Source organism: Osmerus mordax, chromosome 13, assembly GCF_038355195.1.
Source record: "Osmerus mordax isolate fOsmMor3 chromosome 13, fOsmMor3.pri, whole genome shotgun sequence".
NCBI lineage: Eukaryota > Metazoa > Chordata > Actinopteri > Osmeriformes > Osmeridae > Osmerus > Osmerus mordax.
The window spans coordinates 16,542,391-16,611,479 of record NC_090062.1 but is presented as its reverse complement, the minus strand read 5'-3'; the positions used below and the strand labels follow the sequence as shown (position 1 = coordinate 16,611,479).

At 45.7% G+C, this 69,089-nt stretch overlaps 7 protein-coding genes and 1 non-coding gene across 9 annotated transcripts in view; 2 read left to right on the top strand and 6 right to left on the bottom strand.

Annotated features, from left to right (window-relative positions):
- Positions 1 to 8,427: 8,427 nt before the first annotated feature.
- Positions 8,428 to 12,092, top strand: foxf1 (forkhead box F1). The gene is made up of 2 exons (XM_067248988.1): positions 8,428 to 9,717; positions 10,982 to 12,092. Exons 1-2 carry the CDS (start codon positions 8,742 to 8,744, stop codon positions 11,143 to 11,145), a joined length of 1,140 nt encoding a protein of 379 aa, XP_067105089.1. The 5' UTR covers positions 8,428 to 8,741; the 3' UTR covers positions 11,146 to 12,092.
- A 3,028-nt stretch (positions 12,093 to 15,120) lies between these two features.
- mthfsd (methenyltetrahydrofolate synthetase domain containing) lies at positions 15,121 to 21,255 on the bottom strand. The gene is made up of 8 exons (XM_067248870.1): positions 21,082 to 21,255; positions 20,769 to 20,872; positions 20,014 to 20,127; positions 19,197 to 19,310; positions 18,350 to 18,440; positions 17,972 to 18,084; positions 17,742 to 17,867; positions 15,121 to 16,426 (listed from the first exon to the last, which is right to left on the bottom strand). Exons 1-8 carry the CDS (start codon positions 21,107 to 21,109, stop codon positions 15,551 to 15,553), a joined length of 1,566 nt encoding a protein of 521 aa, XP_067104971.1. The 5' UTR covers positions 21,110 to 21,255; the 3' UTR covers positions 15,121 to 15,550.
- Positions 21,256 to 22,273: 1,018 nt separating this feature from the next.
- On the bottom strand, positions 22,274 to 28,843 carry gas8 (growth arrest-specific 8). Of its 2 annotated transcripts, none has more exons than XM_067249077.1 (11): positions 28,806 to 28,843; positions 28,107 to 28,199; positions 26,829 to 27,026; positions 26,305 to 26,511; positions 25,899 to 25,953; positions 25,213 to 25,418; positions 24,930 to 25,097; positions 24,223 to 24,309; positions 23,132 to 23,341; positions 22,790 to 22,855; positions 22,274 to 22,677 (listed from the first exon to the last, which is right to left on the bottom strand). In XM_067249077.1, exons 2-11 carry the CDS (start codon positions 28,119 to 28,121, stop codon positions 22,525 to 22,527), a joined length of 1,365 nt encoding a protein of 454 aa, XP_067105178.1. In that variant the 5' UTR covers positions 28,122 to 28,199; positions 28,806 to 28,843; the 3' UTR covers positions 22,274 to 22,524. The 2 variants fall into 2 exon arrangements, with proteins under 2 accessions (XP_067105178.1, XP_067105177.1); XM_067249076.1 differs by lacking the exon at positions 28,806 to 28,843 and adding an exon at positions 28,357 to 28,492.
- A 35-nt stretch (positions 28,844 to 28,878) lies between these two features.
- trnav-cac (transfer RNA valine (anticodon CAC)) lies at positions 28,879 to 28,951 on the bottom strand. The gene has a single exon. It is a non-coding gene; the product is annotated as a tRNA-Val (tRNA).
- Positions 28,952 to 29,134: 183 nt separating this feature from the next.
- Positions 29,135 to 31,026, bottom strand: nudt19 (nudix (nucleoside diphosphate linked moiety X)-type motif 19). Its single transcript, XM_067249187.1, has 4 exons — positions 30,984 to 31,026; positions 30,244 to 30,421; positions 29,833 to 30,040; positions 29,135 to 29,653 (listed from the first exon to the last, which is right to left on the bottom strand). Exons 2-4 carry the CDS (start codon positions 30,418 to 30,420, stop codon positions 29,433 to 29,435), a joined length of 606 nt encoding a protein of 201 aa, XP_067105288.1. The 5' UTR covers position 30,421; positions 30,984 to 31,026; the 3' UTR covers positions 29,135 to 29,432.
- A 530-nt stretch (positions 31,027 to 31,556) lies between these two features.
- On the bottom strand, positions 31,557 to 40,376 carry slc7a9 (solute carrier family 7 member 9). Its single transcript, XM_067248871.1, has 14 exons — positions 40,357 to 40,376; positions 39,240 to 39,302; positions 37,825 to 37,932; positions 36,534 to 36,681; positions 35,546 to 35,788; positions 35,283 to 35,408; positions 34,689 to 34,788; positions 34,519 to 34,563; positions 34,306 to 34,429; positions 33,478 to 33,581; positions 33,257 to 33,353; positions 32,957 to 33,106; positions 32,490 to 32,664; positions 31,557 to 31,913 (listed from the first exon to the last, which is right to left on the bottom strand). The coding sequence occupies exons 3-14, from the start codon at positions 37,924 to 37,926 to the stop codon at positions 31,852 to 31,854; spliced, it is 1,476 nt and encodes a 491-aa protein (XP_067104972.1). The 5' UTR covers positions 37,927 to 37,932; positions 39,240 to 39,302; positions 40,357 to 40,376; the 3' UTR covers positions 31,557 to 31,851.
- An 8,491-nt stretch (positions 40,377 to 48,867) lies between these two features.
- The window catches only part of cep89 (centrosomal protein 89), an 84,989-nt gene continuing 64,767 nt past the window's right edge, over positions 48,868 to 69,089 (bottom strand). Inside the window, exons 19-21 of the mRNA XM_067248936.1 lie at positions 68,779 to 68,948; positions 49,468 to 49,784; positions 48,868 to 49,118 (exon numbers count right to left, since the gene is read on the bottom strand). Of these exons, the coding sequence (XP_067105037.1) occupies positions 49,114 to 49,118; positions 49,468 to 49,784; positions 68,779 to 68,948 (492 nt within the window). The 3' untranslated portion in view covers positions 48,868 to 49,113. The remainder of the gene's footprint in view (positions 49,119 to 49,467; positions 49,785 to 68,778; positions 68,949 to 69,089) is intronic.
- The window catches only part of zgc:165481 (uncharacterized protein LOC100073327 homolog), a 20,849-nt gene continuing 20,587 nt past the window's right edge, over positions 68,828 to 69,089 (top strand). Inside the window, exon 1 of the mRNA XM_067248937.1 lies at positions 68,828 to 69,089. This exon is cut by the window's right edge and continues 201 nt beyond it. The gene's annotated coding sequence lies outside the window, so the exon portion shown is untranslated.

Genomic DNA, 69,089 nt, shown 5'->3' with positions numbered 1-69,089 from the left:
CTTCTGAAACGCTGCTGCCTGGAACTCTGGCCTCGTGCTTCTTCATCCCAACCTACAGTTGAAATCGAAAAGAACTGATTTGCGCTGGTTACTTGACAGTTGTGATTTGATAGACTCATAATCCGCAATATATTATCTAACGTGATTGGTTATTTGTTTTAAACAACTAAAAAATATATTTTAAAAAACGTTATGGTTTATATGGGATGACGTGTTTTTATATAGAAGTTAGTTTTTTTTTTTTTTTTTTTTACAACGAATTATCTTTCACTTTAAAATGAAGTATTACCTCAAGAATTAATAAAGTGTAACTGAATTGATCTTATTGGTATTATGATGTGTTTCTGCATGTGGACTAAAGACATTTAGGGGAGTAGAAAATACGTTAAAAGACCTTACATATTTTACACTCCAATAGAAAATACCCAAGGTCTTATTTCTATGACTGTGTTAATTAATGGACCAGGTTGAAGAGATTTGGGCAGGTTTAAAAGATTCACTTTTGTGAATCTCTTAAAGTAAATATCTTAAAACCCAACAAGGGTGTTGAGGTTGGTTGACTTATTTAACCAAGGGAACAACAACTACAGCGATTTGGTGCATTAAATTAAAATTCTGAGAAACATCTACAATTTAGGAATAATACTGATGATGTTAAATGAATTAAAAATATGATTTCAATTGTATCATTGCGCAAATAAGACAGTATTTTGTATAAAACAGGCGGCACATTTTGAGCAATAATGTGTCTAAAAAACGAGCATTCAGAAACAAGTTCAGAAGTTACAGTCCATACATAGGCCTATATGAACGATGTGAAAATTACGTAGGCTACTATAGATCTGTTTATAACCAGTTGTGCCACAACGGAAATTAAATCCTCTATCAATCAAATGAAATGTTAGCCAATAACTTTTACAACATCTGTGAAATAAGATTTCAGATTAGAACAGTATACAGGCAACAATGTTTGTTTGAGACAACATCCTCTGTGTAGGGATGTTGTTTGTTTCATTTCCTCTGAACAACAAGCTGTCAGTATGTGGGTAAAACGTCAATCACAGGTATTTGAAATATTAGAACGTTCTCATGCTCGAGCTGACCACATTTGGACAGTTTTGAGTTTGTAAAACCTCTATATCTGCCAACTCTTCACCACACGTGTCTTTCAGTCATGACAACTCATGTTGCGGTATTGTAAGTCGAGCTGTGTGATCAAAAATATATTTTTAGTAGCCAGATAGATTTTTACATTTGCCTTTTATTCCTGGTTTATTCCCTGAAAGTGTATTTCCCTCTCAAAACACGTCAGCCAGGACCACGGTTTTGGGGGGGAAATAGGCCTTTTATTTCAGCATCACAAACGCAACAAATAAAATAAGATTGCGTGACCTTACAGAGATGGATAAGTGGGAGATTTCAGATGTGGTCTGAATCGGCCCTATACCTTAGGGACAACTGGGTTCAGGCTGTTGTTTAGCGGGTGAGCCAAGCTTTCCTGGGAAGCACAGGATTCTCACAGCGCGGTGCCTATTAGCTGCGCGCACATACTGACTCATTTCATGTATTTGAGGTTTGTGGGCTCTCTATATTTAAGGAGAACAATACCGAGTATATTGTAGTTAAATGAGAAGGGAAAATAAATAAATTACTTGTGTCAAATGAACCAAAACATTACAGATATAAACATAGACAGTGTGACTATGGGCGCCAGTGACTTTGGGGTAGTCTATACGCTAAGGGCCTACGTTCTGGTCTATTTACTAATATTGCTGAAGGGTAATTATTTTGGTTTGGATTATTACAGAGACGTAGGCCTATATTCTCATATTTATTATTTAATTTTAAAGAAATGCCATTACCTCATTAGTTAACAAAAGTCAATAGTTTCATCATTCTTTTGGTGAATAACACGATTAAACATAGCCTATTACAAAGTTTCTATTTTAGGTATGGATCAAATCAGTTTTAAAATATAACCTGTAAGCAGGCATTTGGAAGAGTTGTAGGAAACGTCTGCAAGAAGACTAGACATCTTAACAGAAATGTAAGAGCTGAATCATTGGGCCACTGTTCATATAAATACGGAGGCTATATTTAGCCTACATTACACTGCTCGAATGTAGTTATTTTGATTTTGATTATCGGGTATGTGAAAAAGCCCTATATTCTCATGTAGGCCTAAATCTTTATGTAATAACAGCTATGGGTCAAGCATACCTCGACAATTCTAACCTGAAAGTTTTAAAAACAATGTAATTGAAACGAATATTTTAATTTCAAATACTAATTTTTCTAGACTACAGTACTACTATTCATCCTGGTACGGTCCATGTAGACTATACCTTCCGTGAATCATGTTAAATTTACAGACAATACGCAAAGTGGTTTTTAATTCTTTTTTTTTCTCGGTTCACTCATTCTATTTAGAGCACCTAGTAGTTCAGCCTCTTTTGGTGGTTCTGCAGAATGTATGATCCGTTGGCTACAATTTCAATAACATTTTTAACACTTTTAAAAACTATGCAATTGTCTCTCTATTTGGTGAAACATGTCCACGAGCCTATAAAGGGCCTGCAGCAGTCAAACAGAATAAGTGTTGCATGCAACCCACACAGTGAAACATGGAATTCTTCAATGTGGCCCGCGACTGTTTCAGCGTGAAACTGGAATGATCAATGGACACGTCACGCGCCTCGGGCCACCCTGAATGCTACTCTTCTTGGATTCTTTTTTATGTGAAGCATTCTAAACAAAGACTCTGGGACTAAGGCAAGGTGATAAGACCGTTATTGAAGTGTTTGTGTCAGAAACTAGATTAATATGTAGCCTACCCAGGAACGGAAATTGGCCATTGAACTAAAAGGCTTGTCGTGTACCATGTGCTTACAATTCACTCCACATTTACACTGTCAGCATAAAACGTGCCTGCCTACCATCAATCATTCTCCACCTGTATGCAACATAGGCACAACACCGCAACTCAAACACTGCTTTGACCACTATGTCCCTGCTCATTGGAGACTTTAACAGCAGAAACTGACGTTTTAGTCTTTAGCGGACTTCATCCGCTGGGTCAAGACCACGTGAAGGGTACAGGGAGACAGGATGAGAGAGAGGAGAGAGAGAGAGAGAGAGAGAGAGAGAGAGAGAGAGAGAGAGAGAGAGAGAGAGAGAGAGAGAGACAGAGAGACAGAGAGACAGAGAGAGAGAGAAAAGTTAAACACTGAATAAACAGTGAATTTATAAATTAATTTATTGGGTGACATTACATGCATGGTTGTGTTTTTAATACATTGGAACAGAGAGACTATGCCAAGTTGCAGCCCAATCTCCCGCGCCTTTACGCACACCGCCTTGGAGGTCCCGCGGCTGGATCTCGCCAGGAAAATTAAAAACTCGTAGAGCGCGAATCTGGTACTGTTGATTGGATGAAAGGGTGGGGACCGTCTTCCATACAGTTCAGATCAATGTAGCGGCCCAATGAGCGCAATCAGTGGTCTGCTAGCAATCCCCGTCCTTTCTCACTCACATAAACACCACTTGAACAAAAATATACACGGCCACCTACTGCGCCAGAGAAAGTGATGAGGGGGTGATGAGGGGGTGCCCTCCTCAACATTATACTGTTTTCAATTAAAACGACAAAGCTGGATGGCCTAAGCGACGCACGAGACAAACACAGCCACAGATTTGGTTTCAGGCCATGTGAAAATAGAGATGCTGTAATGTATTTATTAAAAATGATACATTAATCTCATGGAGATTAAATATTTCATAAACAGGGAACAATTTGGCTACTACTAGAATATAATGTGCATGGCGCTTGATGTTACAAGGTTTTTTAACGCAGAAAAGCACATTTGAATATAACAGCGAGCAAATAAACAGTGAATTTCCTGATTTTCGTCATAAAGTTGTGCCTTTAAATCGAACGATTCTTCTGAAACACCGTATAGCATTATCGTTCTGTCGAACAAAACATTGTCATGATGTGTCAACATGACCTTATTGCGCTATGCTACTTAACTGGAATGTGTGCATAAAACTGTTTTGTCATTGTTTATTCATAAAAAAACATGGAGTGTACAAGATTACAAACAACAAAATTAATAATACAAATCTAAATTTTCTGTCATTTTCATATGAAGACTTGTTGAAAATCGGACGTGTAACTAGTGTAGACGAATTAGTTCCCAGTCATATGATTGTTGGCCAACATTGCATCCCGCCTTTAGCCTACTCCAATTTTGGGACAGTTGAAACCACTGACTGAAAATCAATACTTACAAGTTTACACACTCACTACGCGGTATGACTGTTACTTGAACAAACAGAGGTCATAATTGGGTCAATGGTCCGATTGGCCAAAATGGTACATTCAGTAGGATATTAACATGCTCTCAGAGAATAAATATACAATTACAAATTCTAAGTTACATAGACCTATGTGTGCAGACTTATCATGATAAAAACATTGTTATACACTTAAACTTGTTAAACAGAGCTACACAATTCATATTTTTAATTTAGAATACTTAATGGATCAATTCTGGAGCGTGCAGAGAAAAGATTTCAAGTGCAGGTCCGTGAACTTGCGACCCTTGGTGCTATTATACATATGATCGATCAATCAGTCACAGGGCCCTCCTAACAACTCCGCCGCAGCCTTTGGGTGACCCTCCCGGGTCTTAATCTAACACGGGGACTGCGGAAGACCAATTTCTCACAGTCAAAACTGTCATTTCAATTTCCAAACAAAACATACGCAAGTTTATCAATTATATTTATTATATATTGTAGGTTCGGAGGGGATCATATATGGTTTGATGTTGAGATATATGACAGGCTCACTACTCATATTGACAACAGTTGACTGAAACATCTGATTAAATGCAATGTTAAGGAAAAGCCTCATTCATGCAATGTCAACTACACATAGGCTACGTACTGTGTATATACTGTAGTATAGAATCAAAAATGGTATAGCTCAGGGGACAAGAGAGGTGCTATTGTCCTACGTGTCGTCATGCAAAATAGACTCAGTTTATTAATCCTGGCCCACAAGCAGGCCTATTTTATCCGCACCTACCAAAAGCCTGAACGCACGGTGGTAACCGCGCGTGGTAACCTGCACCTGCCAAACACAGCTCTGTTTGTGTAAATGCACTGTAGGTGAATTATAGACTTGTACCAAAATAGAGAGATATGAATAATGGCGCACTCTCAGCATCTTGAAGACATCCTCCCTCAGATATTACTAAATACTGTTTTGGACAAATGTGCAGTTAGGTGATATGAGACACCATGATGAGAAACATAACGTTGATTCAACTTACAGGCGGAATTTCAAACGTAGGCTACACTTTTGCTGGGAATGCACTCTGGGAAATAAATTCGAATTGATTTTGTTATGGCTATATTATGAAACATGTATATAAACTGTCCGAGACCAACATAACCCAACCAACAACGTAAAATAGCTACTTTTATTTTCGTTCGGTTGGCTTTGACTATTAATGTCTGGGCCGTTAATTTCCTTCATGTTACCCAGTCAAATTCTTATATTTTTTATTAGACTATTTGTGTATCGTTATTTTAGTCCAGACAGATTCACACTATTGGCATGTAGAACGTGGAATCTCCACCTAAGTGGTCGGGCATTCCTAAGGATGCAACGCTGTCAAATATTTCATTGTTGGACGTCATGGAAAAAGTGCACAGATCTGACTGCGATGGAGCAAGTGGGAAGCTATGGCCTTGGAAAGCCGTAAAATGATCAGTGAAGTCGACAAACGGTCATATAAAGGAACACCGGTTTCTGAACTGACCTTATCCTCTCTCCTTAAAATAGTTTTTTTGTAAGTTATATTTATATAGCTATTGATAAATCACAAAACACACAGTCAGAGACTAATTGATCACTGGAAATCGGCATAGACCTCCTTGTAATAAAGATGTTGACTGAACATCAACATTAAGGGGTCCTTGGGGAGCAATGATAGTTAGGTACGCCAATCAACACCTTTTTGTGGAGGGGTTTAACATAGTGGCACTCCTCCCAGAATCTCCTTTATTGATCTGAGAAGCAGCGCGTGTCCCGCTGGTTTAGGTAAACATTTGGGGATCAATTAGCCGTGGACATTGAGTTTTCAGGCGCTATGTCAAAGACAAGCATGGGGTTAATGCGTGTGAGGGCTATTCGGTGTGGAGACATGGGCATGGCATGTTGAAACAAGGGCGTGCTTCTCAAAATGAAGTCATCAACGGTAATTAAACGCAGGGGGAAACGAGAGCACGGGAGCGCGCCTACCCCTTCTCTGCGCGCTGGGTGGTCCGTTCCCCTGATAAATGTGTGGGCCTCATTCCAAGCAAGTGCCCGGTATAGGGACCGGTTAAAACAATACTACTACCTATATACATTTCTTTACTTGGGTTTCAAACTTAGCCGCAACAGAAAATCCCACATTTGTACCTCTAGCAGTTCTGTGTAGTTGACAATGAGGATTTGTATATTTTCGTATTTGCTTTCCCCTGTGGCAAAACGCCACGGAGGAGGAAGGGCACCAGTGACATTTGAGGGTGTTCTGAAAAGCATTGTGACTTACTGGCAGAACATCAGTATAGTTTAGTGTGGGCCCTTTTTGAAATGTAAATTTCATACACACTACATTTTTTATTCTAAAACAAAAACGATAGCAAATATATTGAAATATATATGAATATAAGAAACTAAATCTTACCCACCATTGGCAACTTTTACGCACAATAAAATGTAGTATTATTTTAACGAACATTTGTTTATAATGTATATTTTTTTGTTTCTTACATGTGTTATTTGCTTTGGGTTGAGAAATCTCAGAAAAATAGTCTATAAATATAAACTCAAATCAGAGATCCTGTGTCTACACAGTAAACAATAATCACTCGGGATTGAACCCTCGCGCAGCACCGTGAAACGTGTGAGGGGCTATCGCTCTTTGGATGCCGGGGGTGAGTGCGCTCTCCAGGGAACAATGAAAAGTATACTGTCAACAGATTTAGGCTTTGGGGCAACAGTCGTTCAGTGTGCATATCGGCCATTATGTTGGAACAAATAACCAGACGCTCAAGCATGTACGATGCGGGTTACACTTACGTTTGGAGACTTATAAAACCCCAATTGCAATGGCAGGAATTCATAGACTAGTAGCCTATATATTCTTCCTCGTTTTAATATACAGTATTATAGCCTACTTATTTGTACTGCGCATTATTAGAATACTTGCTAAAACAAATGTTGTACGTTGATTCCGTCTTATATCGGGAGTGACACACGCGGAACTTTATGAAACAGCAGGATACATGTAATCAAGTGGCTTCCATCCTTTGGAAGCGCATCTTATCTAATGCCTAGTTGCAAAACGCGCAACAGGTCTGGTAAATCTCGAGTCGAACTAATTTGAAGAGACAGCCCGCGACCAAATCTGCGCGTAGACCTTCTCGATTGAATTGAGAAAAGTTGAAAATAACTTACATAAAATCGTCCTGGGGAAGAGTTTAGAGTGAGTCGATCTGAATTCCCCATCCGTGATTTCTTGCCTGGGTCTCGGCAAGGTCTAGAGCCGTGCTCCCATAGGTTCCCTGAGCAAATATAACAATTTATTGTAGGAATAATAACATTTCTGCATTTTGGAGGAAAGGTCCTCTCCAAAGGTTGTGTCTAAAACGGACATAATGCATCAGATTGAGTATTAGCTGATCTAGCGGAGCTTTTTGCTTGATTTTTTATTTAAAGAAGGCCAGGGAAAATGTTTACATTTTGCTGTATAAACATCCTGCCCATGTTCCTGTCTATCTTTTAAAGAAATCCGGAGCATGGTTTGAATAAGTGGACCATTTCTTTTAAATATAATTTCATTTTCAGCTAATTTATTATTTTTCTTAAGAATACAAAGGTATTTGTTGACTGATTTGGTAGTCTTTCCCATCTATCAATGGGAGGATAGTTCCCTTATGGCAGTGAGGTCTTGCAGCTCTTCAGATCATATTAGAACATATTCTCAAGGAATTGACAATAATAAAAATCTTTCACAGGAATCTACCGTCTTGCATGCGAGAATTAGGCCGTTGATTTGTTCACACTATACAGCAAGACAAGACACAAATACTAAAACTAATACTTCAATTGTAAAAAATATTCTTTCGCCTCATATACAAAGGAATACAATTCTATTTTGTATTTAATTCGCGTTGTTCATTTTAGGAAAAATGTTCATAGATTGGAAGTATAATACAAACATTCCCCTAAAACTACAGACGGACAGATGTGCCTATACCGCCCACCACACAAAGAGGGAGGGGTCTAGTGACGTTCTGACGGTCAAGAACTTAGCTTCTAAGGCTCTGATCGCAACAGATAAGTAAAAGGCGAGCTTCTCCGGACGCATGAGAGCACAACGACTTTAGTTGAAAGCAGCTCCCGTTCTACGTCCCATGTTTAACTTTGGACACTGGCTTTAAGGAATTCAGGCTTCTCCCCGGTTAAGGAACTCGAACTCGGTCAAGGAAAGGCGCAATAACGCAAGGTTCATAAAAAAAAGTATCGCTCTTGATTGAGCGTATTCCTCTGGACCAAAACTAGGTAAATCTATTCATCAAACGTTTCTGATCAGTTAGTGAAATCGTTTATATTACTACCAGGACAAGGACGTTATTTCGCTAGCAAAAAAAACGTTTTTTTGCCGTTACGCAGATAACTAATGACGGCAGAGGTCCAGCAGCCCCAAGCGCAGACTCCAGGCCAGAGTAGCCCAATGTCTGCTCCGGAGAAGCCGCACGGACAGACCACGGTGATGGAGACCGCCTCCTCCACTACCAAAACCAAAAAGACAAACGCGGGGATCCGCCGCCCGGAAAAGCCCCCTTACTCGTACATTGCGCTGATAGTGATGGCTATCCAGAGCTCTCCTACCAAGCGCCTGACTCTCAGCGAAATTTACCAGTTCCTCCAAAGCCGCTTTCCGTTCTTTAGGGGCTCATATCAAGGATGGAAGAATTCTGTGCGTCACAACTTGTCCCTTAACGAGTGTTTCATAAAGCTACCCAAGGGTCTCGGTCGGCCAGGAAAGGGCCATTACTGGACTATCGACCCGGCTAGCGAGTTCATGTTTGAGGAAGGGTCCTTCAGAAGGAGGCCCCGGGGTTTCAGACGTAAATGCCAGGCGCTGAAGCCCATGTACAGCATGATGAACGGCCTGGGATTCAACCACCTCCCCGAGTCCTACAACTTCCAAGGCAACGGCGGGGGCCTCTCCTGCCCGCCCAACAGTTTGTCTCTGGACAGTGGGATTGGGATGATGAATGGACATTTGGCAGGCAACATGGATGGAATGGGTCTGGCCGGGCACTCCATGTCCCACTTATCGGCCAACAGTGGACATTCCTACATGGGAAGCTGCACAGGATCCACAGGGAGTGATTACCCCCACCACGATAATTCCGCTTCCCCGTTGCTCACTAGCGGGGGAGTCATGGAGCCTCATCCCGTCTACTCCAGTTCTGCCTCGGCATGGGCTCCAGCGCCCTCATCCTCACTGAATAACGGAGCTTCTTACATCAAACAGCAGCCACTGTCCCCCTGCAACCCTGGAGCGAACTCTCTACAGCCCAGCTTGCCCACGCATTCCCTAGACCAGTCGTATCTGCACCAGAACGGACACAGCACCGACTTGCAAGGTAGGCCTACAGTATATCGTTCTTATCTATTTTGGAAAACACAAACACGGGAATCCTAAATTGCCTGAAATTGTTTAGGCCTCAAATTAAACCATAGGTCTATAGGTCATTCAGGGCGTAAAACTATTCAAATTAAACAACAAACTGTTGGCGGAAAATAATATTTGTAAATAGCCTACAGATAGCACGTGGGCAAAGGCTAAACAGACCGATCGCACAGTGGAACATCTTTTCTTCATGCCTAGACTTGAATAATTATCAGTTTGCAGACTGTTCTGATGGCCAAAAATGAAGATCATTTGGACGATGCCGTTATCTTTGAAATAAGGAAATCGACGCAAGAAAATTGACCATCTAATTAGCTTCTAGCAAGGAAGTTAAGTACTTCTGTTTCCTGTCCTTGTATAACTGGGCAATGAGTTTTTTCAAGTAACAAACAACGGGTTTAACCCCTGTTTTCCTAATAAATACCTGGAGGTGCTTACAGGAGGCACGCGGGGGGCGAGTCTGCTGGGACGTGTGTTTAGAATGGTGCCAATCTAGGGACAAGAACAACAAGCGCGAACGGAGCCAGTCTGCTCACAGCCTCGAGGCACACAGGGTCCTCCGGGATTCGCGTGCAAGAAGGCCACTGTCAATTAGAGAGCTATTCCACCCTCTAGCTCCGAGTTCTTCCGTCCCAACAATTACTTTCGACAATTCCAATCAGAGTGTAGAAATCTTCCCCCCCAAAAAATAATACACTAACTCAGTCTGTGGCTACATGTGCATCAATCAATCCAATGTAGTTTGTTGTTATGAAAATAAGAGCAAATAGAAAATAGTAAGGAGACGCATTTGAGGATTTAAGTTGTATGCAGTTTTATTAGGGACAACGACTGTGCTCTTATTTAGCTTTCTGTCTGCCAATTTTTTTAAATAGTTAGCTATGGATAGTTATTGGAAGTGTTTGTATGTATTCTATAAGTACATTATTCATGTGTAATATAGGCTACTATTATTTGGTCTTATTTAATATTATTAGTATGCTATTATAATTTCCAGACATTTGTAATAATGATAACTAATATTCACATAAACGTATTAATGTGCTGTGTGGCAATCAATTTCTAGCAATCAATCTACGACTGAAAAGCACAGCCATGGTCTCAAACTGAGCTCAGAATTACTGGTGGATTTTATTAGGCCACAATTGCAAATCCACTCAACAGAAACCCGTTACTATTTATCGGTTAATAACCATCAATTCTGTTATCTATTTCAGGTATTCCACGGTACCATTCCCAGTCTCCTAGCATGTGCGACCGAAAGGAGTTTGTCTTCTCCTTCAACGCGATGACATCCGCAGCGATGCATTCTCCCAGCAGCGGGTCGTACTATCATCATCAGCAAGTTTCATACCAGGACATCAAGCCATGCGTAATGTGATGGCACCATCAGTGTAGAGACACTGAGTAACTGACTTGAGCCACCGAAGCCAAAATCCTCCGAGACAAGGTCCAGAACCAAACCCCCGGAGGTAGGCCTGTTAGTGGGCAGGACAGAAGCAGGACCAGGAATGCGTAAAGTAAATGTAAAACAGGCATCAAGAACGCCAAGGAAGCCATCAAACGGGTTATCCCTCCCACTCAGAGGATTGGTTACATGCACTAGAACCACTCTTTACAGTTTTGTTATTTAGGCTAATGTGGGCCAAATTAAAGAACACGTGCTCACCAAGATATGAAGCAGCGGCGCGCGAACATATTTACACCACAACCCAACTACCGCTTGGTACCAGCTCTGCGGGCGGACGACTATCACTTGAGAACTTTTGTTTTTATCAATGTACAGACTTATGCCTATATTTGTTAATTGAAACCAAACAAACAAAAATAGATTACGAACATTTTGATTGCTCGTAAGGTTATATCACCCGGCCCATCGAAATGTTAGAATTAATCTTTTTTTGACGATTATGATCTAAATGGATTTTTAAATGAAAAACAAACAATTGGACATGCTATATTACATGTAAAGATGAAGGCACTTTTTCAATAGCAAAGCGCAACTTCTTATTTATTCTGTCCATATTTTAATTGTACAATTATATTCACAATATGGAAGTAGGCCTATGCTTTATTGGCAATATTTGCCATGATGCTTTCTTATTTGTTAAAAGGGAAATTTAAGATAAAATTATAAGCACTGTTAGCTAGGCTATTATGTCTGTGTCTATTCAGGTAGGCCTATGATATAAATAGACAGCCGTGTTATTTTTCAGCACTGTATAAATTGTATATGATGTTATTTGAAGCATTGACATACGAGTGTCTGTAGGTTAGTATGTATATTACAACACACAATTGCATAATATTAAAAGTATTTGGCATGCAGTTTGGATTTACGTGATTGATACATCGAGTCCTCGGTGTTTGTGATTCCATCGTGACTCTAGAAATTATCTTACGTACTATGGAATAATGTAGTGCCTGCTAGGCTTGTCAGATACTTTGATTTAAAATGGGTAACAAATGTGTTACTTAGGCAAGGCCTATTTTATAGCATACATGATAGATTATAGTTCATGTTCTAAAACACCTAAGCAGAGCCAATTCAATCACGTTGAGTGTATTAAGAAACATTGGGAAGACTAATAGGGTATCTATTGGAGGTAGAAGCTCATGTTGAATGTGTAACTGTGTAATCAGAGTGTATGTTGCAATTAACCCGTAACAAATCAAAGCCAGGAGTGACGCGGTGAGGGGGAATTCGCCTCGGATATTGTTTCAGAGTGAGCGCTATAACGCGTGGCCACCGCCGAGAATCATTTATCCAGGCTACACAAACTGCCTTTCCCCAAAAAATGTCCAGTTTGTTTTCAGTGAATTATCCAGTTCTAGCCATACTGTAAACTCGTGACGGAAAGTAAGCTATTTAAGTGCAGGTTTGACTTAAGAGTGGGTTCGTTTTGGTATTTCCACTTTGCACTTTTAGGTAATAAGCTTATTCGTAACAATGCCAAGCGAGTTCATGTTTGTAAATGTAGGCTGCATGGTAGCTTTCTTCTTAACATTAAAAATTAGTTTTAAAGGATGGCGCGCCCCTGCGTATAGATTTAAGACTAAAATGCATCATTTAAAAGTCTTAATTTCTTTCGACTCCAACCTATAAAGGTTTATACGTGTCATATCATGCGTCAAAGAAGAAGTTTGATGAAAACTGAAAATGTTGGCCTATGGTTACATCGACAAAACTGTAGTCTAAAGGCTAATAGTTAAATATCTCTGGCAAAAGTTATAGTCACAGGTCTGAAATGGCAACCGTTGTGTTACATGTAAAACCAATTCATTTCATATGATTTAAGACGTCATTACACTAAGTTAAAAAGAGGCCAATATGCATTGACAAAGAGAAACCTCTTGTCACCTTACATATTGCAGAAATGACACTATGCCCAATACAAGTGTATTCAGGGGTTGTAGAGTAGGCCTAGATTCAACTGCAAATCCCTGAAAAAAAAACTTGCAAGCCACAAAACTCTGACTATATTAAAGAAAGGCACATTCTAAGAGAACTCTTTTCAATGGCTCGTTCTGAGAGAAGTCCTTGTCCAAAGCTGTAACACAACCAGGCCTAACTCACTCAAAAGTCAAATGATATGTGCGCGTGCGTGAGATGGTACATCCTACTGGGGTCATTTGTTTTGGTGTTTCTTCGCGAGGCTGTGTGTGGCTATAAGTAGCCATGTGTTGCTGCACGTATGTAGCTGTGTTCTATCACAAAGTGACCACCCCCTGAACCCCCAGTGAAATTCCCTTGTATGAACACACACACACAACAGGCACGAGAGGCTCGAGCGCTCAGCGGCGGAGGGACCACACATTAACGAGCTGATGACGTTAGCCGGGGCGCAGCGCCTTGGCGGGGCTGAGAGGATGAGATTCCTGCAGGGCCTCTACAGCTGTTCCCGGGGCCAAGCTGGAGGACAGCTCCATAAAAAGCCCGGGGCCTGGTTGAAGGAGGCACACATGCAATGTGCTCGTCAGCCCGAGTCTTAAGTATACACTATAACTACAGGATAGTATGCATCTCTCTGGCCAAGCTTAGCTTCAGGACACCGGTGATCCGTCACCGGGAAACTTGACATGTCAGATACAAACAGGATAGCCAAGTCTCTCTCCAGGCTACGATACACAAAGGAGGTCTTGAGCCAGTTTGCTAAGGGAGTTTACAAGGAAGCTTTTTGCTAAAAGGCGTTTCAGTGAACAAGGTGCGTGGGCAACGTAATAACAAAAACCGTCAAAAATGCTGGAGGGTGAGTTATGGCTTGGGCATGTATGGCTGTCGTTGGAAATGGCTCACCTGTCTCCATTGTTGAAGGAGGACTTTGGAAGTGAAGACAATTATTTTAACCGCCCAGATGAAACAAAATTCCTCCAATCTCACTAGACTCGCCTGGATGTAAGTCCAAAGAAAGATACATTTTACAAGAGGGAACAGCCACAGAAACTAACAGGAAGTGACGAGAGCAGTTTGAGGACCTTCACCGTCAAAGATACCTGGCGTCTGGTGCGTCACAGATTTCAGACAGTTATTACAGGACGTTCGACCAAGTAGCCTATAGGCTAATTACGATGACAGGATACTTGTTTACTCATTTGCCAAATCACCCATTGTTTACGTAAATCCATAAATTAAATTCCACAGATTGATGGAAAATGTAAAGAACTATCATAAATTCAATCGCCTACATATTTTCGGAAGGAAGCCTCAGAAGGTATCTAATGGTTCTATATAAGATATCTCAACTATCTGAAGTTGAAGTTAACTTGGTCCTTCAGTCCAGGGAGACCACCCCCTTGTTGTTCACTACAACTCGACATGAACAGTGTGCGTTATTTAGACACAGTAAACATACTTAAGCCAGTCCAGCAATAATCAAATCGTATTCTGGGGAGCTGATTTCCGTTGCCAACAATGTGGTCTGATGCACGCACCCACGGCTACAGATGGTGTGCTGAGGTCGTCTTATCTCCTGCCCCACACATACCAGGCTCAGCTTGACTAATTGGACGTGTCAGCCCCCCTGATACGCTAGCATAGGTTATGAAAGCAGCTATTGAAGGGTGAGTGGGGCCTTGGCCTAGTGCCGCACCAGAAACACCACTACACTGACGCTAGAGGGATCCAGAAAGGTGAAGAAAAGATGACCAATTACAGAACTTATTCATCCACAGCTGTTTTTTCCACAGGTCATGTCCTTGAAAAAGCACACTTGGACAAAGTCAAGAAACATAACATCTGCTGTTTTAGCATTCCGAAGCAAGTGGGTTTCCAGTAGTGAGGGAACATCATTTGTGAGAAATGGGCATGGATGTTTGTGTGTGGAAGGTTTAAAATCACCAGACTTCACAATAAATGTTCAAAACTCCTTAAATACTGTTTATTTAGTACACAAAATATTCTTAAATTGTTGAAAGCATTACAAGAACTTAAGGGGCCTTTTACATTGCCTCACTGTTAGAGAAAGATCCAATAGTGCAATTAGGTCTAAACCTTCAACTATGACATACTAACCGTCAGGCTTGCCTCTGAGTGATATACAGTGCACTCTGCATGAGAAGTATTTCAAAAGTATAGGGGGGTTACGTATATTAACAATACAGAAACTAAAAATAATAAACCAAACTCTGCTTAAGGCATTAAAACACATTCACATTTCACACTTCACTTCTGAAAAAGCGAAGGCATTAATTTCCTTGAAAACACGACCCGTTCTCCCTCTCTTTCGAGGCCCGTGTTCTTAGCTTCTGTTACTAAAGTTGAAGTTGAGTTGTGCGGCCGGCAGACTCTAGTCCTCGCTGGGCTCCTCAGTCTCTGCATGGACCCCGCTTGAGTTCTCCTGGGGGTTTCCTCTGGAGGACTTGGGCAGTGCCGGCCTGGGTCTCCTGTTGGGTGGCCCCGGTCTCCTGCCTCCTCTCTGGCTTTTGGCCAGCTCCGCCTGCAGGCTCTGCCCGTTGAGGGACAGCCCCTGCAGGGCCTCCAGGGCCTGGTCAGCAGCCTGGGGGTCGCAGTAGTCCAGGAAGGCCCGGTGCTGAGCTCCCTGCCAGGTCAGCCTCAGCGGCGCAGCTTCCCTCTCCCGCAGAGCGCTCTTCAGCTCGCTGACTCGCAGGCCTGCGGGGATACCTCCCAGGTAGACCGTGGTCACGCTCAGTGGGGGGCGGCGCTCAGACACCACGCCATTATCCTCCTCGCTGTTACGCTCTCTCCTCTCCCTCTCTCCTCCTCTTCCTCGGCCCCTGCCACCCCCTCTGCCGCCGTCCTCCCTGCCCCCTCCCCTACCATCCTCCCTGCCTCCCCCTCTTCCGTTCGCCCTCCCCTCCCCCCTCCCGTCCTCTCCCCTGCTCTCTCTCCTCACTCTGGCCGGGCGACGTCTGGGCTTCTGTTCTACATCCCCCCGGGGCTCCTGTCTCTCCGGCCTGGCCTCCCCTTCCCCCTCCCCATCCTGCTGGGTGTCTCTCCTGGGTCTGCGTCGGGGCTCACGCCGGGGCCTCTGGTCCGTCTGCTGCCGGGGCTCCCTCCGGCCCCCATCCCGGGCCCCATCGCGGGCCCCGTCCCGGGCCCCCGCGGGGGGGTTGGCCCCCAGGGTGACGTCCTTCCCTGACTCCTCCCCCAGGGCTCGCAGCTTCTTCAGGATGGGGATCCTCTCCAGGGTGTCTGTGTTCAGCTGCAGACACAACGGGTACAGGTTCACAAGGTTAGCCCCTCCCCCCCCGGGTCAGCACTCCTCTGGGGGTGTGTGAAACTGCTGGATTTATGGTGTAGACCAGCTAAAGGATACAAGCAACTTTCAAAACAGAATCCCTGTACCGTTCTGGCTTTGTGTGCATCTTGAAACATCGAACACATAAACGCTTGGGAAGTACACAGGATGAGCACATTCCACAGGACACATCGTCAGGTAAAGACGTTTGATTGCGACAACAATGTCTATCCATCCTCAGATCCAGAGAAAGGCTCTGGTTACATTTACATTTAGTCATTTAGCAGACGCTCTTATCCAGAGCGACTTACAGTAAGTACAGGGACAATCCCCCGAGGCAAGTAGGGTGAAGTGCCTTGCCCAAGGACACAACGTCATTAAGCAAAGCTGGGAATCGAACCGGCGACCTTCTGATTACTAGCCCGATTCTGTCACCGCTCAGCCACCTGACTCCCGTGGTTCAGAGTCCTGCTCACAAACCTCACCGGCTAAATCAGCTTCAGATCGGGTAATGGTGGTAGTGAGAAGTTTCCGTCCTTCTACCCCACCCACGGCTAAATAAAGACGTCTCTTTCGATTTCCCGTGGCAGAGAGTGTCTACCGTGTCTTTGATGGTGGCTGCTGCGGTACAGGATATACAGGGCTATTGTTTACACCATGGCCTCTCCTGACCCTTCTTTCCTCTGGGCCCGGTAGAACGGGGACAGAAGCCAGCCTTTGATGATCAGAAGTGCCCTTCCTGACTGGTGGGGTCGCTGGGTCCCAACTGCTGGGTTAGCTGTCTGAAGGAGGGGGGGGGGGAGGTGGGTGCAGGGGCGAAGCGTGAACTGTAGATTGTTACAGGGAGGGGCCTTGACATTAGACTGACCCTACCAGGGAAACCAGGGTCAGGATTATTTTTTATTTTTTTGTATTGTTCCATCCTGTGTTGTACCACATTGCTGAGGAGAACCCTTTGATAACGGCTGGTGGCTAGGATTTAGATTTTTAGTCATTTTAGCAGACGCTCTTATCCAGAGTGACTTACAGTAGGTACAGGGACATTCCCCCCGAGGCAAGTAGGGTGAAGTGCCTTGCCCAAGGACACAACGTCATTTGGCACGTCCGGGAATCGAACTGGCAGCCTTCGGATTACTAGCCCGATTCCCTAACCGCTCAGCCACCTGACTCCCCTGAACTAGGAGTGGCTAGCTAACTGGAGGGGGGGGGGGGGTGGCATGCTAGTAGACTAACCCGCCGCATGCTTGTAGACACAACAGGCCACGTTGAGGCCTCTTACCTTGGACCAGATGATGCCGGAGGGTTTGGGGCGCTGGCAGTCTGTCTTGATGACTCTGGTGGGAGTGAGGATGTAGTCCACAGTGAGATCGTGACTCTCCATCAGCTCCTCTGGGATGTCCACCACCTCAAAACAAACTCACCCTCTTAGACCACTTGCTCTTATGAGAGACGCTTGATTCGACTGTCGTTTTTGACGGGTGGTGCCTAGAGCAGGGTGTTGGGACATACCTGGCAATCATGGACCACAGTCACCACCACAGTGGACTCGCTCACTGCCCCCATCGCCACCATCATACCATACTCCAAGTCAGCAAATCCTTCTCCTTTCCCTATCCGGTAACCTGGGGAACAAGTCACACAAGATACTGAGGTTAAACCTCAGACTGGGGCACTCCAACAGAACGCTGCGGTAAACAGAAACCTTATCTCAGCCATATTCCAAATTCTTACCAGGACAATTAAATGTGTCTTTGTGGTTAGGAGCAGAATAATCAAATCTAAAATCGTCCTGTTTTGGGGGAGTAGAGAACGACAGCCTGTCTCGACATATGCAGTGTGGAAGCCAGCGCTCAGCAGCGACTGGTTCTGAAGGACAGAGATTCTCACCTTTCTCAGACACAGCCACTGAGCCAACCACCACCAGGTCCACATGCACCTTCGTCTCCAGACCCACAGGCACGCTGAACTCCTTCACACCCTGGAAGAGGACGGGGAGAGTGTTGTTTATAAAAAAATAAAAAAGTGACAGGAAAACTGTGAGTGGGGGCATGCTGGAAATACTCTCAGTTGGGACTCAAACCCAGACCCCTGTGTTAGGCATGAGCTTTAATGGTACGCACTCTACCCAGTTGGTACACTGTACTGTGTAAGATTGCAGTTGCAGATGTTGTTGGACTGTGGTTGAGATATTAGTACTGTTGCACTGTGCCTGGTAACTGAGATGAGGTTATTTTTGCACTGTGCCTAGTTAACACGAACCGTACCTCGACTCTGACCACAGAAATACTGTGGGTGCTTTATAAATGCACTTCCGATCTTTGATCTTCTGCTGTACTTACTACACTTCTTTTTTTTATATGACACCTTGAATAAAAACATTAAGCTAAACAAATAAAATATTAATAAAATGTAAATGTAATGTGACAAGGACTAGAGACAGTGCACATATGACCGCTGAGTCTAGAACAGAATGTACGACACCGTGGGAATCAGATGTGTGTGGAGGGTTAGGGTGTGTGGAGGGTTAGGGTGTGTGGAGGGTTAGGGTGTGTGGAGGGTTAGGGTGTGAGGAGGGTTAGGGTGTGTGGAGGGTTAGGGTGTGAGGAGGGTTAGGGTGTGAGGAGGGTTAGGGTGTGAGGTGAGCGGAGGAGGAGGAGGAGGGGGGTGTAAGCAGGTGCGCAGAGGGAGATGAGAGGAGGGCTGAGTTCAGGGATGAGAGAGTCTCTGGGCTCACCTGGGAGGTGGAGCACACACGCAGTTCCTCTTTGCTGGCTCCTTCTGGGGGGACGATCTTGTTGAAGAGTCCAGTACGGAGACGAGGGGTGGGAACCAACAAGGTCTTCCTCGTCTGGAGGGGGACGCAAACGAGACCAAACACATTCATCATCTGGCTCGTTCAGTTTATCTGGACTGTCATATTAAGAATCGGCTACAATGATGAGACAAAGGGGAGTGTTCCAGGTGTCACTATGTCACTCGCCAGGTTGATCCATATGCCCTGTAACTCTGCTTGATCTCAAGTCCCAGTGGTTTCAGGGCACAGGAGACCACTTCCTGAAAGTAACACCCAGCCGATTCAGCATCAGGTCAGTATTTGAAACCGGGGAGAGAGGTTAACCTGACCTTACGAGACGACTGGATTTGCAAGATCACGACCATACGAGAATCCATTTTGCAGAGCACCAAGTTATTAGTTTGTGCCTGAACCACAGCATGATAGACAGGTTGTTCATCCAATCACCTCCTAAATATTTTCGTCCCTTTTCCAAACTGTTTCCAAGGACCACTTCCCAGATGCTTATGTGTAACAAACCATCCGGCGAGTCAGGTTAAGGTTAACTCTGTGCCAGTGGAAAGGAACCCCCCTTTTCCTTGTCTTCTTTGAGGGTTTAGGTTGGTTTAGATGAAGTTCTCTGGGCCTATGTGAAGCAAATATGTGATTCAAATACATCTGATTTGACTGAACAATGGCATGGCTTTAAAGCACTGATATCGACCCTGCTGGAGCGACAGGATGGCCTGTTCTGGGGGACTGAGGCCTGTTAGGCTACCTGCAACACGGCCAGGCGGGCCCCCTCCAGTGGCTTATCTGGATCCACCTTCACCCCATCTGTCTTGGGGAAGACCTGGAGCTCAGAGACCTTGGCACAGGCTGTATGGGCACCCTGGGAGGAATGGAGAGGACAGGAGAGGAGTGAGGCGCTCAGAGGACACTTACATCCAGAGTGATATAGCGAGCCTGCTGCTGGGGTCTGTCCGGGTTCACTTTCACCATCTGGCTGGACCTGAACTCCTGCAGGGCCGAGAGCCGGTCGCATGCAGGGATCGCATCCTGACCACGCCCAAAATCACACGTTTACACGCAGAAGAAGGAAGAGGAATAGAGAAAGAGAAAGCCAATACAACAAATAGGGGTTACGGAGAGTGTGTGTGCGTGCATGCTGACAATGTTGCAAGGTCAAGAATAGTTTTTCCTAAAATAGAGACTTCGTCGTCGTTGAGAACTTGACACCTCAAAAACTAAGAGGATAAATATTTACAATCTTGCGAGTATGTTTTAAAGGCAATAGTAGTGTTGGAGGACACAGCGGTGTCTAACGATTTCTCATAGAACACTTGGATCACTGCTTACTATGACGGATGACGAGAAAAGACCACAAAAAAAACACGACAAAGTCGTAGACTAAAATAGTACAATTCTCCGTCGAGTGATCGGTGTTTTAGATGCATGCATTGTACGATAATTGCAAGACTCCTGAAGAGAAAACGGCAGAATAGGCCTAGCTAGCTAGCTTAAATAGCCTACCTTGAAATTTGGAATTCTGTTGTGAACGGGCCTAGGAAAGTTTGCCAAGTTCTTGGATTCAATGTAGTCCCAAACTTTCTCTCGAATGTCCCATTTCGTCGCTCCTGCAGTAGAAGATTACAATGTGGTTTGTTAACAAAAAAGATTTGAGAAACAGTTACGTTGTCTGACAAGATGCTAGCTAGCTAAATCCCAATTCATTAGCTAGGATAAAAACAGATAGCTAGCTAGCCATTTGGTAGCGCGATAGCTTAGCAACGTTGGCATGCAATAGCATTTAGAGCTAGCGTCGTTGAATGTCGTAACCATTTACCAGGATTAATCTTTATAACGGACTCCATGTTCCTCTTTGACAACACGAACAATGTATTCGTCTAACTCTCTGATAAGCAACCACCGTATAACGAAGTATTCAAATAGTGAGAGACTGTTTTTTGCACGTGGGGGTTCTGTAACATTGTAGCAACAGCTGCTTGTCAGTGTCGTCTTCACATCGTTGTACGGTGGCTTAAGACAACCATTTTCTTTTTTTACAAAACGCAATTGGAAATGAATTAATGAAATGTTACTGCGAATAATTGTAGCTGCATATTATCGATATGGAATAGTTAATATGTATGTTTACGTTTACATTTAGCGGTTTAATAATATTATAATCGTCCATTTTCATATAAGCCAATAGTTAATTCTGTCAATAACATTCGTTTTTAAAAAGAAAGAAAAAAGATTAAGAAAAATCTTGTACCCCCCCACCTAACCCTTCCTGTGTAGTAAACACATCTGTACTGTAAGTACATATTTCTTGTCAGATGAACATCATAGTCAATATGAACATTGAATCTGTCCACAAGGAGGCGCTATCTGCTAAGTCGCATCAATGTCACAATATGGTTACAATATTGTGTTGTTTATCTCAAGGTTAAGTATGATGGCGCACACCGGTGTTGTGAAAAACTCCCACAAAAGTGTCTCAGTTAAGCATCTATGTATGGCTATTCTGCCTTGACCCATCATCATTGTTCCAGAGATTTGCAAAGCACATCTGTAAAATATTAAATCACATGAAATACTATTTCAGCATCCAACAATCTGCATAAGTCTCCATACATCATGCAAAGTGCATCCATATGTTCTTGGTAACCAAACATCAATAAAATCTCGGGAAAAAATATGCCTTCCAGCCAGAGAATATCGTATGGAGCCCTTTCCAGTTATGCATTTAGGAGGTCTGTGTGGGACTGGGGCCCAAGAAGCTATTACCGTTGCTGACTGGCAAAAGAAGAACTTCTGAACTAAACTTCAACCTGTTGTAGATTTCCTAAAAAGCTCATGGAATTGAATCAGTTTTGTTCGAGCAAGACAAATACTAGGCCGAAAGAGGAGAAGACAGCCTGTTCTGTGAGAAAATCCAGATTCATAAACTCCCTTTTTAGTCTATTAACTCCCTGCCAAACAGCTACTTACTGACTTAAGTCACGTGTCCCAAAATAACAAATTGTAAGCGTGGATTTCAACTTTTATTTGACATTCACAGTAGAGGAAACAGAAACACAATTTCATCTGCTTGGTTGAATCCTGGATCTTTCAAATCCTTGGAGGTTTTTCAACGTTTGAAACAAGTGAAAGGTCAGACACATTCACAGTCACCTAAGCTGTGCAGTGATAAACAAATTCTATAGGTCACGAGTCTGGGTGGCGAGCCAAGGGAGGGCCAGGGGAAGTCTTGCGTCTGGGAGCCTAGGGCGGGTGCCACATCTCATGTGGACGCAGACACCAGGCCAGCAGGACCCTGTCCCAGGTTCTGTCCAGCCAAGAAGCTGCTCTCCAGCGGCTTGAAGCCCAGCTCCTCCACAGGGATCCCAAAGGCTCTCAGCTTGGCCTCGTATGTGCGCAGCAGGTCGTTATGGGACTAGAAGACACGCGAGCATGTTAACACACAGTTCATACACAATTACATCAAATCGTATACCGTACAATGCGTGTTTACGACACGCTTCTGTGTATGATGCCAACATCCTCACCTTGCAGACCCGAGCCAGCTCATACTGCAGGTCTTTGATCGCTGTGTTCTTGGAGTCGAGCACATCCTGTTGGGAAACAAGTGACAAGGTGTTTATCAGCATTGTGGGGGAGACCTGCCAGGAACAGAACATTAGTGAACCCGACTGCTCAGAACGTGTGTGTGTGTTTCTTTGTTTGTTTGTGTGTGTGAGTATGTGTGAGAGAGACAGAGAGAGAGAGAGAGAATGGGAAAATGAGTAAGTGAACGAGCAAGCAAGCAAATGAGTGAGTGAGTGAATGAGTAGGCGAGGTAGCCAAACAAACAGGAGAAGGCTGTGTGTGCGTGCGTGAGGGCACAGTACCTCCAGTTTGCGTGTGACCACGCTGAGGGCAGAGTGGTCCAGGTTGGAGGCGGCCAGGACCTCGTTCAGCTGGGCCTCCTTCTTCTCCAGGCTGAGAGCCAGCGCCCCCAGCTTCCTCTCCAGGAGCAGGTTCTTGAAGCCGCTCTTCTGCTGAACCTCCAGGATGGCTTGAGTGAACTTCTTGTACAGATCGTCCCTCTCCACCTGAACCTGCGTCGTGGGACAGGGGGTCAGATGGCTGAGTGGTTAGGGAGTCAGGCTATTAATCAGAAGGTTTCCGGTTCGATTCCAGGCTGTGAAAAATTACGTTGTGTCCTTGGGCAAGGCACTTCACCCTACTTGCCTCAGAGGGAATGTACCTGTACTTACTGTAAGTCGCTCTGGATAAGAGTGTCTGCTAAATGACTAAAATGTAAAATGGGACAGTGACTGTTCAAATGGCGGGACTTTTGCAGACGCTTTATCCAAAGAGACACACTGCTTTGTATTATGTACAATGATTACAGGTGCGTTTTACGACGGGCAGTTTGCAGTTGGTTTGTGAATGACAGTCTGCATGTACTATAGGTCACGTGTGTAAGGGTGACAGCCTGTGTTTGTACATTATGTAATTTGTATTTTAAGAGCAGAAACTGTATGTGTCCAATATTGTTGTCCTGAAGGACATTTAAGTATATCTGATTATGTCTTAAACGAAGGGGACATCAAGAACTAGAAGTGCATTGTTCTAACAACATTTTGTGTGATCTCTGGATCTACAAACACTCTACCACTGAGCAACATCCATATTGTTGCCATGGGTCCTACAAAGAATTTGAGGTCAACAGCTTGTGTTACATGACAGGAAAATGATTAACACACTCTTTATTTAGTTTTACAAGCTACTCAGGTCAGGTGGCTGAGCGGTGAGGGAGTCGGACTAGTAATCCGAAGGTTGTCAGTTCGATTCCCGGTCATGCCAACTGACGTTGTGTCCTTGGGCAAGACACTTCATCCTACTTGCCTCGGGGGAATGTCCCTGTACTTACTGTAAGTCGCTCTGGATAAGAGCGTCTAATAAATGACTAAATGTAAATGTAAAATGTACTCACCGAACTAAACCTCTGCTCCAGCACCTCATGCTCCCATCTCAGGGCCTTCATCTCTTTGTCGGCGACCTTCAGACGTGCTTTGGCCCCCTGTCAGAAGAGGCAGAAATACTTTAAATCACTCCTGCCATCTTCAACAACAACAGTATACCAAGTCTTACACTGCCAAAACTGGAGATCTAACTGAGTGAAATAATCTTGTTTTTAAGATTTCAAATCTTTTTGGACTAGTTTGTAGTATGAAGGGCTTAAGTAGTGACTTAAGTTAAGTAAACAACACATTTACATGTTTTACTAGCATTTTTATACATAGCTTAATATATATAACTGGCTATAATATATATTTTAGACAGTTTTTATACATAGTGCATATACCCATTTATTTATGTAAGCACATCACTGCACTATCCTGAGCCTATTGAAACTAAATTTCGTTCTTTCTTACTTTAAAGTGAAATTGAATGACAATAAAGGTGACTGGACTGAACTGAACTTTTAAGCACAAGCAAGCTCAACGAATATTTCTACACTTAAATCTTTTTTTTTTTTTTTGCAGTGTACGGTTCACGAGAGCAGTTTCGTTTCATTACGATGCAAAACAGCGCGGCTCAGTCAGCTCCGCATACTCTGGTGTGTATGTGACTTCCATTTTGGAAAAGAAAAGATGGAAACGCGATCCCAGACATCCCAGTTTTCGAGCTGTGACCTACCGCCAGGGAGGCCTTGTCTTTCTCGTAGTTGGCCAGCTGTTTCTGGAGATCAGACACCTCGTCCTTGGCTCTCTGCAGAGGCTCCGTCAGACGCCTGTTCTGGAGTAGCACCTCCGCCATCTCCTTCTCCAACCTCTCCTCTTTCCTCTTCATCTCCTCCACTTGTTCCTGAGAGACACACACACACATTTGAACCGACAATGATAAAACTGTGAACTGACCGGGCTGTGACTGTGAGAGGTCTCGATTCTCAGCTGGGGTCGTTGTTGTTTAAACTACCTACCTTGAGCGAGTTGATCAGGGCCAGGTTGTTGAGTGTGATGTCATTGTAGTAGTTCTTGATGTCGCTGAAGGCTTTCTCATGGTTCTTCATCAGAGTGTTGATCTGGTTGTCCTTCCTCTGGATGATTTCATTGGTCTCAGTCTTCCTCCTCAGGTCCAGTTCCTGGCGCAGGACCTGCATCTTCTTCTCATACTTGGCCTCGATTTCTACTCAGGCAGAGGCGTCAGAAAACAAACGCAGACCCTTATTTGGTTTATTTATTTTTTAATATATATTTTTGGAGGCGTTTCTGCTTATTTCTGACAGAGATCGTGTGTCTGAGAGGCCAGGGAATGTGGGGAGAGACAGACAGACAGTCTGAGAGCAAGAGAGACAGACAGTCTGAGAGAGCGAGAGAGACAGACAGTCTGAGAGAGCGAGAGAGACAGACAGACAGACAGTCTGAGAGAGAGAGAGAGAGAGAGAGAGAGAGAGAGAGACAGACAGTCTGAGAGAGAGAGAGAGAGAGAGAGAGAGAGAGAGAGAGAGAGAGAGAGAGAGAGAGAGAGAGAGAGAGAGAGGATTACATGCGGTAACGGGCCTGGGCAGCAATCGAACCCGGGCCCCCGCAGTGAGGTGTCAGCCTACAGTGTTGCGTGCTGGTCTGGTGAGACAGTTTTTCAGTTGATATAAACACATCATCTCACCTCTTACTTGTCTCTCAAAGTTGTTTCTTGTTTTGGTTATTTCTTCTGCGTGTTTCTGATTGATGGAAATGACAGGAATCAAAGACACATTCAGAGAGGAATTAAATAACAAGGCACTGCAAAAACTGTAAACTGAGTGTGATCATCTTGTTTTTAGATTTTAAATCCATTTGGACTTGTTTTTAGTATAAATGGCTTATGTAGTGACTTAATTTAAACACATTATTTTAAGAAATATTTTCTAAGGAATTTTGCTTACTGCACTGGCAGCTAAATGTTTTAAGCATAGGCAAGCTCATTACTGATATTTCTGCACTTAAATTCGAGGCAGTTTTTGCAGTGTGCATCCAATACTGACTCGACATGCGTGTCAGTGGAGAAACAAGTGATTGTGGGGACCACTAACCAGTTTAAGGCCTTTGACGAGGTTCTCATTGGAGAGCTCCTGTTCCTTACAGTCCACCTTCAGGTTGCGCGTACCCTTGCGAAGCTCGTTCTCCATCTCGGACTGCTCCTTCTGCATGAGCTTGGTGGAGACCACGCCCTCTGCCTTCAGCTCAGATATGCTGTTCTGGTGCTCGTAAAGAAGGTGCTTCACCTTCTGCTTGTAGACCTGGGAAGGCAAAATCAATAATCAGGTTTAAATTTGATTTTAGAAACCATCCAAAAGGGAGGAAAACTGCATTTTCTACAGCTTTTGGGCATTTCTGAGTCTGTGTGCGTGGCTGTGCTACCTTACATTTACATTTTAGTCATTTAGCAGATGCTCTTATCCAGAGTGACTTACAGTAATTACAGGGACATTCCCCCGAGGCTAGTAGGGTGAAGTGCCTTGCCCAAGGACACAACGTCATTTGACACAGCCTGCAATCGAACCAGCAACCTTCTGATTACTAGCCCGACTCTCTAACCGCTCAGCCACCTGACTACCTTGATCTCTACTTGGTGTCGTTCCTCTGCCTCCTCCATCTCCCTGTCCCTGTTCCTGAGGTCGGCCTTCCTCTCATCCAGGTGCCTCTTGGTGATCTCCCAGAAGGTGTGGATCTTGTCCCTCTCGAGCTGGAAGTAGTTCCGCTCCTCTCTCTCCCTGTCCAGCTCTTCGCGGAGGCGCACAATGTGCTCCTCGAGCTGCAACAGCAAAGACCAACCATCTCAATGTTATGTTGTTCATGGTTTGTAGGACGATGTCAGTGTAGCAGTGTGACGTCGTTCCTCCTAGATTATGCACTAAATTGCACACAAGGACCAATTCAAATAGGTCAGGTCAAGAGGGGATGTTAATAATTCTGTTTTTTTATTTAATTACAGATGCATAGCTAATGTTAATGTTTGGTCTACAAACACTTTCATTTCTATATTGTAAATACACGTGCTTGTCAAAGATTTTTATATTTTTGTTTGACCCATCGCCGGTTATCTGTATTTTCACACCCCCTTACTGTTCTCTTCGGCCTGACCTTCGGCTAGCAAGGTATGCAGTCCTTGGCTCCGAAAATTGTTCAATATAAAACAGTGGTAATGCTACACAATGTGCTGTTATGCAAACATAAGTTTTGTTACAATGTGGACAATATAAAGATTTATATGAACAAGTTTCACCGAGCTTGCTAACTAGGGTAGGCCTAGTTACAGGCCTACTACCCATATTACAATAGGTGAAACTCACTTAAACAGTGTTTAAGTGAGTTTCCATGTGCTCACGCAGTTGCCCTAGAGCTGTGATTTGCACCAATGGCTAACATATTGTGTGTTGTCTGTCTCTTCGTGTTCGGGTATGTCTTTTATTTTGTCATAATTATGTTGTATATAATTGTACTTGTATAGTGTGGTGTGCTGTTGTGTACCGAATGTGCACGCAGCACCTGTTTTTTTCGTTTTAGTTCGGTTGGTCCCTTCTGCCTGACCTTCGGCTAGCAAGGTGCACGAGAGCTGTGATTTGCACTAACATTGTTTGTTGTCTCTTCGTGTGCAGGCAAATAAAAATAACTCAACCAGCAGACCTCCAGTTGCGGCAGTTTCCAACCACCCTACATCAGCATGAAAGTTTAGAAATGCTGTGCTTCCTTACGATCATTGGAGCTATAATGACTTTGTGGCACGTTAGAGAACATTCAAGATACATTACAGTCAACTTTAGCAAACAACGCTACTACAGTATAGTATAGCTAGCATAAGCTATCTATATCCGCCTGTGTCGTATAACGTTACCTGCTCCTTTGACATCTCTTCTGTGGAAAGGCCATCGACTACCGTTGGTGTCTTGCCCTTGGCAGGTTTGCTTGCACCCTTCTTTTTAGGTGGCTGAAAATAAGAGATTTACAATTCACGTCAGGTAGTGATAGTACAGTAGGACGCTAGCACAGTCACAGCACAGGATACTGGAGCTAACAGCTAGCAATAGCTTGGGTATGTATGGGCTAACAGACCGCACAGTTCATGAAGACTACCATGTACTTACCATTGCTATTTTTTGCGACCAGACTCACATATATATATACAATATAGTCTACACTCGCAAGAGTGGGCTAGCACATAAGTTAGCATGCATCCATTTGTTTGAATCCCAAATGTCAACAAAGTATTGTCATGGCAACTTGGCTTGCCACGTTTTGTACGTTGTCTGTGTAGCATAGTGGCGGGGTGGAGAAGTACACCACCACTTGGAAAGTATGGAGGCGGAGCCATGATCACATTGTGTGAATTACACTATTTTAATTCCACCGAATTTGTAGGCAGGGGGAAAGTCGAGCAGGTAGCTATAACACCCCACAGTCAAATAGTGTTATTAAGGAAATACTAAATGTACTAGATTTACTACTACAGTAGTACAGGGAAATATTAGACGTGTTCGTTTATCCTAAATGTGGTAGCTATAACTGTAATGTAATTCCTTGTCGTTTTACTTACCCGGAAAACTGAAAAGGTGGGAAGGCACTCGGAATACGTTTCCACTCGGTTTCAAAGCGGGGGAAAATAAAGATGTTTCCGCCCGGTTTCGAACCGGGGACCTTTCGCGTGTGAGGCGAACGTGATAACCACTACACTACGGAAACAGATGCCGCACTTACACAAAATCACAGTTATCTATCTATGGTAGTCCACAATATTGGTGTAATACCTTTACGGCCTCTGGTAGTTTTTTGGGCGCTGTTGTGAAAGAAAGGTCACTTTCTCAGTCTACCTCCCTTTACTTGAGCAAAGTCACCCGAAAACAACGACGGAAATCGTGTATAGAAGTATATATTTTATTTCCACATTTATAAATATAATTTAAGTCAGCAATAAACAAATCCAGTCAACAAATCAGAGAAAATAACATAGGAAGTGATTTTGCCGGGATTCGATGTTGCGGAATGGTCGTCACCTCTGCGATACTACTCTCAAGACACTTTATTTCGTAGTTTTATTACATTATATTAATATAATTTACTAATAATATTCATAAATATTAGTTTTGCTGTAGGCTAATGTACAGCAATGAAGAGTTTGGCCAGAGTGCTGAGCCCAGTTATAAAGGACAGGAAGACTGCTTGGTCAAAGCTGACTGTTGGTGTCGCTTCGCAGGGAAGTGTTTCCGAAGGGCAGCAGGTGGTTGTACTTGGGCGTGATGGAAATGTGGACGGCAGCGGTGTGCAGGTCGTGGCACACTATGCGGTGAAGCGCTGAGCTCCCCTGCTCCGTTTCCTGGAGGCTTGCATCTGTGGTCTTGTTCATGTCGATCTGGCCGGAGCCATCTTCTGGGTACAAGGAGTCACCTATGAGAGAAAAGAGGAAAAGAGAGAGAGTCAGTGTGTGCGTCTCTGTAGCTAGTTTATCTCTAGAACCGTGCACCTTTATGAAGTTAAGTTTCCCACTTGACCAATTCTTCACCCTAGCAATTAAGCAGTGACAGATGCCGTTATATCAAGGTGTATAGAAGGGAGCATCTGGGCACCTGGGAGGAGCGATATGTAGACGTTGTCGGTCACCAGGCGGACAGGTAACCAATGCTCACAGCCCTCGCTGGCTCTCCGGATGGCAAAGTTGTGCAGATGAGCCAAGGAGGGGAAACGACACATTCGGCTGAGGTCGTAGAACTGAGGTGGGGCGATCCACAGCTCGCGGCCCAGGAAGCTATGGAGTATCTCCGAAGGTGGCGACCACTGAACCATGCAGACAAAGATATAGCCGTTAGCTAATTTTTTATCTCCCCATTTTAAACGGCTGACTGACTAGCTGACTACTTTACGGGTAGCCTAGGTTTCATGTGGCCTATCTAATATCAGGTGGTCTTAGACTAAAGCGTATATTAAGAAAAAGGTAACTTGAGTCAGGGAATCCACATTTAAGGAAACTACGGACTTACCTTAAAATGCACAATCTCCTTCTCGTCTTGGAGGGTGTCCGGCGTCTCTTGCAAGCAGCACATGAAGAAGGCAGTATCGTATCTCCTTTGCTTCTCATAGACGCCAGAAGGGGTCAGCCAATTACCCCATTCGTGCAATGCCCAAATGTTAGGCAAACATTCCAGCTCTCTGCACATTCTGATGAAGTTAGAGGGATTCTTATTAACCAACGCTCTCCACTTAGCGAGTTCGCTTTTGTCACACATATTGTATACTCTTGTCAATTCGGTCTGGTTTTGACTACTCGTATTCTCAATGGTTTTGCGTAAACTATTTTCCTCCTCTTTAGGCACAGCCAGAAGCACTCCAGATTCCTCGAATGTCTCACGAACGGCGCATATTCGAAAAGCCACATCTCCTGGGATGGGAGAACCCAGTTTCATCCTATCCGTAGCGAAAATGGGAGGTCTGGTTGCCGGTGGCTGTTTGACAGTTCCTAAACCGAAATTTGGCGAGCGCCGAAAAGCCTTGAATATGTCCAGCCATTCGCTAGAGAAATCAGAAGGTTCTACCAACCCTCCTGGGAAGACATAAGCATTAGGCATAAACCCACTTTTACCGCTTCGTTTCAACAAAAGCACATCATAATCAAAGGTGGACTCATGTGGAAAGTTTGACAGTCCTTCAATTCCTGTTGTAGGTGTAGAGGTGCCTTTATCGAGGCACCTTGACAAACCATCTGAAAGTTTGTGCCTCGTACCCGCAGATATAATGACAGTAGCTGCCTCCTTCCAGTGTTTCAGAGCTGTATTCATCCTCGGTAACGAATGTACTAATTTTCCATTTTCAAAATGCTTCAAGAACTGTGTTGTTTTGAAGGAAATTCCATAACAGGAAATCAAGGAAGGGCGAAGAAAAGTATGACAGCTCATGCAGAATTTAGGGGCGCCATCTACCGACATGGCTGACTGAGAAAGCAAAAACGCCAAGCTTCTCTGTCAATTACAAGAACAGAATACAGCTGCTCTAACAACTAGTGATTACTGTTTGATTACTGAAAGAACATGACTAATTGGATTCATTGTAACATTTACAGTTTGTGCTGGTCTGTAATCCATTTTTCTTTCATTCACGTACAATCAAAAATACAGAAGTTGTACACTGCAATAGTAGCACAACATTGAAAACAGAGAGAACAAGGAGGTCTGTATCCTTTTAAACTTACAATATTTGCAGTAAAACGTTAGTGTACACATTGCTTGAATGTGGTATCAAACATTTCATTAAAACTAAAGCATGAGGGGGAAAAAACTAAACTAACAAAAAGTCATGGGCATTTTGAAAGCTTTATAGGTTTTTAGTATCTTCCTATGGTGTAAACAAAAGACTGCTGGCAGTTCATACATGGACAGACAACGAAGAGGACCAGACCAGAGGGGAAGGAATTGCAGTTCAAGCCAGATTAAATAGCCCCAGAATTAAATGTACATTCATTTCAGTTATCAGAGGGATCCCTGTTGCATCCAGCATGAGATCTAGACTATTCCTCTGGGTTGTCCGGATATTCTGTTCAGTGGAAGAGCAGTCTAGATATCCACTAGTTGTCCATTAACGTCCATTCGTCTTCGTCATTCAATTTTGTCTGGGGGCACCACTTCCATCAGCAGCTGCAGGTGCTTGGTGATGGGCCCTACAAAAATCAACGGTTAAATGTGTCCAAATGACAAAACCTCAGATATAAAGAGTTTCTTTAGCATAAATAGCATAAGGACTTGCATAAATCTAAACACAAAACTGTGGTATCAGTGAGATTTCAAATGTGCCTGGTCACTTTAACCCTTGTGCTGCCTTCGGGTCACATGACCCAAAGGTCCATAACGAACCATCGTTGTGTTTACCCAATATAAAAACAAATACAAATTATTTTCTTTTAACCTTTGCAATGTGGGGGGTCTGAGACAGCCCACGGTTAAAAGAAAATGCTTCACTTTGTTTTTGTATGCGGTAAAGTTGTCGCAATACGACGGTGGGTCACAATGACTTATGGGTCAGAATGACCCGAAGATAACACAACGGTTAAAAAGACAAAACCAACCATATTGGAGGCTAGCGGTGTTCATAGATATTAATAAAAAATAATGTAGCCTATTAGCAGACGCTTTCATACAGAGAGGAATTAGAACATGCATGATCAAACCGTCAAACCACTGAGCTAACATCGGTGTCTCAGACCGAGTGCTGGGCGACGAAGACTGATATCACGTACTCATGACTTTGCGTGTCCAGCCGAACTTGCGGTGGACGAAAGGGAAGTATAGTAGCAGGCCGCTGACTATGAAGACAGTGCAGTAGAGATACTCGAGCTCTGGCTTGTCTATGATGGGGGCCAGGACCAGGTAGCAGGACACGATCACCACCAAGAAGGCGATGGCTATCGGTACCTGAGCAAGCACAGAAACATGTCAGCGTTCCATCCACGAGGGAGAGCATCTGGGACGGATTTGAATTGGTTTTAAACTGTTTTTAAAACTGTTTTTATTAATATATTTTTTAAATAAAATGTGTTTTGTTAAAATAACATTTTTGTGTTTTTTACTCTGAGGTGTGTGAACTTGAATGATGTATGACATGTTAAATATCCAGGATGGCAGTTTGATTTGGTTGACAAGAAACAAGGTGCGTTTCGTGTTCTGGAAATTAGAGTTTTCCCCACTGGTCGTTGTTTTGTCGTACCTTGACTGGTCTGTGAAGTTCCTTCCTGGTGAAGCGCATGACGATGAGAGCAAGAGCCGTTAGACCGTAGAACGCCCACTGGGCGAAGCTAAAGTAGTTTATAAGACTGTTAATGTCTGCTGGGACGGTGTAAAGAATAGCCAGAATCCCCTAGAATTGCAAAAAAAAAAGATAAGAAGTCAACTCTTACTAGTGAATCACATGGTCCTGGGACATGACTTTAAGATGGTAATGCCGATATGACTGTCTGGATGAGTGCGGGTGGAGACTAAAGGGGATTATTAAACATGGAGGACTCACGTTGAAGATAAGGGCAGGGGATGGAGTGTAGTACTTGGGGCTGATGTAGGACAAGATCTTCACCATGTGACCTTCCCTTCCAGCCACATAGGTCAGCCTAAGAGGAATTACAGCCAATTTCATTTAGGCCAACCAGAAACGGCTTTGTACGCCGACATGCCTCAGAAGACAGGAGCCTTTTGATTGAGTCTCTCAAAATGGCTGCCAGTAAATTCCCTCACCTGCCGGCGGTGAAGCAACTTCCGTTGCCCGCCCCGAACGTGGAGAAGACCACAAACAGAGGGACGACCCAGGACACAGGGTAGAGCACCCGGTCACCAAAAGTCTAAGGGGGGACGTAAATCAAACTGTCAGAGGAGACATGGGTTCAAGGCAATGTTTGTTTTACAGCCCTGACCCTGTTTGGCTGAGACCTGAAGAAGAAATCGTCTTACTCCACTAATGGTGTGGTTTCCATCTAGGCTCTGATGTTTATATGCATTTATCAGTGTAATGATAGCACCACAGCAGTGGGTCACAATGACCCGAAAGCAGCACAAGGGTTAAGCAACAAAGGCTCTCCAATGCTCAAAGGTCAAAGGATTTCAACACAACAAAGTGTTTCTTCAAATACAAAATAAAGCAAATCCTCGACCACAGACAACACAGTTATCATGCATCTGTCAGGCTCAGCCTTTCAGAAAGCCTTCCCCACCTGGGGGAACCAAACACCCAGGCCCCTAGACGCCAGGTTCTGAACGCCCCACAGACAAACTGAAATTGAACTGATAGCATGCTCCTCCATGCCTGTCCTTCTGTAATCAAAGTGAATGGATACAGAGAAACACAGAGCGTAATACGACGACAATGAATAATACGATACATGGTTCCAATAAAGCATGTTTGGGACTACGGGTCATGTTTAACAGAGATGTATGGTCGGTCTTTTCAATATCTCGCACACCCTTGACCCCTTGTGGATGCTGTTACCAAGGGAACGACCCTGTGAGTGGAGCACAGCATCAGTGAGTGGAGCACAGCATCAATCGCCATGACGGTGTTATCATTACCACAGCGACGGCTGGAGACTGTAACAGTTCTGTGGCGGACATGGCACTGAAGTAGGCAATGTTGACCAGCACGTAGCAAACTGACACCAGGGGAATCCCGATGATGATGGCCAGGGGAAGATTCCTAGTGGAGATCAACAATTAGTTAAAGGTAGATTCCGCTAAATAAACACACTTTGACATAGCTCAATTACAGAATGAAACTTCACTCACCTAAATGGGTTTTCCAGTTCCTCAGTTATGAAGTTAAGTTGGTTCCTGAAGGACAAACAGTTTATGGTGTCACCATGTCATTCTTTACCAGACAAGACTAAACAAAAAACTTAAAGCCATAAAACATTACAGTAAGTGAAGAACTTATAAGAATTGACAGGGAGTCTTACCACCCATCGTAAGCCCAAAGGCCGTTGTAAAACGCAAGTCCAATGTTGCCAAAAGAGGTCGATGACCCTTCGAAGGCATTTGACAGATTCTGTGTGTTCCCTGACACACACAAACACACATGGTTACAACTTACAATAACATTTTTATAAACCATAAACAGAATACTGTTATTACATGTTTACTGTTGTTTATGGAAGCAAATCTGTTACATAATGTTTTGAATTTTAAAAGGCATTGAATACTTAATATTGAAATGTATATACCACTGAATTTGTTGGTTTTTAATTCACCTCTTAATTTGTTTTTTACAAAACTCTGATCAAAAAATTCAAGGTTCAGATATTCAGGTTGGTCAAATTCAAACAGCAAAATTCTGATCACAAAATTATTTTTCACAAAATATTTTTTTTCTTTACATTGAAATAAATTCATATTTCGATCTTAAAGAGGGGAATTCAAAACCAACTAATTCGGTTTAATGTTTAGACGTCAATATTAAGTATTCAATGCCTTTTAAAATTCAAAACATTCTGTCACTGATTTGCTTCCATAGTCGTCTCTCCTAAATTCCGACAGATGAGGAGACTGCCTACCTTGGGCCAACAGCACAATGCCGGACACCACAATGATAAGAATGATGAAGAGTTTGGCTGCGGTAAAGAAGTTTTGGACGTAACTGGCCAGCTTGACGCTAAGACAGTTGACCAGTACTATCAATACTGAAGGATGAAGGAGGAAAAAAAGCTAGTCAGGAAAAAGTTGAGTAGAAACACAGTTTGCACACGTATCCAGTGAGCTACTGAGGCACTCCTTGAGCAACAATTTTTGGACAAAAAGAAAGTATATTAAGACTCACAGATGCAAGCTGCAGCCAGACACTTAGTGACAACTACAGGAGGCTGGCACCCCGGGTAGAACGGAGTGGATGCGTACTCCGCAAAGCTGAGGGCGATGATGGCGAAAGAGGAGGGCTTTAGGACCATGATGGTGGTCCAGGAGTACAGGTAGGCCACGATGGACCCAAAGGCCTCCATCAGATAGGGGTACTCTCCACCCGATTTAGTAATCATGGTGCCCAGCTCCGCATAGCACAGTGCACCTAGAGGGAGACGGGGGTGGGGGGAGGGAGGGAGAATGAGAGAATGAGGGAATGAGAGAGAGAAATAACAGTCACAGATAGACAGGAAGGGATTTTCCTCATTGACTCCTGGTAATTCTGCTGAGTTTGTGTCAGGTTGATTAAGCCTCCCTCTTCTAGGTCTTGTGGGATTTAACACACTGACACAGTCTCTCCTACTGAGCTGTTATCCCATTCTTGGCATTTTTCCCAAGGACTAAACTACTTATTGTTATATGACTGAGAATGGCCACGTTTCAGAACAGGTCTAAATTGCAAAAACAGGTCAACGGCATAAAAACAGTTTTAGCATTTCTACATGATCACAAACGATAAAATCCTTGACATCAAATCTGTCTGTTGTTTGGTTTCAGGATTGAAGAAAGTCTCTTATTTATGACATACTTTGTGGGTTGTTAACGCGTTCTTTCATTTTTACAGCTCAATAGCAAATATTTTTTCCTGTAAATGGATTTGCCTTTTCTGTTTACTATGATTGTTTTTCACTAAATTGTTTTGCAGACCGCTGTAGTATCTCCTCACAGAAATGTAGTCATGGATATCTTAGAAAAGACCAGGCCAGAGTGTGGCCTGCTTTTTCTTTTATTACTATGTGTGTTCGAACATTTGTCTACACTTGTAAGTCTCCAGTGTGTGCGTGTGTGTGTGTGGGGGGGGGGAGGGTGTGTGTGGTGTGTGGTTGGTGTGTGTGTGTCGTCTCTCTCACCCAGAGTGGCCAGCAACCCGCAGGCTGCCCACACACACAGGCATGGTCCGACCGCCCCAGAGCGCTCCAGCACGGCCTTGGGAGAGATGAAGATCCCTGAGCCGATCATGGTGCCCACGATCAGGCAGATTCCGCTCAGGAGACCCACCTGCAGAGAGACAGGATGTGGTCATCCAGACAGGATGTGGCTAGGATGACGACTTCCTGCTGCTCTCCCATAGACAATGTGTCTCCTCTCCCCATCAATGACTGACTGACCTTTTCTTCTTTTTAAATGATTTTTTGCGGTCAGTATAATACCAGACAATCAAACATTTGGGTAAAATTAGGAATAAAGCTGATATAGCGTGAAAGTGAATTTGAGGATGAATCGTTCTTAAAATGTATAGATTTGATCCTGCATTTTAACATTCTGTTTAGCATTCATTTTAACACACACAATCGATTCCCTGAGTTAGTCAGACAATGTTTTCATAAGGTCAATATTTAACCCACTGTACCACAATATTATTGTGTCAAAACCCTTGTGGCTGAAGTTCCCAGATGTCAGAACTTGTTTACCCTATAAACTTAATTGACTTTATTACATAAAAAGTATATTAATTTGGTTTACACTGGCCATTCTGTTTGTTATGAAAGATCAATAAAGCTTGATGCACAAGCATCGACTCTGCTTTCCTAACTCTAAAACATATTGCCACTCTCCTGACTATTTTTTCTGAGGTGTACTTGTTCAGCGGCCGTGGAGCTTGACAACTCAAGCGCCATTCCTAACGTCGGTGACCTTCTTTTATCTTGGCATACTCAGATGCTGAGAATCGATGTGCATGAACAACCCATTTCATTAACTAGGGTGCTCACTGAGTCCTCTGGACAAAAGGCCAACTTCCAAGAGGAAGAATCTGGAAGTAGAACAAGAGAACAAGTGACATCGATGGGTCGGGGGGTGGGTGGGGGGTGGGTGGAGAAGTGTTGATCTAAATGGAGATGACAGTGGAAGGTACAGGCTGGTCCCTCTGGGGTGAGACGGGGGGCTGTGTGGGGCCGTGAGAGCCACTGTGTGTGTGTGTGTGTGTGTGTGTGTGCGTGTGTGTGAGTATCTAAGGGGTGTGAACATCCACTGGGACAGTCTCTCAGGAGCTGAGAGACACTGGTGGCTATCACATGCACTCACACAGAGACATGCATGCATGCACACGGAGCATGCACACACACACAGATAGACATGCACGCATGCACATGGAACATGTACACACACACACACACACACACAGAGAACAAAGGACCTTACTTCCTTCTGCAGCACTGTGGCCTTCACCTTCTCCTCTGTAGTGGGGGAGAGGGAGGCCACGTTCCCTGCATCCTTCCTCCTCCTCACGCTGCTGTCGTCCATGCCAACCTGCTGACACACACACACAGACACACACACATGCACAGACACACATGTACACACAGACAAGCAGACAGACATGCATAAACACACACACACAAATTCATGTAGAAGTAACATACATATTAAAATAAAAAGAGACATTTTCATGATCAATATACGGCTGTAGATTATTCAGCAACAAGACTGGCATGTTGCAACAGCAGGTGTTGAATGAAGTTCATATTGAACTGATTGGAGTTTTATGTCGAACAATACACAGCTTCAGTTGATTTGCCTTGATCGCAGAACAGCTGCGCCGCAATGTGCTAGCATTAGCACGTCCAGTTCCTACACAGTCACGTCCAACGCATCTCCGGGGAAACCTCACAGCTCTCGCCAAGGGGTGTCTGTTTCTTAGCAACAGCTGTTGAAACACCCACTTAGTGTGGAAACGGTGCGTTAGAAAGGGGTGGGGTTTGTTTCTGGGAAATTAGTGTTGGGGTAAGCGTACAAAGTCCTGTCGAAGGGTAATGGATTGAGAGAAATCTGAATATCAAATCCCAGTACCGCAGGTTGACGTGACCTCATGTGGCACTAAGTGCTGGTCCGAGAGGACCGGGTAGTACACTTGGCACAAGTGGGCAAGACTTGTCATACATTTACACCCCTTCCACTAGTCCTGGCCTTCCAAGAGCAGTTGGGGCGTGTGTTAGAGGCTGGTTCAGTCACCTCAGCATCGTCTGAGCCCTGAAGTTGATTCACCCACGAGACCACCCACTTCCTCCTCCTACCACTCGTGCTTTTAGAGGTATATAGATATGTAGTGTTGACCTGTCAATGGCTGCTGGCAGACTGGCGCCAGAGAATGGTAAACACGTAAGTGGGTGTAAATGAGTCATCACCGTCTGTCAAGGCCAAGTGCATCCCGTCGCTTGTTTTATGATATCACTTAAGTCAGGCTCCCTTGAAAAAAACATCAGCTTACAGGTCATAAAAGTAAAACTGAGGACATGTTTGATTGTAACTTGTTTAACTACATGCTCTTATGGTTCTTCCCTTTGGCACTTACTTTGGTTGTTCACAATGTGTGCTTCATGTTTTGGCTACTCGCAATGTTGTTATGATCAGTGACCTATGCACTTTGTAAAGCTCTCTCTTGGAAGTCGCTTTGGATAAAAGCGTCTGCTAAATGAATAAATGTACGTAAATGTTTATCACTTTGAGAAATGATTGGCAAAAGACATTCTACATTGTCTGGAACTGTGATCTGTAGACATTTCTGTTTTGTTTTTGTAGTTATCAGCTATTAATAAATATTTGTAATATTTACTCACCCTTTATGTGTTTTCAGCGGTTTGGTCTCAATACAGAAAAGTCTTCAGTTATTTTTTTGGACCCTGAAACACCCAAAATGCCACAATGAAAATGTATTAACCACAGGTGAGTGTCCTCCTTCGATTACTACATTTACATTTAGCAGACGCTCTTATCCAGAGCGACTTAGGGTAAGTACAGGGACATTCCCCCCGAGGCAAGTAGGGTGAAGTGCCTTGCCCAAGGACACAACGTCATTTTGCACAGCCAGGAATGGAACCGGTAACTGTCAGATTACTAGCCCGACTTCCTAACCGCTCAGCCACCTGACTCCAGGCTACTATTAGGCTTTTTTCTTCTTATTCATATTCAGTACTTAAAGGGACGATTTTGTTGTCACAAGTATACTAATACATGGAAACACAAACACAACACGTTTTTGCACTCTCACTTACTAACAGGTTTGAAGTGTAAAGTTCCTCTGCCTTCAGTGTGAGCTAGCCGGACAGGTAGAAGCTAGCCGGACAGGTAAGAGCTAGCCGGACAGGTAGAAGCTAGCCGGACAGGTAAGAGCTAGCCGGACAGGTAGAAGCTAGCCGGACAGGTAAGAGCTAGCCGGACAGGTAGGAGCTAGCCAGACAGGTAGGAGCTAGCCGGACAGGTAGGAGCTAGCCGAACAGGTAGGAGCTAGCCGGACAGGTAGGAGCTAGCCGGACAGGTAGGAGCTAGCCAGACAGGTAGGAGCTAGCCAGACAGGTAGGAGCTAGCCGAACAGGTAGGAGCTAGCCGGACAGGTAGGAGCTAGCCGGACAGATAGGAGCTAGCCGGACAGGTAGGAGCTAGCCGGACAAGTAGGGAGTGAGCTGTAAGGACCATGGTAGGGTTGAACACTGTTCACACAGCAAGCTACCGTGACAGCAACCAAAACAACAGGTCTTGTCCAGGAGATGTTACAATGCCAAAAACTGAACTTGCACACCTTGTTGGAAATACTCAATTGTGGTTTAACTCTCTAAACTACAGCTCTGCTAAATCATTTACACGAAAAGTCTATCTGCACATAACTTCAAAAAAAACAATGTTTTTCGTTGCTATTTTACATGCCTCTGCTTCCAGGTATTAGGAACAGACACTCACCTAAGTCAACAGCTCGGTGTTACAGTCCTGAATCCAATACCAGCCTAATGGTAGTTTCTCACAGTCTGTCTGCCCTGACTGTGACTGGACACATACAATGGGAGGGGCCTTAAGACTTCATCTGACTCCTATTGGAAGTTGGGCCCTGAAGAAGAGGAGGGGGGCCGCCCTATCCTAGAGAACACACCTTAGACTCACAATACCCCTTTGATAGGGACATCCGACACCCCGTGTGTGTGTGTGTGTGTGTGTGTGTGTGTGTGTGTGTGTGTGAGAGAGAGTGAGTGTGTGTGTGTGTGTGTGAGAGACTGTGTGTGAGAGAGTGTGTGTGTGTGTGTGTGTGTGTGTGTGTGTGTGTGTGTGTGAGAGTGTGTGTGTGTGTGTGTGTGCGTGTGTGTGTGTGTGTGTGTGTGTGTATGTGTGAGAGTGAGTGGGTCAGAAGAGTAGCAGATATACTGTCCCCAAATGTGTACATCAAGTGAACAGTTTGTCCTAACCCAGTAATTTTTGCATTCCTGTTTTATACGGTGCCTTAACGCTACGATTTCCCCCAGAAGATGAATCAAGTGCCTATAAAATACCTTCCTACATCCGTCTAATCTCTGGGTTCCTTGACGTTGAACAGACTGGAGTCAGGTGGCTGAGCGGTGAGGGAATCGGGCTAGTAATCCAAAGGTTGCCAGTTCGATTCCCGGTCATGCCAACTGACGTTGTGTCCTTGGGCAAGGCACTTCACCCTACTTGCCTCGGGGGAATGTCCCTGTACTTACTGTAAGTCGCTCTGGATAAGAGCGTCTGCTAAATGACTAAATGTAAATGTAAATTTAGTTTAAAAAAAATGCTTCACACACATAGACAACACTCGACAACTCATGTTGTTTAATTTGTAACTTGTTTAACTACATGCTCTTATTGTTCTCCCCATTGGCACTTATTTACTTTTCACATTGTATGCTTCATGTTTGGCTACTCGCAATGTTTTGGGGCTATCCTGGGGCTATCCTGTTCCAAGATGGCGCCGATGATGGCTGCCACGGTCGTTAGGTGCGCTCTTGCAACTTATATTTTATTTTATGCAACTTATATTTTATTTTATTGTATATTTAATTCTATTCTAATCCCACTTAGTACTGCTAGTTTATGTACCCTTAGTATAGATAGTCCACATATTTACATTTTAGGTATATGTTTATTGTATGCACCTTCCTGCCAAAGCAAATTCCTTGTCTGTGCAAACTTTCATGGCGAATAAATCCCATTCTGATTCTGATTCGTTGTTATGATCAGTGACCTATGCTCTTTTGTAAAGCTCACTCTTACATTTACATTTAGTCATTTAGCAGACGCTTTTATCCAGAGCGACTTACAGTAAGTACAGGGACATTCCCCCGAGGCAAGTAGGGTGAAGTGCCTTGCCCAAGGACACAATGTCAGTTCGCGTGACCGGGAATCGAACTGGCAACCTTCGGATTACTAGCCCGACTCCCTCACCGCTCAGCCAACTGACTCCACTCTTGGAAGTTGCTTTGGATAAAGCATCTGCTAAATGAATACATTTAAATTTAAACTCACCTCACAACAAACGTTTGTGTTCATTTGTTCATACCTGCGTCATTGCACATTATGGAGTGTTGAAATAATCCAGAGAAACTGTAATGTTGGACTGTATAGTGGGGACAGAAAACTATATAAAGTGATAAGGGCTCAGTCTCGCTACAGATAACTGACTGAAGTTATACTCCATGTGTAATCGTTTTACAGTGTTCAGATAAGAGAAGCAATCTTCAGCTGCCACAACTAAAACATAATATTGATCAACATAATTTTACAATAGTCTGCCTAGCTTGTCTCACATGTATGAGAGGAACAACATTCCAGGTAGGGAGTAGTTGGTATAACAACTAGTAAAAGGATTATCCATAATACAAGGTTGAGTGTGATGCCAACGTTTATGACATTTGAAAGATTGAGAGTGTAACCTTGCTGGTGGATACTTAACAACACTCAAAGTTGTTGGCCAATTGTAAAAGCCTGTTCCAGCTGAAATGTGTGTGTGTGTGTGTGTCGGTGTGTGTGTGTGTACCAGAGATGTTTCAAATGTGTTCATTCAAGTGTATAGTGGAATTTCTCAGAAGTCATGGACATTTTTTTGAAAGGGCTGGTAGAATTGGAATGCACATTTGTTTCAGTTTGAATAAATACTGTTTGTCCTCAAATCTGAAGGGGTCAAAATGCTCTTGCCATTGATCCAGACACTTAACGACAGCCTAATTCCAAAACAAGGATACAGCAGGCGTGCAATCTGAAGCTATTTTAAATTCAAATATGTACATAATTTAAGGTTTATAGGCCAGAGGAGGCCTGTTGATAAAATAGCTGTCTCTGTTGGTGGCTAGCGCCTGAAAACCGTCTTTTTAATTTTCATACACAACCCACAAACTATCATACACTGACTGCCAGTAGGCGATCTCAGAATCGTCAAACTGTTTTTTAGTTTTTTTTTTGTAGAACTGTTCTCAAGCGCTGCCGCGCATCATGTCAGAGGCGCGTGTCGCCTCCTCTCCTCAGAAAACAGACTTTTAACAGCTTTGTTGGCTACTTACCCACAACTTCATTTAAATGTCGTGTAGACTAGTTTTCTGGGTATCTGTTCTCACTGTATCTCCTTACAAAGCGCTGTCACGACTTCAAACTTTGTCTAACTGGACAATTGTTCGTTTGGGTTGGCTCCACTTGAAGGCTCAAACTAAAGCTAAAGATTAATTAGGGGTTGAACGGAGAGGGATTAGAACTGTGGGCTGAAAGAGAGTTGTTTGCATTTCGGTTTACCGCTGCATGTTTGTGAAAGGAACCGAAGTTGAACAAACGTAGGCCTATTAGCCTATCATGCTAGGCCTACTCATAGTGTAATGTAGCTGTTGTAGTTCAGTCATTAATGCTTTTGTTTTTTCACCTGAGAGTAAGCGTATGTAGGGGTTTTTATATTGGCTAAACAGCCAAAACTTTGCACCTCGATCTAATGGAAGAGGGGTAAACTGGACAGTGTATTAATGTTAACCAGAAATTGCAGTTATTTGACTATGGGTTACATCATGTATATATGTAATAACACCGCAAATGAAAACAATTAAGGCAAACGTGTTATGAATCTTTCTTACTCTAAGAGTAATAGAAGGTGGTCTTAACCATATAAGATGCAGGGGTGTCTTCCAGCCTATAGCTCTGTCATATTTTAGTATTGTTGTTGAATGGAAATTAGTTTGTAGATCACTCTTGATTATAGGGCAGATGATCCTATAAGTAAACGGATGCATATCCGGATGCATAGACTGCATAGACTCCAGTCTTCAAATACGTTTAATTAAGTGGGTTATTTTTGCACATGGATGTTTCGTAGACATCAATGTTTACTCCATAAGTTGAGTGTGTAATGTGTGGTAGTTGAACTTTAAAGCAATACCTGTACCCTACCCGTAGCACTAGGCCTACCCGTATCAAATCTAACCTGGCAAAAACACCAAGGAGACCGAACACCGGCGGATGTTTCTTTGTTTTTAGAGAGCTGTTGAAGAACCCTCTCTAAAATAAGCGAAAACCTCTTGGGATAATAACAGATAATAGCCTAATCATATTGAATGTATAAATCAAGACCATTGTAGGGACGTGTTTTGTAAATTATTTTAAAAAAATACCAGACAGAACACTTGTTATTGTTATTAAGAAACTTAATAGTGAGTGCTAAAATGTGTATAGCAAATCAGTCAGTTTTATAGTCGACATCTGTACGACTCCCACTGATGGTCAGTACTCTGAACTACATATGAACTCAATCACCCAGAGAGAGAGAAAGAAAGAGGTTTATGCTGATTGAAAACAATAGACGGATTTAAAGCAGCTCTAAAACCGCTAGTGTAAGGACATTAGTCTGTATTTACTATTGCCGTGCAGTCACATTCCTCACCAGAACACACTGAAGCTACAGTAGTCATGGATACTTCCTTCAGATTCCTTTGAACCAAACATTAACAAGGTTTCTCATGACCCAACTTCATTCATGCCTAATGAGCTTTTAAACACAGTTGTGCCACTTGGTGTTTGTCTAATAAACTTGATTGAAACAGTGAACTTGAGGCAATTCCTTCATTCAGCAGATACATTCCTAGTCGTTTTAGACTGGCATAAGATAGGTCTTATACAAACATAGGCTAGCTATTATACGAAACGTTGTTCAGTTATTTACTATTTAACTGGGTTATCGATTACTTAGTTTAAAAATTACAGATGTTCTCACCTGTATGTGCATTCCAATGCTTTATCACTAGATGTCAGTAATGTGCTTCAATATTTTGTCCGACTGCTGGTTCAAAAAAAACAAGCCACTTGATTTAATGTCAGGGCAGGCCACATGATCAAGTAAGTAATTTCACATAGCTATTAGTTTTTTTATTGCTACTAATTGCTGAAGTAAAAGTAGCACATTTTAGACGGGTCTGTTTTTAAGAAACATTTAAACTGGCACGACTTTTGGCACTGGATATCCATCTGCCAATAAGAACCTTTGAACCTTCTTCACACATGCTCGTGCATACACAGACAACATTAGCTCTTGTTTGCTCTGTCTGGCAATCTCTGTCTTACCTAACGATCTTCACTACCTCTCTCTCTCCCTCTCACAGACACACACTTGGATGCACAAATAACCCCCTCCCCCTTCCTTCCTCTGCCCCCTCCACATCCAGTGTAAACCACACACACACACACACACACACACACACACACACACACACACACACACACACACACACACACACACACACACACACACACACACACACACACACACACACACACACACACACACACACACACACACACACACACACACACGTCATAACTCCATCACTCAGCCAGCCCATTGGCTCTACATTAGCTACAGATACACACAAAGCTGACTATATTGCACAAGTTCTCTGTAATATCTGTCTGTATTTTTCTTCTCACTTCAGTTTCAACCAACAGCTCTATCATCCAGCTGCTACAGGCCCAGCACATCCTCAACTGTAGGGGAATCAGGTGCCAACTGACGTTGTGTCCTTGGGCAAGGCACTTCACCCTACTTGCCTCGGGGGAATTTCCCTGTACTTACTGTAAGTCGCTCTGGATAAGAGCGTCTGCTAAATGTGTAAATGTAAACTTTCATCCTTGCATCCTGGAGCAACTAGAAACCTATCCACCACCCGAACAGCCATGACTGAGTTTTTCTAAGGACAGTAAGTTGGTACTTACAAAAGTTTGAGGACAAACAATATACGCACACATGTACAATTACTTTTTTGAAGCCTTTTTAAAATAGTTGTAAAGAAGGAGTCAACAGAACAGTGAGCTGCTATGACAACAGTGAGCAGGGAAAGATGCTTGACGACAACTCCTGGTTATTTCTATTCAGGTCGATGACACACACACACACACCTCCCTGACTATGACTGACCAAACCATTTTCTCATCGAGTGTGCTACACGAGGAGCAGAAGTGTCTGTACAAGAGGTATGACGTCCACTAGGGAGTTCATTGCGTTTATTATCGGACACAGCAATGCAGAGAAAATGTCTCTGTTGTGAAAGCCTCTTTTCAGACACGGACTCCACATTTTCCAGGCTGCAGGAACACAGAAAGGTCACTAAGCGATAACCCTTCCACAGAATGGTCCAGCAATACCGCAGATCTATCTATGGCTTACCCTCAAGGCCTTCTTTGTTTTGCTTTTTTCGCGGGTCAGACTGTGAACAGGAAGACTGTTTCCATTAACCAGTAGTTCTGACTGGTTTTTGGGTTCAGAGAAAATAAAACTATGGAGTGTCCAGGCTGTCACCAGCTTCAGTCACAGCCGATGTTGTGTCTTCTGCTCTCTAGACGTCAAGAAGAACGAGACATTTAGTGGCTGAAATGACAAACACAAATTAGCTGACTGAACAATAAGACACAGAGGCCGTTCGTCAGAACCTCCTGTTGTCATGACTCTGATGTCATAAAAATGTCATAAATGACGGAATGTACTGGAATAGTTGAAAATGACCCAAAACTTGGGACAAGTGCAAGTCTCATGACCTATAGAACTGAGGGTCTTCATCTTGCCCCTCCCCCCCCTCCCCATCTCAGCACGCAAAATCATGCTGAATCTAAGAACACCCTCATTAGTGAGTTACGCAATCATCCCAATTCTCTCCTGACTCGAATTCCCAGAGGATATATCCGCCAAGGAGACAAGCATCCACACCCAGACTGAAATCTCTGTTGTCTCGCAACAGACAGAAGTAGGAAGTGTCACAAACAGATGTCAGTCATCAAGGTCGACTTACTTTCTTAATTGATTCCTTTTTATGTATTTTTTAAGACCTTTTTACCGAAACCTCATGATGACAAGTAATTTCAGTCCATTCAGTTCTCTGCCTAGCTTTGCAACAACAAGTCAGGATTTTGTTTTATAGCCCATTCGACTACTTAGACCTGACCCAAATGTGCTTCCTACTCATCGCTATTCCGACCAGACAGTGTTCCAGACATCAAAGACAGCCTAATGAAGAGTAAATAATCCAAATGGAGAAAATAAAAGTAGTCATTAATTAAATACCGTCAAACCAGACCTATTCATTCCCAGATGCACCTTATTGTCACTTAACATGGGACGGTAAAACACATTAGCAAAGGAAAACAAACAGAGTGGCCCTAGGTATAATTACGGGAAAGGTCTTAAAAGAAAAGGCTCTGAATTTAAATTGACTTTAATATAGGCTACTAGCATTAATATAACTACGAACATTCAAGACAATGACTAAGCACATCTATGCTATAAGAAGAGGGAAAGATTTACAAACCTGGTGACCTAAACCCCCCCCCCCCACACACACTTTAAACCCCATGACTCACCCCCCCCCCCCTCCTTTTAACTCTACACCTTTCTTTATCAACCCCCCTGTGAATATATTCATGTGCATTTAATGGTTATGTATACACAGGCCAATACACTTATTAAATATGTAACATGAAGTCCAATATTAATCCTTGTTCATAGTAGGCTATGTGGTAGTGATGGGCTGTAAAAACATACAAACTCGACAAGAAAGATAGGAATCAGAGACATGACGTGAGCGCTTAATGACGGTTTTTAAAGATCACAGACTTGGCCGTGACTAACTGTCACTGTAAAGACAAACTCGCCCCGAAGGTGACGTTCCGACCGCAAGATTACCAGGTTCTAGAAGCTTCCACAGCGCAGTCATGACGACCCTCCCTGTGACCTCGTCATGGTCAAAGTGCTGCGTCGGAGTGACATCAGCAGACGGCAATCGTAGCATGATGCTAACTCCGTGGGAGGGAATATCATGGGTTTTCCTGTATAGTTAGCGTTAGCCCCCCTGTAGCAAGTTCGTGGTAACCTTTTATGACGTGCATTTCTTGACCCAATAACCGCCAACCTTATTTGAACTGTGACAAAAACAATCTCCCTGAGACAGGATCAGTGGTTTGCGCCATGAAACACTTGGGAGAGATCTCCAGGTGTGTGTGTGTGTGAGTGTGTGTGTGTGTGTGTGTCCCAGACTGGGCAGAGAGCAGCAGGCTATTAAAATGAATTTATATTGTGGATTACTGATGTCAAATTACTAATATCAAAAACAAAGGGGTACAATGCTGAAGTGAAAAATCTAATTTATTTTTCACACAGAACATTTTATTATTTTGTCTCTTACACACCTTACTGTATATCACAGGCTTACAGCTTATTTTATTTTGAATAATCTTTAAAAAAAAGTATAATAATAATATCAATTGGTTAGGGTTGGTGTAACAATACAATCTACAAAACCAGTCGTACGTATCCGATCTATTCAACATCTCAGCACACACAAATTGAAAATAGAGCTTTGCATATACAATTTAAAAAATTATAAATAGTTTTTGTGTTTTTCCAATACTTACTATGAGTAAAGTACATTTCCTTGGCAATTCTATCAACAGTCTGTGCTAGATTTACACGTAAGCAGAGTAGCCAGATCATAAAAGAGAGTTCATAAGAGCAAATGGAATCTCCCTCTTATAATCCTGCCTCTGATAAACGACAGGTCATAACAGTCAAACATTGCTGCTGATATAACTTGACTTGAGTGTTATTTATTTAAGATGGTGTAGTTGAGTAGATTAAAATGATATTCCCAGGATGGGAAAGGGAAAAATCTTCTGTCCCTGAAAGGGATGGACAGCATTTGATTCAACATGCTAGTATTGGAGGCCAAAAGAACCAAAAGTAATCATTATGGAGTTTAGGGTTGAGCTGTGGTAGCCCTGATTCATCTTTACATATGTGTGTGGTGTGTGTATGCGTGTGGTGTGTGTGTGAGAGTTAGACATCAGTCTCTTACTGTGCACAACACGCCCAGCATGCTCTGGGCTCTGTAAAAACAGACACTTTGAAGATGAGAGACTCACACACACACACACCACAGACACCCCCCCACAGACACACACCCCCAGTTGTGTGGAGCAATGTTTCAGTGGAATTCTTCTCCTTTTCAGATGTGTGTATAATTGATGACACCTCCTCTGGTTTCCTGCCTCCTGTGACCGGTCCTGCTCTGAGGTCTGGACAAGCAGGGTAGTCCTCCTGGCCAGGACGACGCTGGGCGTTGAGGGAGTCGAGCAAAAAGGGTTCGAAAAAGGGTCATATTGACGTAAAAAGTGACCTGGCAGATAGCGATTGTGTTCTCAGCCTTAGTGTGATGATCAGGGAAAGAGAGAGGGAGGGAGAGAGAGAGGGATCAAGGAGGGGTCAGGATGGTAGCTCTGTCAGGAAGTCTCTGTGAAGTAAACACAGATCGAAGGAGGGTGTATTGGAAGTGCAGTGAGGGTAACTGCTACTGTAACATAAGGGGAGGGTGCTTTTAAACTGTATATTTGTGGTGTATCGATTCAAACACATAACTTAAGATCGTGTCATTGAATTGAATTTCGTATACCCTAGTCTGAATACGTGGTTAAAATAATGTGAAGTAAAACATTATAATTTCTTTGAATCAACACATGGTCTTTATGAGTAGAAGTCCATAGCGTTTTTCTCACTCTCGTCCGAAGACGGGTTCTGGTGCTGGTCCGAGTCCGACCCGAACATGGGGCTTCTCTGGAGGGCTCCGCGCCCCCCGCTGCTCCCCCGAGAGGCGAAGGGGGGTGGGCCGGAGCTGTCGGGGCGAGGCGGGGGGGAGAGCTCCTGGGGGTTGGAGAGCCAGCCAGGGGAGGAGTGGCAGAGACCCAGGCCCTGGAGCCCTCTGGCTGGGCTGGAGGACCCGGCGGAGGGGCTGGGCTCTAGCAAGGCCTCCCTGATCCTCTGGTTCTCCCTGGTTGCTGCCTGCCACACCACCTCCAGCTCATCTTCCACCTCTCTGCACGGGGACGAGAGAGGGAGAGAGAGAGGTGGGAGAGAAGAAGGGTGAGAGGACAGACAAGATCACAACACAGGATCGTCATGGAAACCCCTTGAACAACTTATCTAGAGAGACACAAGAGAGAGACACAAGAGAGAGAAAGAGGGAGAGTAAGTACATTTACATTTAGTCATTTAGCAGACGCTCTTATCCAGAGCGACTTACAATAAGTTCAGGGACATTCCCCCCGAGGCAAGTAGGGTGAAATGCCTTGCCCAAGGACACAACGTCATTTTGCACGGCCGGGAATCAAACTGGCAACCTTCTGATTACTAACCCGATTCCCTAACCGCTCAGCCACCTGACTGAGTAGGTAAGTAAGAAACGGATCAAGGAACCAGAGTTGAAACAGTTAGTTAAGTTGACAGGATCATACTGAGGTGTAATTTAAACAGAAAGACAGCAGGACCAGAGCATGCTAACTCTTCACGAGTTGAGAGCTTTGGAACTCCGCCCCCGACTCCTCCTAAAAACCCTCCGGCTGCACATTAGGGCTCACTTCCCCCCTCTGAGGAAGCTGAGGGACAGAAGCTGCAAGCCACCATTACAGAATAAGAGGACGCGGTGGGCAAATATAATAACTATCATCAACTTCCTATTAGTCATTTTTCTGACGTCAATAAGGCCTGGGTTAAGCTAACCTCTCCCCATAGGTCATACAGTCGTCAAGCAAGAAGCCAGGGGTTGCCATTTGCTAAGAGAGGGCTGACAGCAACACGGCAAGGGGTCATGTGACCAACTAAATGTCCAATTCAACCAGCAATTAATTACAGCTTGCTAAATTACTGGGGGTGGAGGGGTGGGAATGTATGGAGTGACATTATGGTATGTAAATCAGCATAAGGATGAACAACGAGAAATAGGGGCAGGGAGAACAACAAGAGAAAGAACAAAGGGAAGAAAAGAGAAGAGAGCGAGGTTGACAGTGAAAGACAGAGAGAGATAGAGAGACCACTTTCATCTTTCATCAGACCGGATCAATTATCTTCTCCCTCTCTGCCCTGGCTGACAGAGGGTGAATGGGCACAGGCGGCCGCCCAGCAAGGCTGCAGAGGGGGGCCATGGAGACCAGGGGCTCTGGACAGGAAGGAGGGTAGAGAAATCATCACCATCATCCTTAGGGCACATCCCTTATTTCCTCTAGCACTCACAGGGATGAGATCAGGGAGAGAGAGAGCGAGGGGAGGAGAGGGGGAAAAGGCAGGGAAGGCATGGGGAGAAAAAAGGGAGAGGAGAGGAAAGAGGGAGAGAGAAAGAAAGAGGTAGAGAAGAGAGAGGGAGAAATAGAGATGGAGAGGGACGGGAGAGAATATAGGAGGCGAGAGAGAGAGGGAGGGAAGGAGGAGAAGGGAGGGGATGCAGAAAGGGAAGTGAGATAGGAAGCAGGGAGGGAGGGGGATGAGAAGAAGGTAAATGAAGACAGAACGGATAGAGCATGAGGAGGATAAGAGTGTCTGTGAGACCTAACAAGAGGGAACATTTACTGGCATGGACGTACGACTGACAGGCTGACTGTAATAATAATAATAGTGTAATCATAAACGTACACGTTTGTGTGTGACGGCAACGTCACTGACGAGGTCCCTGGAGTGCATCTCGTGCTCTTTGTGTGTGTATCATTATAGTGAATTATAGAGTGATTATGGAGGGGTTAGCATCCTAGTAATCGCCCTGCGACTGGGGTAGTTCCATGCTCTGCGTGTGAGGTCGCCATGACACAGCCTGAGCCCTTGCTTGAGGTCGACTTGTGTCAAACGTTTTATGTCTTTTGTGGCTGTATTCAACTCACAACAACTAGCTTTTCAATTGGCAAGAAAAAAAATATCCTTTTATTTGGATGGAAATTGGTCGCTGTACCTAAGAAATTGAAATCGATTGATGGAGGGATAGAAAATAATTTATAAGATGAAAAAGATTTGAATGAATGAATGCATGGTATCCGCTCCCAGCAGAGCTATATCTTATTAACCACCTCACAGAGACTTATATCAATAAGGTCTGGAAGGTTGAGTGAAGCCAGCAGGATAGAAACCCCTGCTTCTTGAGCCAATCACAGAAACCCCTGCTTCTTGAGCCAATCACAGAAACCCCTGCTTCTTGAGCCAATCACAGAAACCCCTGCTTCTTGAGCCAATCAGGAGAGACCCCTGATTCTTGAGCCAATCACGAGAGAATCCCCTGCTTCTTGAGCCAATCAGGAGAGAAACCCCTGCTTCTTGAGCCAATCACAGAAAGCCCTGCTTCTTGAGCCAATCACTATTCCAGAGTAGCCAAGACTGCAGGATCCGTGTGTGTGTCTGTGTGTTATAATGAAGCAGAGCAGCCAGGGGTCCAGGATTTTAGTGTCAGTGTGTGTGTCTGTCTGTCTGTGTGTGGCGGTATGTCTGTCTGTCTGTCTGTCTGTCTGTCTGTCTGTGTGTGGCGGTATGTCTGTCTGTCTGTCTGTCTGTTATAATGAAGCAGAGAAGCCAGGGCTCCAGGATGTGTGTGTGAGTGTGAGTGTGTGTGTCTCTGTTATAATGAAGCAGTGTTCTCTCAGTCTTCCCACTTGTAGACTGTCTGTTTTCACACTCAGCAGAGGAAATCTCATGTCAAAGAGAAGGGAGCCTATACCTTGCATGATGAGTTTCTCTCATCTCTTCCTCTCCATCCCTCTCTCGCTCAACCCCTCTCTCTATCTCTCAATCCCTCTATGTATCCCCCTCTCTCTCTCTTTCTTTTTTTTTTCTTTTAAATCATTCAAAGTTCGACAGAGTTCTAAAATTAAAATCTCTCTCCAGTCTGCTGTCACTCCCAGACCTGTAGACCAGACCTGTAGACCAGGCCTGTATCAGGACTGTAGACCAGGCCCATAGACCAGACCTGTAGACCAGACCTGTAGCAGGACTGTAGACCAGGCCTGTAGACCAGACCTGTAGCAGGCCTGTAGACCAGACCTGTAGCAGGACTGTAGACCAGACCTGTAGACCAGACCTGTAGCAGGACTGTAGACCAGACCTGTAGCAGGACTGTAGACCAGACCTGTAGCAGGACTGTAGACCAGACCTGTAGCAGGACTGTAGACCAGACCTGTAGCAGGACTGCTACAGACCTGCTCCTGTCTGAGAGGAGGGAAAAACTGTTTCAGCAGTGACCTGTTCCTCCTGTGATAGCAAGCTACTTTAATGTTGAGGCACACACACACACACACACACACACACACACACACACACACACACACACCATCATCGTTTTATGTGTGTTCTTCCTGCACACTGATTAACTATTCCACCCCCACTGCCCCGATTCACTGCATCAGCAGACTTGCATGCGTGTGTGTGTGAAAGAGAGAATGTGTGCAGGTGGTACTAGGGCCTGTGACAGTACAGCCCCTAATACTATAGGGGCTCAAGCTCTTTGGTTTCACTGCTCCGCTGCATCATGTCCCAGAAGAGCAGCCGGGATATCTCCTCCCTGCAGACCTCTCATTCTCCTCATGTCTCCCTTTCTCCCTCTGTCTCTCTTTTTCTCTCCTCTTTCACTCTCGCCACACCGCTCTCACTCTCCTGCAGTCTGTTTCCCCCCCCCCTCCCCCCTCTTCTTGGCCCCCCTCTCTCTGCCCTACAGGTGCCCTTCTGCAGTCTGCAGCAGAGATTGTGCCTCATCAGCAAATGGCACCTCAACATGGCAAGCCCCTCCACTGAAGTGTCTTCCAGTGTGAGTGTGCACGCGAGTGTGTGTGTGTGTGTGTGTGTGTGTTTGGCATGTGATAGGGGGGCAGACTGCAAGGCATAACAAAAGCATTGTGAGGGAAAAAACAAGGTTGCATGAAGGAGAGAGACGAGAGAGATAGAAGGAGAGGGGGATTTAAATGGACACTTAGACCCCCAGCAGACAGAGAAAACATTGCAGGACTGATTCATCCCTCAGACCCCCAGCCCTCCCAACATCCTAACCATGACGGATGACTACAGCTACACTTTGATCCCCCGTCTGTCTGTCTGTCTGTCTGTCTGTCTGTCTCTCTGTCTCTCTCTCTCTCTCTCTGTCTCTCTCTCTCTGTCTGTCTCTCTCTGTCTGTCTCTCTCTGTCCTCACCTGACTCACTCTTATCACATGCCCTCTTTCCCAGCCCGCCAGAGTTGACCCAGTTTGGTCACTCTCTCATCCCCAGCTAAGCCCACACAGGAGCCCTTCTCTGGTAATGACACCAGGACGATCCACTCACAGACATTGTTCTGCACTCTAGATTGTTTTCTGAGACTCATACACACCACTGAGATACAACCAACCCAACTATCACATCTAGTTCCGATATATCACACCAGTCCGATAAAACTGGAACTGAAAACATTTCCTTTGTGTGTCTAAGACATCGGCATGTTTTCTTTCAGTTCGTCTGATCTCCAGTGTACATCTACAAAAGAACTGTCGTTTATTCAAGAAAGGAGAAGCCCGTGTGAGGAGGAGGAGCGTTTTCCGTGTGGCGGGGCGTGTGGACTGCAATGCAGCAGGGGAGAGAGGGCTAGGAGGGCTGCGGGGGGGAGAGAGGTGTGAGGGCTAGGAGGGCTGCGGGGGGGGAGAGAGGTGTGTGAGGTCCAGGAGGGCTGCGGGGGGGGGGAGAGAGAGGTGTGTGAGGGCCAGGAGGGCTGCGGAGGGAGAGAGATGTGTGAGGTCCAGGAGGGCTGCGGGGGGAGAGAGAGATGTGTGAGGTCCAGGAGGGCTGCAGGGGAGAGAGAGGTGTGTGAAGGCCAGGAGGGCTGCGGGGGGGGGGAGGTGTGAGGGCCAGGAGGGCTGCGGGGGGGGAGAGAGGTGTGAGGGCCAGGAGGGCTGCGGGGGAGAGAGAGGTGTGTGAGGGCCAGGAGGGCTGCAGGGGAGAGAGAGGTGTGAGGGCCAGGAGGGCTGCGGGGGGGAGAGAGATGTGTGAGGTCCAGGAGGGCTGCAGGGGAGAGAGAGATGTGTGAGGGCCAGGAGGGCTGCGGGGGAGAGAGAGGTGTGTGAAGGCCAGGAGGGCTGCGGGGGAGAGAGAGGTGTGTGAAGGCCAGGAGGGCTGCGGGGGGGGGGGGGGGGGGGGGGGGGAGAGAGAGGTGTGAGGTCCAGGAGGGCTGCAGGGGAGAGAGAGGTGTGTGAGGTCCAGGAGGGCTGCAGGGGAGAGAGATGTGTGTGAGGTCCAGGAGGGCTGCAGGGGAGAGAGAGGTGTGTGAGGGCCAGGAGGGCTGCGGGGGGAGAGAGATGTGTGAGGTCCAGGAGGGCTGCGGGGGGGGGGGGAGAGGTGTGTGAAGGCCAGGAGGGCTGCTGAGGGGAGAGAGATGTGTGAGGTCCAGGAGGGCTGCTGGGGGGAGAGAGAGGACAGCGCTCTTGTCCTGAAGTCTACCGCTCCCTGTGTGCTATTCACAGTCTGAAGCCACCTGAGCTGACTGAGCTACTGAACAGCCCTGGCATGTCCGCAGGTGCTTTCTACTGGCCTGGGTAGCTACTATACTAAACACACACACAGTCTCTCTCTCTCTCTTACATTTTCATCAGGGAACTGGCCTTTGAATGAGAAGGGACAGTGAGGAGGGGCTGTGGTGTAGGGAAGATCAATCTCCTCCAGCAACACTTCCTGCTGGTCACCAAGCTTGAATACTTAGCGTTTATCGACTCTATCTGACCCACCGAGTAACCGGGCAGCCTAATCTTCCCCAACCTGGGGGGGGCCTGGGGGACTAAACTACGCAGACTGTGAAACCCCTTAGAGAGCTTCTCATGTAGGAGAGGAACACCCAGAGAGTTACAACATTCAGCAAAGAGCGAGAGACATAGAGATAGAGTGAGAGAGAGACAGACAGAGATGAGAGAGACAGAGAGAGAATGAGTGACAGACGTAGAGATATATATATAGAGAGAGACAGAGCATCATTATTTCAAGTGGTGAATCTTCATTTAGCTGGCGGGGGAATCTGACAAGTGGAGATGAACTGAAACGGTTATTAGTCCTGCGTCCGGGTGGAGCGGGTGGTGTCTGGTGCGCGCAAGGGAAGCCATCGCGTAGAACTCAATTTGACGTGAGAGGGATAAAAACACTAGCGAGGATTTGACTCTCTCTCCATCCCCTCTCTCTCTCTCCATCCCCTCTCTCTCTCTCCATCCCCTCTCTTTCTCTCCATCCCCTCTCTCTCTCTCCATCCCCTCTCTCTCTCTCCATCCCCTCTCTCTCCATCCCCTCTCTCTCTCTCTCTCTCCCCCCATCGTCTCTCTCCATCCCCTCTCTCTCGCTCTCTCTCTCTCTCTCTCCATCCTTTCTCTCCATCCCCTCTCTCTCTCCATCCCCTCTCTCTCTCCATCCTTTCTCTCCAACCCCCTTCTCTCTCTCCATCCCCTCTCTCTCCATCCCCTCTCTCTCTCACCATCCCCTCTCTCTCTCACCGTCCCCTCTGTCTCTCTCTCTCTCTCTCTCCATCCCCTCTCTCTCTCTCCATCCCAGTGCAGTTAGTAGGCTGAGCACTGTATTTATTACAGCCAAGTCCCTTTCATGACTGGGAGAATCATCATTCTTGTGCTTTCTAACATCACCGTGGTAAGGCTCTTGCTGTAGCAAAGCTAAACGCTACCCAGCATGACTGTCGTAGCTACTCTGCCCTCCAAAAATGATCAACCCACTCATTCTCTCTTTTCTGGCACTTCCCATCTCCCCCTCCTGCCCTCTTCCCTCCTGCCAAAACCCAGAATCGATAGGGGCTTGTTTGTTTTGGTGTCCAGTGCCTGGTATCTGGCAGCCAGGATGGGCAGAACAGAACAGAGAGGGGAAGGGGGCAGGGGTGGGGAGGGGTGATGCAGAGGATAGAAGAGCAGGGAGGAGGAGGAAGACAGCGTTTTAGTGTCTGGGCAGAGGCTGTGAAAGTCAAATGCATTAGCTGGGGATGGAGGGGGGGGATTGACTGTGACTGTTTAAAGCTCTCCTAAAGTTGCACAGTCACAGGTGACGACACCATCATTTACGGCTGGCTGGGGAAAGGGGATAGAAGGACATGTACATTTAGTCATTTAGCAGACTGTCTTATCCAGAGCGACTTACAGACGAGGCAAGTAGGATGAAGTGCCTTGCTGAAGGACACAACTTCATTTTCTGCACGGCCGGGAATCGAACCAGCAACCTTCTGATGAATAGCCCCTTTCCCTAACCGCTCAGCCATCTGACCCCCTGAAGGTGGAGGAGGGAGGAAGTAGGGTGATGAGCCGGAAACAAGAGGGGAGATGGAGGAATTGTGTGGAGAGAGAGAGAGAGAGAGAGAGAGAGAGGGGTTGATTTCATGCACCCTCAGAATAACCTCTCTTGCAGTCTGCAACACCACCACACACCCCATCGACGGGGCTGTAAACACAGTGTCTGCAGGGCAGGGGACCTGAAGACAGCTCTCTCCACTAGAACAACGTTAGGAAGTCTGGGAGGCAATAGCCCCCTGATGCAATCCTCCAGATGCATGAACTATGGTGTAGGGCTCACACACACATACGCAGTCGTAAACTGTACATACACACGGCAACTACACACACACAAACTACACGTGCACACACACACACCAGCTATAGATCAAGTAAACGGCGTACCCATCAACTGATGCAATAACGGGCCATATTGATGTTTGAGAAAGTCTATCTTTGCTTTAGGGGCTGTTGCACCCCCGTGTGTGAGGTGTGTGTGGGGTGTGTAGGTGTGGGGTGTGTGTGAGGTGTGTGTGTGTGTGTGGGGGGGGTGATTGTGTGTGTGGGGGGTGTGTGTGTGGGGTGTGTGGGGGGGTGTTTGTGTGTGTGGGGTGTGTGTGTGTGTGGGGGGGGGTTAGAGGCAGTGCAGAGCAGAGAAAGCTTCAGGTCAAGCTCAGTCTGCAGAGGTGAGAGACGGCATCACTTCAGTCTCTCACCTCTTGCAGCTGCCACACACACACACACACACAAACCCCTCACAAAGACATACACACACAAACCCGACCACACTTACACACACAAAGTCAAACAGACAAAGGGCAGACGCCCCTCTGTCACTCGCCCATCGCTCCGTGTTGCTCTCTCTCTCATCCCCTGAAGAGAGCACAGCCGGGATTTGCGTCAGAGGCCTAGCGCAGCCAATCACACGCCAGCATGTGTGATGAGGACAGAGGAAGTCTGTCATGTTTGCTCGCCATAAATGGTGGGTGATGGATTAGCCCAATCAATACAGTTAAATTCCCCCTATCCCTCTCCCCCACCCCCTCCCTCCCCCACCCCCACCTCCTTTCCCTCTCCCACCCCCACCGCCCACCTCCTCTCCCTTTCTCTCTCCCCCATCCCCTCTCCCCACCCCCTCCTCCTCTCCCTTTCTCTCTCCCCCATCCCCTCTCCCACCCCCACCTCCTTTCCCTCTCCCACCCCCACCCCACCTCCTTTCCCTCTCCCACCCCCACCCCCTCCTCCTCTCCCTTTCTCTCTCCCCATCCCCTCTCCCACCACCTCCTCCTCCCCCTCTCCCACCACCTCCTCCTCCCCCTCTCCCACCCCCTCCTCCTCCCCCTCTCCCCCAGGGGGATTTCCCTGGACAAGGGGAACCAATCAAAATCATCCGCGAGCGCCCGCAGTTGTATGAGGACAACTTTTTCAGAAGGGGTGAGTGTGTCGGCGCATAACTTATGAATGACAGCCCCTGTGGAGATATTAATAGGATTTCTGATGTATTAGGGTTTGTGTGTGTGTTTGAATACTTGTGTGACAGTGAAATAGTGAGTCGGTCAGTCAGTGAGTGAATGAGTGACTGATGGAGTAACTGACTGATGGAGTCTGTGTGTCTGCAGATGTGTGTGGCTTCCTCAGCGTGAGACAGATCAGGAGACAACTCTCCCGTATAATAACTCACAAATATATTTCCACACACCTGAGTCTTTACACGACAAGCAGGGAGAGCCAGGTAAACAAATGTACTCCGATTCCAGTGACAGATGTTGAATAAGACCCATTTAGTCCCACAGCAGGTTAACGGTTGGCCAGATAAAATGTTTGAACATTTATTTTTCGTTTCACTGTAACTGAAAACCCCTGCCACAATAAGGCTGTCCTGTTAGGCAGCCACAGGACCTTAACACCAGTCCTAATCATCGCCTCCAGGGATCAAATGCAAATCAAATCGGATCTGTATATCCCTTTTTACAATCCACCCTTCCACCCCTCAAGTTTATTAATGAAACATCAATCTTTTCTACGACTTTTACACCCCCCAACCCTGCCTCGATCCCTTTGTTTTTCTAGTTTCATTATTTATTTGCCAATTAAGTTACTCTTAATTCAATCTCACAAGAGCTGACTCAGCAGTTCTGCTGTGATTGGCTGCAGAGAGTGTGATTGGCTGTGATTGGCTGCGGAGGCGTGTGATTGGCTGTGACTGGCTGCGGAGCGTGAGAGCCCAGCTGTCCCTGACGGTTTTGTTAACCCCTCACTCCCTGGACCGGCCCTGGGGACCCCCCCTGGGTACCCCCCTCACACCCTGGACCCCCCCTGGGTAACGGACTCAGAAGAAAAAAGGGGGGGGGGGGGGCAGTATGAGGTATGCAGGGGACACAGGCAGTGACAGACTGACGGACAGACAGGCAGAAATGCAGAGACAGACAGAGAGAGAGACAGGCAGACAAACAGACAGGCAGTCTCTGGAAAGCACCAGAAAACCGCCCAGTAGAAGACGATCACTGTGCAATCTCACACCACGATAAACAAATAAGGCTTCATTAAACTGCAGGGATGAATAATGTATGAAGTTGAAAGAGAAAGAGGAAGAAAGAGGAGAGAAAGACGTGGGCGAAAGAGAGAGAGAAATAAAACAGAAGAACATAAAGAGGTAAAGAAGAGAAGACAGGGATATAGAAAGAGGGAGGGCAGATGTGGTCAGAAATACATAACGGTGCTGATCCAACCCCCCCCCCCCCCCCCCCCCCCCCTTTACACCCTCTCTTTTCCCGATCGTTATCTTAAAACCTTTTAATCTCCCTGCCGGAGGATCTGTAATCAAGACACAAAATGACCTCGGAGTTTCCATGCTTTCATCAGAACTCAGTCCCAGAAGCCATTTTCTTCCCATATCAATGAAGACGAGGCTTATTCACACAGAATCAAGGGGGGAGAGATGGAGGAGAGGGCTGACCAATCACTGTCCATTAGTCCCCCCTTCTAACTGGAATACCTGAAAGGCTTTCAGAACAGAGAGAGAGTGAGAGAAAGTGAGAGAGGGAGGGAGGGAGGAGAAGAGAGATGGAGGGTGGGTGGGGGGGGGGGAGGGAGAAGGTGAGAGAGAGAGAACGAGATGGAGGGAAAGTGAGAGTGGGAGGGAGAGAGAGATTCCATTTGATGTGTTCCATCCTTTAATGTGCTTCAGTGTGCAGTCTACATCATTTCCCACCTGCTGCTCTTGACTGTAAACTGCCCCAACTTGCAGCAGCTTCTGCAAACATCTGTAAAGGGTTTTACCAGACAATGCTATGTACTGCCTATGTACTGTACAATACACTGCTATGTACTGTACACTGATAAATAAATACAGCTTCTGTTTACGGCTTGTGAGGTGAGCGACTTGGTGATGTTGGATGTGCGATGTTTTTGTGCGTGCTAGGCAAGGCTCTGGGAAAGCAGGGGAGCCTAGACGCTAGCACAACACGCTAGCACAACACGCTAGCACAACACGCGAGCACAACACGCTAGCACAACACCTCGAGACTCTGAAGATGGTAAAACCATCTACCTCCATCACAGGAGATCGTGAGAAAAAGCTGATGAAGTAATATTTTTTTTTTTTTAATAGTCCGCAACGTAGCCACCGACGGCTCGACCGTCACAGTCAGTGCACTGAGCATTAGCGTAATCTCACCGCTCCTACTTGTTGGCAGACAGCCATGCTAATTAGCTTAGCACTGAGCATTAGCGTAACCTCACCGCTCCTACTTGTTGGCAGACAGCCATGCTAATTAGCTTAGCACTGAGCATTAGCGTAACCTCACCGCTCCTACTTGTTGGCAGACAGCCATGCTAATTAGCTTAGCGCGCCGCTGGATTTGTTGGGTTAGGTGCCCGAGTCTTTGGAGAAAAGGTGGAAAGGGAACACAGTACTGGAAGGAGGGAGGGAGGAAGGGAAGGACTGAGGAACGGAGGGAAAGAAGGATGGATGGAGAGAGGAAAGAAGGAGATGGGGGAGGAGGGAGGCTGAAATGGAGAGAAGGAAGAAGGAGGAGGAAGGAAGGAGGAAAAAAGGAGAGGGAGGAAGGAAGGAGAGAAGTAGGAGGGAGGGAGGTAATTGCATCCACAGGCTGTTATATTGTGTTGTAATGGCTGCTGCATGAAGACATTAAGACGACTCTTTCATCTGGGCATCAACTGCGTGGGTGAGAAGCAATTAGCAACCTGTGACAACGGCTGCGTGCCGCTGTAGTCCAGCAGGAATACACGTACACAGCCATGATGTCCCATGGTGGAAGAGTGTGTGAGCTGAAGTTTTTGCATGCGTGTCTAACTGCGTGTGCATATTTGTTTGTACCTGGTGCATAATGTGACTCTATAGCAAATACAGCGCTGAAGTGACACACACACTATGTGTGTGACTGTGTGTGTGGGTGAGTTTGTGTGTGTATGAGTGTGTGAGGATGTGTGAGTATGAGTGTGTGTGGGTGAGTTTGTGTGTGTATAAGTGTGTGAGGATGTGTGAGTGTGTGTGTGTAAGTATGAGTGTGTGTGGGTGAGTGTGTGTGTGTGTGTGTGAGTATGTGTGGGTGAGTGTGTGTGTGTGTGTAAGTATGAGTGTGTGTGTGTGAGTTTGCTTGCGTAGTCATCCATGTCTGGCTGGACCAGGAGAAGATGAAAGGAGTGGTCTGAGCTCTATGAAAACCAGACAGAGAGAGAGAGACAAAGAGAGAAAGGGAGAGAGAGAGATGAAGAGATGCAGAGAGAGAAAGAATGGAGAGAGTTGAAGGGGGGGAGAAAAAAGATGATGTGAGAAAGAATGGAGTGAGAGAGCTGAAGAGAGAGAGAAAGAAGATAAAGAGAGGGAGAAAAAATGGAGAGAGGAAAAGAGAAAAAGATGAAGAGAGAAAGGGCGAGAAAATGTGGAGAAAGAGATAGAGAAATATTGGAACGGAGAGCAAGAAAAAACAAAGATGGAAACCCTTCTCCTCCACCGCCCCTCCTCTCCCACAAGCATTTTCTCCAGAACCCTTCAGCCCTCAAAGTCAGAAGTTTCCTCCGAGACTCGCCAGAACAGATAAAAGTACCGGCCAAACAAACAGCCAGAAAACAATACTTCCAAGTTCCAAGGTCTTAAAGACAAATTACCCTGCTGGTACCGCAGCTCAGCCAACTCCCCCTCCTTACACACTCACACACTTCAGCAATTACAGCTCCGGAAAACTGCTTCCCACCTCTCTCAGATGGGTTTGAGACATTGTGCCTTCAGACTAACCTTCCCTTTCTGGGAGACAGAGGGAAAAGACGCTGGAAGACAAAAATTGTGGATCTGAGTGAGAACCGCTGCACCTGTAATGAAATATGATCTGTTTGTCTTAACCGAACCTCACCCTGTCCTGACCCGGTCCTGACCCTGTGCTGACCCTGTTCTGACCCTGTTCTGACCCTGTCCTGACCCTGTGCTGACCCTGTGCTGACCCTGTGCTGACCCTGTCCTGACTGCCATGGGCTGGTGAGGGTTACTGACACATATTAAACGTGGAAGAGGCGATGCTGCAATCAGGAGAAGCCTGCCTGAGGCTAGTTCAGTAACAACTGTTTTTCACACCTACTTTCTCACACACACACACACGCTCCCTTATGTGTGCGTGTGTGTGTCCGAAGCTCATGCAGGCCTAGAGAGTTCAAACAAAAGACCTCGCTAATTGGAAACAGAAATAATGACAGATTTAAAAAAAACACTGTAAACCCAGGTGAAAACTACAGACAGGAAAAATCTATTCAAAAACACCATCGAGACTAACCACTGACCATCTAAAGAGAAATATTACTGCAAACAAAAAAGCTAACGCACACACACACACACACACAGACACACACACACAAAGGTTGTATGAGCTATAGTACTTTCTAAATGTGAGTGTGAAATGCCATAGGTATCCCAGTGGCTGATTATTTCAGAACCTGGGCTGACAAAGACCCTGTCTGGTCAGACTCTCAAAGGACATGGAGAGAGAGGGGGGGAGAGATGGAGAGGGGGGGAGAGAGAGTGATGGAGAGAGAGAGGTATAGAGGGTGTGGGAGAGGTAAAGGGTGGGGAAAGATAGATGGATAGTGGGAGAGAGATGGAGAGAGGGTGGGGGAGAAAAAGGGAGAGATGGAGAGCAAGAGGGAGATATGGAGAGAGAGAGAGAGAGAGAGAGAGGGAAAGAGAGATGGAGAGAGAGAGGTAGAGGGAAAGAGAGAGATGGAGAGAGGGCGGGGGGAGAGAAAGGGAGACATGGAGAGAGAGAGAGGTAGAGGGAAAAAGACAAGCAAAAACATAGCAAGAAAGAGTCAAAGAAAGATTGATAGAGAAGGAGAAGGAAAGAGAGAGACTGAAAGAGTGTGAGTCAATAACAGAGAGAGAGAGAGAGAGGGAAAGCAATACAGAATGACTCACAAAGTCGTATCACCCGTGGCAACAATGTAGATGGCTGCTCCACCAGGGAAGCTGGTGTCAGACCTGTCTCAGAAGCAGAGCAAAGGATGCTGGGAGATGAGTCGAGGGTGGAGAGAGCCTGATGTATTGAATTTGGAAGCAGTGGAGGCAGAAAACACATTTATCGCAGCCAAAACATTTGGTTGTTTATTATGTGTAGGTCATTTGAAACCTGGCAAGGGCTCGGGCTCGGTAGTGTAGAGAGTAGAATAGAATAGAACATTTGAATGAAATGTTTTTCATAGACAGAAACGCTGCCGCAGTTGATTAAGCGTGATTAAGCACTTCCTCCGAGTCGGGTGGTGTTAGAATGTGTTAGAGGGTACACAGAGCATACCATGGCAGCATTTGTCAAAGTTTGGGCCAAATGCGCAATGCACTGCAAACCTGGAATAAACAAAATGGCAGTTATTCAATTTGAACAACCGCAAAAGCACTAAAATGACTGTTGTTCCCTTTTACATTTAGTAATTTTTAGCAGACGCTCTTATCCAGAGCACGCTGCTTTTACTGTCCCCCGCGCAATCCCAGACCTGCCAACATTTGAGGGACGCGACAGACTACGATTCCCACAACCGTCTGCAGTCAAGGCAATCTCTCTTTTCTGGGTGTCATTCTGGGAGTTTTAGTCCCATTTAGCTCTCGGCTGCTCTCTGAGGGATCTAACGGGCACAGTCACCATGGGAGAGAGAGAGAGTGCAGGAGAATGGGGCGAGTGAATCCAGGCAGGTTTCAAGACGCTCTATAAACATACTCAGTAGAGGCTTGGTGTGTCTGTGCAGCGCTGTTTCCCCACCTGCACAGGTGAACCAACACACTGTGAGTGACAGGCTAGCTGCACAAGCCACTCAGTGACCCACTGAAAGACCAGACTGACTGAGCCAGAGAGATAACAGAAGAAAAAAAACAACAACAAATGAATAAAAGAGGTGTATTAACACCTCAATAGGTGCTTAGGTATAGGAGACTGCGCATCTGTTTCCCCAGCTACAGATAAGACACACCTGTGGATCATTACTGAGCCCTGGCAGAACACATTTGATCATAGGCGTAATGAGCATCATTAGCTGTTCCAAAGCAGCGTGGTCCTCATCTAGACTGCAGCCTGCATTGGTCTTCTCGACGCACAGAGAGCAGGAAGTCTTATCAGAGAGGCACTCGGCCTAGTCAGCTGGTGGGTCAGGGAACTAGCGAGGGGTTTGGAAGAATAGAGGAGGGAAGACAGGTGGACATAATGAGAAATAAGATTGGGTGGAGGGGGGACGGGTGGACTGCTGAAAAGGAGACGGTGAGAAAAGGAGAGAGAGGCGACAGAATGAGATGACCGGGAGATAGAGAGAACAGAAAGAGAAGAATGCCGAGTCGGAGGGAAGGAACAGATGATGACAGATGGACAGAGGAAGTGGGGTGGGGGGAAACGGGGTCCGCCGCGAAACAGTGAGAGGACCGGCTGTGCGAGGTCAAAGCTTGCAGACGCCGACAGAAAGACCAACAGGTTGTAAAAGGCAGGACTCCTAGGATGAATAAACTGTTATCAGACAGGAGGGGAGAGATACGTCAGGTTAAACGTACGGCCGACACCATCTAGCCTGACTGCTGAGAGATGTGGTTGGGCTCCAAACCGTTACAACAGTGGAAGCTAGCCTCGCCACAAAGCAGTTGTAAATCTGCATCATAACTGGTTGACACAATACTTCAGATATGATTTGGAAACTGCGTTTCTACGCTTGCGAGGGCAGTGGCATAAATAATGCATGAAATATGAAGTATAGCCACAATTTCCATCCAGTAGCATCACTGAAACCCAGCTCACAATCTTTGGGAGAGCACTTCTGCTCTCCACAAAAGAACGAGCATGCTTTCTATTCTGTGCACAACGTAGTCAACATTATCACACACACACAATCTATGCAACCTTTGGAGGATAGGAGAAACTCTGAATCATATATCAAAAGGCCAAAAGACAAAAAAACACCAAAGAAACTAAAGAAGCTGAATAGTGATTTCCTGTGTGGCATCAAAAGTTGGGAGCTTTTTTTTCCCCCAGAGACAAGGCTAGAAATCTATTTTAAAGAGCCTTTTGATCCAGCAGCCGTCAGAGACCATGTTCTGATGGAGAAAAGAAGGAAAGACTAAAAGAAAAGCCTCTCTTAGTAACAACATGGACCCTGACCTGAGCACTTTGCCATGTGGCTTTTAAAGTACAGGGTGTCTCAAGAGCAGGGCAGGGGAGAGAGCACAGATATCACCTTGAGGTAAAAACATTTTTTTTAAAGAGTAAGTTTCCTAAACCATTTTCTGAGCCCGGGGAACCTTTGAGAGGAGACGTTCCCCGAGGTTCCCCACAGGCACGCCCGCAATCATGAACAATCACTCTCTCTGTCGCAAGCGGCTTGTAGGAGAGGATCTGGGGGAGGTGAGAGAGAGGGGAGAGATTCAAGTGTGTGTGGAGAGATTCAGGTGTGTGTGTGTGGAGAGATTCAGGTGTGTGTGTGTGGAGAGATTCAGGTGTGTGTGTGTGGAGAGATTCAGGTGTGTGTGTGTGGGAGGAGGAGGAGGGAGGTGAGGAGGAGGAGGGAGGTGAGGAGTTGAAAGGGGGGAGGGACGAGGTGAGGAGGAGGAGGGAGGGGAGGAGGAGGAGGGAGGTGAGGAGTTGAAAGGGGGGAGGGACGAGGTGAGGAGGAGGAGGGAGGGGAGGAGGAGGAGGGAGGTGAGGAGTTGAAAGGGGGGAGGGGGGAGGTGAGGAGGAGGAGGTGAAGGGAGGGGGTGAGGAGGAGAAGGGGGGAGGTGAGGAGGTGAAGGGAGGGGGTGAGGAGGAGAAGGGGGAGGTGAGGAGGGGGTGAGGAGGTGAGGAGGAGAAGGCGAGAGGATCTGTGTGGATGGACGAGACAGGCGTTGAGAAACGCAGAGGCGAGAGAGAGAGAGAGAGAGAGAGAGAGAGAGAGGGGGGGGGGGAGGAGAGAATCGATTGAAAGAGGGTAAACTTAAACTTATCATTTTCACATAGACTCTTTGTAAGATTGCCAGATCCCAGGAGAGAGTAAACAATATGAGGAATAGCGGTTGAAAGAGAATAGGAATCAGACACAGTGTGTGTGTGAGAGAGTGTGTGTCCTTGTTTGACTGTCTGGATATGGCCTCGCTGTCACAGTCATCAGACCTCTGTGCTCTCTCATTCAGACAGGGGCAATCATGCAAACTGTGCTGCTCCTGCAGCTCAACACACACACTAACACACAGTTTCTCTCTCTCTCACACACACACACACTCACTCTACTCTCTCTCTCACACACACACACACTCACTCTACTCTCTCTCTCACACACACACTCACTCTACTCTCTCACACACACACTCACTCTACTCTCTCACGCACACACGCACACACACAGGGCCACAAGTATGCCCTAACTTTATACAAATCTAGTTGAGGTAGGATAAGTGTTGTGTAATATAATGGTGCCTAACCCACTTCCTGATTATCAGTCTGTCCCTAGACTGATCATGAGTCACAGGATGGAGCTGATGAACCAGATATTTTTTTACTGTTACCCACCTCACACTAACGCCCGCACACACACCCATCACACACTAACCCGCACACACACCCATCACACACTAACCCATCACACACTAACGCCCGCACACACACCCATCACACACTAACCCCCGCACACACCCATCACACACTAACCCATCACACACTAACCCGCACACACACCCATCACACACTAACCCATCACACACTAACGCCCGCACACACACCCATCACACACTAACCCCCGCACACACCCATCACACACTAACCCCCGCACACACACCCATCACACACTAACCCCCGCACACACCCATCACACACTAACCCGCACACACACCCATCACGCACTAACCCCCGCACACACACCCATCACACACTAACCCGCACACACACCCATCACACACTAACGCCCGCACACACACCCATAACACACTAACGCCCGCACACACACCCATCACACACTAACCCCCGCACACACACTGTCCTCATAGGGCAGTCAAAGCACACATCTGCTGATAACACACAAGCCAATACAACCAGGACACCCAGCATTACAACAACATGGGGAGAGGGAAACGCAAAAACACTGAACACAAGCGGAGCTCCATCTCTCAGGAAGGTGACATTTGGGCTGCCTTGGGCTAGGAGTGCAGCACTGGTTCATCTCGACCTAATCTATGCATCGGAGTGTCTGTTCCTACAGCTAGCCAGGTGACACCATAGATAATGCACACTTTATGCAAATGTGACACTCTCCGACGGTACGTGACATAAGGCGCTCCATTACGTACTATTATATTTTATTTTATGAATAATCTTGCTGTCTGGTTGATGTATCGTGTAGGTGTAGTGTATCTGCAGGCCAGCTGGGAACCCTGGGAACAGGGGTGGAACTGAAGGCAGCCAGCAGAGAGCATTCTTGAGTTAAGGTCTTCAGATAATCCGACTCCCAGGCTAAACATGTGCCTGACAACAACGACTAAAGATATTGATCAGACAAAACCAATTGATATTGCTAACACAATTTAGCTGCACTCCAGTGTCGCCCGGCCCAAATCAAACAGCACTTGGAGAGATTGTCTGGGGTCATTTACTGGACATCATTGACTTGCGGAGTCCTTCATCCTGCGACAGTGATGTTAGGACTAACTGTTGTCATGCTGATACGTCTGGATGGTTGAATTTGAAAGATGTCATATACACAGGAGAGGCAGAGAGAACGAAAGCGCAACAGAGAAACAGAGAGAGAGACAGAGAGAGAAACACACAGAGAGAGAGAGACAGAGAGAGAAACACAGAGAGAGAGAGAGACATAGAGAGAGACAGAGAGAGAGGAGAGAGAGAGAGGACGGGGGGTGTTGGCACATTAGGAAGAGAGCATGAATAGAGAGAGAAAAGAAAGAGGGAGTGATTGCGACAAAGAGGGAGGGGGCAGCGACCGCAGCAGAGAGAGAGAGAGAGAGAGAGAGAGAGAGAGAGAGAGAGAGAGAGCCGGAGGAGGGGAGCTAGACACAAACCGCCCGCAGCTGTTCTGTCTTGTCCACACAGGCAGCGCTGCATCCTTTCCTCCGTCTCTCTCTCTCTCTCTCTTCCCCTCCTACTTCAACTCCTCCCTCCCTCCGCCCGCTACCCCCTGGTGGCCTGTAATTGGTTTGTGTTGCCGGTGTGACTGTGACTGGGTCTGCCTCTCCCTCTCTCTTTTTCTGTCTCGCTCTGCCCCTCTCTCTCCTCCTTCTCTCTTCCCTCCTCCCTCCCTCTCCCTCACTCCTCCCTCTCGTTGGGTTTTACCTTTTCTGCAGCAGCACTCCGTCCAGATCCCCCTGCTTGTCTCTGAGCAGCGTGTGCAGGTGCTGGATCTGTCGCTGGTAGCAGGCTGCCTTCCCCGCAAAGTCCTCTTCCTGCTCCCGCAGCCTCTTGCCCAGCACACCCAGACTGGCCGCGCTCTGCTTCCTGAACACCTGGAGGAGGGGGGGCAGGGGGAGTGAGAGGACACACACGCCGAGAGTGAGACACACGTGCGGAGACGCAGACACCAAGTGGACAGACGGAAAGCTCTCACACGCGTGCGCTCTCTCTCTCTCTCACACACACACACACAC

Coding starts and splice junctions, on each gene's coding strand:
- gas8 (XM_067249076.1), bottom strand. Junction 25,954..26,304: donor TCGTCAAAGGCCTTAAACTG/GTTAGTGGTCCC, acceptor TCCATCAATCAG/AAACACGCAGAAGAAATAAC. Junction 25,419..25,898: donor CTTTGAGAGACAAGTAAGAG/GTGAGATGATGT, acceptor CTGCCTGAGTAG/AAATCGAGGCCAAGTATGAG.
- nudt19 (XM_067249187.1), bottom strand. CDS start 30,420: ATGTGCAGAGAGCTGGAATGTTTGCCTAACATTTGGGCATTGCACGAA. Junction 30,041..30,243: donor AGGAGATTGTGCATTTTAAG/GTAAGTCCGTAG, acceptor TGCATGGTTCAG/TGGTCGCCACCTTCGGAGAT. Junction 29,654..29,832: donor CTACATATCGCTCCTCCCAG/GTGCCCAGATGC, acceptor TTTCTCTCATAG/GTGACTCCTTGTACCCAGAA.
- foxf1 (XM_067248988.1), top strand. CDS start 8,742: ATGACGGCAGAGGTCCAGCAGCCCCAAGCGCAGACTCCAGGCCAGAGT. Junction 9,718..10,981: donor ACACAGCACCGACTTGCAAG/GTAGGCCTACAG, acceptor TATCTATTTCAG/GTATTCCACGGTACCATTCC.
- mthfsd (XM_067248870.1), bottom strand. CDS start 21,109: ATGGAGTCCGTTATAAAGATTAATCCTG. Junction 20,128..20,768: donor ACAGAATTCCAAATTTCAAG/GTAGGCTATTTA, acceptor CATTCCTCCCAG/GGTGCCCATACAGCCTGTGC. Junction 19,311..20,013: donor CCCGCCTGGCCGTGTTGCAG/GTAGCCTAACAG, acceptor GTCCCCCTCCAG/ACGAGGAAGACCTTGTTGGT.
- slc7a9 (XM_067248871.1), bottom strand. CDS start 37,926: ATGGACGACAGCAGCGTGAGGAGGAGGAAGGATGCAGGGAACGTGGCC. Junction 36,682..37,824: donor CCACAGTGCTGCAGAAGGAA/GTAAGGTCCTTT, acceptor GTCTCTCTGCAG/GTGGGTCTCCTGAGCGGAAT. Junction 31,914..32,489: donor CTGGACACGCAAAGTCATGA/GTACGTGATATC, acceptor TGATTTTTGTAG/GGCCCATCACCAAGCACCTG.